General features: G+C 30.4%; 2 protein-coding genes across 2 annotated transcripts; one reads left to right on the top strand and one right to left on the bottom strand.

Moving 5' to 3' along the window:
* Positions 1-27682: 27682 nt before the first annotated feature.
* LOC112289879 (uncharacterized) lies at positions 27683-31731 on the top strand. The gene is made up of 10 exons (XM_090254504.1): positions 27683-27706; positions 27824-27876; positions 28004-28134; positions 28843-28970; positions 29056-29299; positions 29500-29596; positions 30136-30462; positions 30560-30740; positions 30975-31121; positions 31293-31731. Exons 1-9 carry the CDS (start codon positions 27683-27685, stop codon positions 31041-31043), a joined length of 1254 nt encoding a protein of 417 aa, XP_090110630.1. The 3' UTR covers positions 31044-31121; positions 31293-31731.
* A 35909-nt stretch (positions 31732-67640) lies between these two features.
* LOC112289847 (BTB/POZ and MATH domain-containing protein 1) lies at positions 67641-70307 on the bottom strand. Its single transcript, XM_024535502.3, has 2 exons — positions 69241-70307; positions 67641-68534 (listed from the first exon to the last, which is right to left on the bottom strand). Exons 1-2 carry the CDS (start codon positions 69973-69975, stop codon positions 68064-68066), a joined length of 1206 nt encoding a protein of 401 aa, XP_024391270.1. The 5' UTR covers positions 69976-70307; the 3' UTR covers positions 67641-68063.
* Between the last annotated feature and the right edge of the window lie 1782 nt (positions 70308-72089).

The following is a 72089-nucleotide window of genomic DNA, read 5'->3' as shown; positions in this document are numbered from 1 at the left end:
AAATTCCAATCAAATTCTAATAAAACTTTAATCAAATCCTAATCAAATCCTAGTGAATCTTAATCAGTTATTTTAGTTTTTTTAAAAATTAAATAAATATTAGTTGAATTTTTTATCTTAACTGAAATTTTATTTACATCTCTTTCTACAAGAAATTAATAAATACATAATATTTTAAGAAAATAAATTCACCATTTTAAAAAAAAAAGCTCTTAAACCACTTGGATGTTGGCTGTCCTTTATCTCCAACTTAGGTGTTGATGTTTTAATAGCTTGGTTGGTAGTATGTCTCATTAAATAAGTTTAGATTTTAGCAATTTATATTTTTAATGGTTTTGTGAGGCTTAGAGTTGTATAGATTAATATAGTGGTTGTTGTAGATGAGTTAGATTTGACAAATGGACATTACAACTTGGCTATACAAAGTAGTTGAGAAAGAGACTTTAGATGATATGATATAGGACACAATTATATTAGAAAAATGAAAGTCTAAAGGAATAATAGTCATGCTTAATGAAATATTATTATAATTGAATACAAGCTGTTGTCGCTTGAATCAAGAAAAAAAAAGTCTTTCAAGAGGTATTTTAAACTTAAAAAAAGAAATATGAGTTTAGATATGATTAAAGGATAATTTGAAGTTAATACAATAGAATTTTTGGAGCAATTTGGCAAGATGCAAGTAAGTGACTTCAATGTGAAAGAAATTAGAAATGAGGCAATATTAGAGTTTGTACTTTGGATGTAGTTTTTCTAATAATTTTTAAAAATACTATTAGATAATACCTTTTTTGCAAAGAAATTCTATATGAGAGTAATTTAAAAGCTAAGAAAGGAAAAAAAGATGGACTGGGCTAGCTATGACACTCAAACTAATATTGCTCAATAAATTGGTAATACCACCAATTAAAACTAATTCTTTATTGATATCATCTTATAATTCGGAGTGAGGAGTGAATATTACCTTCTTACAAATGGTGCATTTGCTGGAAGGTAGTTCTTTTAATTATGTGTGTGAATATTGTATTAATATATTTTGATTGACCTTTTGATTGATCTTTTAGAGTGAATATTATATTAAGTAGAAAGTTGAATTACTCTTAAATTTTTATCAATAAGTTTTTACATGGTTTTTAGTTGAATTTGAAACTTTTTTCGTTTTTATATCTTAATGTAATTTTTTTAAATGCTTTTTTATATTTGATTTGGACTTGAAGTAAATTTTGAGAAATTTTTTATTAGAAGGAGGTTTATTGTACTAGTACTTTCATATATTTCATGTTCAAAAAGGCATTATTTAGTGCTTGGTTATTATTTGAAAGTACATTTTTTCTGAGTACAAGCACTATAAAGGTTGTTTTGTAATAGTAAAACATTTAATTTAATTAAATCAAAAGTAAATTACTAGAAATTTTTAGAGTAGAAGGAGCTTGCTACCTTTAACAAAATACAATGAAGCTCAGTGATTTCTATCTCATCTATCATAAACCTTGTTGATTTTATGTTATATTTTTAAATTTTAAATTTTAAGTTTTTTCTTAATTATATAAAAATATAATAAAAAATAGATAAATATAAGATAAAATTAATTAATTAATTAAATTAAAATAAAATAAAATAAAAAATTTAATTAAAAATTAAAAGTAATAGTATTTAAATTTAAAATTAATATATATATATTTAATTTGATTCTTTTACTTCTGTATTATTTCATCTTATTTTTATTTTATATTAATTTTTACTTTTTAACTATTTTTGTTTTATTTTAATTTTTAATTTTTATTATTTTAATTTTTTGTTCTATTTTTAATATTATTTTTATTTATTAATATTTTTTTACATGCATAGTAATTTTTATGCATTAACTTAATTTTTATAATTATATTTTTATATGCAATATTATTGCTTCCTATGTCTATTAGTATTTAATTAATTTAGTATTAATATAAGCACTATTTGGTTGACTTTTACAATTTGGTTGCGTCTTCCAAAGCATAAGTAGTAGAAGTGAAGTATACTTTTAAATATAAAGATTAATCTTTATAATTTTTAAAGCTCAACTTCATCAGTTATTTGAAATTCAAAACAAAACAAAGAAGGATCAAGGCATGGAAAGATGACATGGATTCCAAAGCTTAGTTTTTTTTATATTAGAAATTTTTAGGTTTACTTGATAAGAAGTACAAAGATGTTTTTTGTCTTAAAAATAATATTTAAACTATACTATCATCTTGTAATATAATTGAATACTAAAATATTTTTCTAAGTTTTCTAAAATATTTTTCAATCTAATTCTTTTATTAAAAAAACCTGGATATGTTTGTAATAGGCACTTTAATTTTTAAATGTTTTTATATGAAGTAAAGTTGAATTGATGGCTGGCATGACTTTTTTTTGGCATTAAATTTCTACTTGTAGAGAGTAATAATTTCTATAAGGCATGATTAATTATTTTAGGTTACCATACATGTTGACTACACGTTCAGATTGATCCTATTATGAAACTTAAAAGATTATTAATTGTAGTATTTTTATCATTATAAAAGACATCAAATCCTAAGATTTAGTAGATCTATCAATGAAAATCCACCAATCTATATAAAATGGTTTTAAGAGGTATTTATCACAAGTTTCATAAAAAATTATTGATACTATTTAATATAGTTGCAAATAACCTTAAAATATTTTGTATATGCTTGGTATAGTTTATATATAGAAGGAACATTTATTAAATGACAAAAACTCCTAATAAGATTCTTTTATCAATATAGGTTTGTAAATGATCAATAATAAGCTATTTTAACCTTGACAAATTAAAAAGGTAAATTTCATCCCTTAATCAAAATTACAAGATGGCTTCAATTAAGAGTTAGTTGTAATTGGTGGTATAAAGTAGAAATAAAAAATACCAAAGAATAAGAGAAGAAAAGAATTCAAAACAAGTGAAATAAATATTATCAATAAAATATACAATCTAAAATTAAATCAAAATCTATTTACTGATTTTTATTTAATAAAAATTAAAAACTAAAAGTAAAAAAAATATTTTTAGAAATTTAATTTTCTTAGCTTTCTAATGATCTAAGAAATATGTAAATTTGAGTTATTATGAGTAAGTTATGAAGGTTTAAAAATAATAAGTAAATAAATAAAAATTTAAATAAAAATAATTTATCTCAAGAATAACTTGTTTATAGATCAAAGGTTTGAACCTCACCAAGGCTCACATATAGTATATATTAGTCTCTAAGAGTGGCCACAAGGCCTTAGTCTTATCCTCCTAACTACCTTCAAGGTGCTACAACCCATATGAGACTTGTGCACTTTTCTTCTTAAAAAGACTATACTAGGTGCTGGTCTTCCTATTTTCTATTAGTATAACCGATATTGTTTCATTTTTGACTTCACCATGGTATTTAAAAATACCCAATTAGTCTAAAAACCTAGTGTGGCTTTCAAATCTTCCTCTATTTCTTCATAATGGCTTCTAAAGTAGTAAACTCATTTTCATCAAAGTCTTAAAAATTGCTCTAAATATTTTAAATAAATTCTAAAAATTCCTAGAATAGTTTCATAATGATAATATAAATTTAGAACTATAATTTCTTATCTTGATGATTTTTTATAGAAATAAAATTAATATAAATCCACTATAAATCTTACTTTTTATATAAATAACAAAACAACATGATATTCTTTTTCATGCTTCTTTTAACTATTAACTAAAATTTATATTTTTTTTATAAATAATAAATATAAATAGAAGGCCAATTTTAGATATTGATCTTAATAATTAGCCTTTAATATTCAATAATAAATAAAAATACTAAACTAACTATCTTATTATTATTATTCAATAATAAGTAAAAATACTAAACGAACTAAGATTTACTAAGACTCAATTTTTACAACTAACATTCTAATTCTTTATATCTCTAAGAATTGCTATACTACTCATCAAATATTATAGTTATGGAAATTTAAATATATTTTTTTGTTCTAAAATAACTAGTGAGTTGATTTCATGACTCATATTTAGTGACCATCTAAGGAGAAAAATCTAGAAGTAATTGTTTAAAAGCTACTACTTAAAAAGTGACTTAAATATAGAAGTTGTGAAATTTTTTTAGAACTAGAATGAGTGAGTTCTTTCTCCTTAATATATCAACTAAGTTAGATTGTCTTAAAACACTACTCAAGGAAAACAAAGGCAATTTAAATCTATCATTTGACAAAATCTTTAAAGAAAGCAAAATTGAAATAAGACCAAATATCCTAAGATCTAAAACCTTATCAAATCCATAACAATAAAGACCTTGATATAAGATAAGACCAAGTACACTTAAATCAAATTGGAAGTAATTAAACAAAATAAAACATGAAAGATAAGATTGAATAAAAGAGAATAGAATCAAACAAAATCAAACAAATCCAAATAGATTGGAATAAGAAAACCAAACTTTACTAACAAAAAGAATTTGAAGCCATATCTGACGAAATGCACAAATTAACTTGAGTTAGTTATATTTATACTTTCTTCAATTATCCTAGAACTTTTTAAAATATCTTTAATGGTAGGCTTCAGTAAGATAACTATCCTATTAGAAGATTCTAGAAATGGTCCTACCATGATAATTGTTATTTTGAACTATTTTAAAAGTAGATCCTATTATAATAACTGCCTTAAGCTTTCATAGAAGATTCTATAGTGGATTCTACTTAAACCACCATCCTAACCTCAATTCTAGAAACTTCTCAAAAACAACTCCACTACACATTTCTATGCGCAAATATTACAAACATCCCATCCATATCTTATTCCAACTAATCTCCTTCCATTAATGTGGAATGTCCTCATTTTACTCTTGGTGGTATTTCCAAATGGTTTCTTGATAATGAATGAGGTTTTAAGTAGGTTCCTACATTGTATTATGGATGGAATAAACTTTCCAAAGAACTTTGTATTAAAGTTGCAGATGTCTATTGCCATGGTGAAGATAGCGATGCTCCAAAATACTATCCACTTCATACTTTTATTGATCATCAATTTCAATTGGTAGTAGTGGTAGTGATTGGTATTGGTTCAAAAAGTATTTTGATTTAATATGAAACTCTTTGAGCTGCAAAACATAGAAGACCATATTGAGCCAAATATGTGGTAGAAGCTCAAGACGATATGCAACATCAAAAATTATTGTGGAAATGTAGAAAGATCCAAGCCATTGAAGTGCTAACTTATGGACTTGGATTGATGTAGCAAATGAAAGATTAACATTGGAGAGTAATACTTAGTCACCTTTCCAAAAGGTCTTATATTGCTAGTAATTATCTGCATATTTCTTTTATCAATTTTGTGCACTAAAAAGAGAATGTTGTATCTCTTGTAAGGCCATTGTAAGTCATTGTATAAATTCCTCGATTGTCAAATTGTTAGTGTTAATAGGACAATAGAGAGTTGTTGGCACAATTGGATATTCATCGGTGTTAAGAAAGAATGGTAAATAATTATTACTTGCTTAAATACTATCATTGTAGGCAAACTTTAAGAATGTCAAATATTCATCTCAATCGTTATAGTGAACTACCACAAATGTCCGTATCATATCTTATGAGGTTTGATTTGCACACTCTGTTCGTCCATCTATTTGAAGATAGAAGACAGAAAATATGACAAGTCATGTGCTTAGTAGCTAGAATAAGGCTTGCCAAAAATTTCTTATAAAATATGGATCTCGATCTAAAATAATGATACAAAGTAATCTATGGTGATGAAAGATAATGTCAAAGAAGACTTGTGCAAGTACTAGGGCATCAATATCAAAGTCTATTATAGCCAAGTGAAGTTGCTTCAAGAGACAATCTACAAAGATACTAACTACAATGTAATTATGAAGCATTTGTAGCGAGCACATTGTCGTATTGTAATACGAGTATACCATGAAAATATAAAGAAAGGGGACTTTTATTAATGTTCAGTTACCTCGAATATTGGAAGCAACGACTGATTCCAATGCTAATATTCAGAGGCCAGTTCAGAGACCCCATCACAGTCGGTCAGGGCATACTTACCAGTAACGAAATGCTCCGTTCGAGTCCAATAGTGAGAGTCAACAGAATCGAAAGGACTAAATCGATGACTGAGCGAGCTTAATGCGAAAGACCAGTTTGACCCAATTACGGGAACATCTAGGTCTTACTACGGGCCTCTTAGCCAATATGAGACCTAAATTGGTCGGGTGACTCAATGTGGTCCCGATTATGGGAGTTTCGATTCCGTTTCAGGGTGTCCTGTTCTCTGTGCCATTTCGGAGAACGTTGTTTCCGAAAAAAGAACCTTTTAAAAGGCAAAAAATGGAGGAGAAAGCTCTGACGGCAAAGCCAATTCTGGATCCAAGATGAAGGATTGAAGAAATTCAGAGGCTAGGGTTTGAAAGAGGGGAGAATTAAGGTTAAAGGGGAAGATAGGTTAAGAAATGAAGGGGGGAGAATCAAGGGTTTTAAGGGTCGGAGAGCTAGCTTCATACTTTGGAGGAGAAAAAAGACAGAGAATTGGGATTTTTTTTCATAGAGTTTTGCGAAGGCTGAGGCAAACATTGCTGAATAGTTGATGTATTGTATTGGTGAATTGGGGTTTTAATGAAGTCGGTGTGATTACTCTTGACTATTTTGTGAAATCAAAGTTACATCTGAGATTGAAGAATTAAAAGGGTGTCTATAGGATTGAGTATGTAGAGTAAATGAAAATTTTTGGGTTAATCTAACAAGACAGTCAGTGGATACAAGGTCATGAGTATAAAGCGATATCGGAGATTAGTAGATTGGATTGTTCGGGGTTCGCTGTAATATCTAGAGACTTATCGGCTGGGGCGAAAAGAATTTTGGCGAGCAGTCAAAGGACATCCGTATAGATTTACGATATATTCTTGCAGTTGTTTATATTCCAACAATCAAAAATCGTTAGACTGCTTGAATATTAACGAATCTCCATACTACCTTCTACAGCCAAACGCCTAGCACATTTTTGAGTAGGAAAGGACGTAATACGACACAAGTGGTGAACCCGATGTGAAAGCTTGAGGTGGAAGGTATTGGATTTCGTTTGATTTTATTTTTATTTTTATGGAGAACGAAAATAAAAATTTTGAAGGATCTTTGGGAGGAGTTTTTGGTGGGGGTTCTTCTAGAGGATAAGGTATGCACATGGATCCATCTATTGCTAGTATGTTTCAAGCCCTCTCATTATCGATGCAGCAACAACAAAGCAATGATCAAAAGGAAGCTTTGGCAACCAAAGCATTGCAAGCAGTGGTCAATAAAATTGATCAATTTGATGGAAGGAATATTTCAAGGTATTTAAGATGTTATGTTCGTGAAATGGAATTAAATCGGGTTTCTGAGAAGAAAATGGTTGAATTATTTGGACTTGCCACGATACCGGAGATAAGAAACCATATTACATCAATTATGGATCGTTATGGGAATTCATGGGAAGATTTTTCACATGCATTGAAAGACGAATATTTCTTGAAAGATGCTGATCGTGTTACTAAGAAGTTGTTTCTGGAATGGATTGAACGGCCTAATAAGAATTTGTAAGCAACAGAGCTACTAAGAGAATTTGAGAGGCAGTACTCTCAATTATCGAAGGTAGAAAAATTGACATTGGAGCCGAACAAAGTTGATCTATTTCTTCAAGCTGCTGATAGAGAATTGCAAGAGAAATTAGAACTCCTTTTTGAAGACAAAGAAGAAGATGAAGGATTGACAACGAAGTGGAGGAACGTTGAAGATGCGGTGGAGTTGCTTACAAAAAAAGAAAGGAAGAAGGATAGGAGCAATATTTCGAAAATAGTACAAGCACCCAAAGCTCCAGTACGTACAACAACACTAACAATGCCTACAGTTCAACCTTTGACATCCTTATGAAAGAAGGCAGATATGAGGATGGAAGAAATTATACAAGGAATGCGAGATCTTCAAATCAAATTGACAAGACTTGAAGAAAATACTTCTACAAACAATTCGAAGAATGTTTCAAAACAAGGATATGTACAAAGATGCATTTGGTGTGATGATGCTTCACACACTAGGAAATATTGCAATGAATTTAATAATATGATACGGCAAGGAAATATTTGCTGGAAAGATGAGAAGATAGTATTAAAAGATAGGGAAGATCTTCTTCAAACCAATTTTGGCAAGGAAGGAATGAGAGCATTAGTTCAAGATTACTTAAAAGAGCATGAAATAGCATCACGAGAAAGTGCAAGTTATGGTGCTAGAGTAGATGATGAAATTGGTGGAAGTACGGAAAGTAGTGAGTTTTGGGCTTCTATCGTTCCTATAATGCAAGAAGGGAAATTACCTCAAGAAGCGTTATTGAGGACTGCAGCTACAATACGAGGTAGAACAGGTTGGGAGGATCCTGTTGAGTCTCTTTCAGTTCATGCATATATTGCTAAGAGCCAACATGAAGCTTTGATGGAAGAAAAGAGACGAGGAAATTTTGATGATATGAGAGAAGAAAATTCTTCTAAGAGGCAAACTCGAGGAGACAAGGCTCGGGAGACAACTTCACAAGAATTGCCCGTAAAGGATACCTCAGCATCATTGGAAGAAAAAACAAGGGAGACAAAAGATAAGAGCAAATCAATTGCTTATAAGCTACTTTTTGACATTGAAGCGGCAACAAATTTGAAAGGGGTGTTGGAAGAACGTATATTAAACGCTAAGGTGGAATTCACATTGAAAGAAGTTTTGGGAATTGCAAAGAAGGAGTTTCATGATGTTATCATTGACAACATTAAGCGAAAGAGGTAACTAATGGACGAAACTGGAATGAGTCATGCTATTGATGCAAGAATATATAAAGATGAAGAAGAGGTTGATATTGGTTACAAGCAACCAACAAATGAAAAGAATGGGTATAATCAACGAGTACATTTTGAAGATTATAGTGATAAGGAAATGGAAACTTTGAGTCATTATACTCGAAAGCATTGGGCAAGGGCAACTACTGAGGTATTGGTGAAAGTAGGAGATATAGAAGAATCAATTGTTGCTTTAGTTGACCATGGTTCTAAAATAAATCTTATGTCTAAAGATCTTTATAAGAAGCAAAAATGGCCAATTGATATGGAACATGGATGGGCAATATGAGCAGCTAATAACACACGGGGCGAATTATATGGAGCTTATCAAGATGTCAAAATTCAGATTGGGGATGTTACGACGGAGCAACATTTCTTTGTTGAAGATACAACGTCTTATCCATTGATTTTAGAACAACCTTATATTACAACAACACGGATGGAAACAAAAGTACTTAATGATGGTTTTGCTTATGCAAGGATATGTAGCGAAGATAGGAGGAAAGCTGTACAATTTCTAACAGTACCTTTTAACCATGAACGGAATCGAGATAGGTTGAGGGAGAAACCATTGCCAAAGATTGTTGAAGGATTTAAGGATTTTGGGGAGGTACCACTATAAAGCGAGATTATGGAGGTTTAAAAGAGGAGATACTCTCGTGAGATGAAGGCACCTTTGATGCGAGTTTTATTGATATTTTGGAGAATGGAAATATTATGTATAAGAAAGTTGATGATTTTAAAAGAAAAAAAAAAAAAAGATTATATAATATTGAAGGAGAATTATGCAAGTTAGGTACGCGATAAGAAGATGAAAGTGATTTGGATAATGAAGGTGACGAAGACAAACTGGACAAAGATGTAGAGAATATATTATAAATCAAACAGCAATTGGATGAATTGATGCATATCGGAGGATGCACAGGTTTAGAGAGGGTGGATGTCGTGTTGTAACATGAATATACCGTGAAAATATAAAGAAAGGGGACTTTTATTAATGTTCTGTTACCTCGAATATTGGAAGCAATGACTGATTTCAGTACCAATATTCAGAGGCCAGTTCAGAGATCCCATCGCAATCAGTCAGGGCATACTTACCAGTAATAAAATGCTCCGTTTGAGTCCAATAGTGGGAGTCAACAGAATCGAAAGGACTAAATCGATGACTGAGCGAGCCTAACGTGATGGACCAATTTGACCCAATTACGGGAACATCCAGGTCTTACTATGGGCCTCTTAGCCAATATGAGACCTAAATTGGTCGAGCGACTCAATGTCGTCCCAATTACGGGAGTTTTGATTCCGTTTCTGGCTTTCCTATTTTCTGTGCCGTTTTGGGGAACGTTGTTTCCGAAAAAAGAACCTTTTAAAAGGCAAAAAATGGATGAGAAAGCTCTGACGGAAAAGCCAATTCTGAATCCAAGACGAAAGATTGAAGAAATTCAGAGGCTAGGGTTTGAAAGATGGGAGAATTAAGGTTAAAGGAGAAGATAGGTTAAGAAATGAAGGGGAGAGAATTAGGGGTTTTAAGGGTCGGAGAGCTAGCTTCATGCTTCAGGGAAGAAAAACGACAGAGAATTGGGATTTTTTTTCATAAGATTTTGGGAAGAGTGAGGCAATCATTGCTGAATAGTCGATGTGTTATATTGGTGAATTGGGATTTTAATGAAGTGGGTGTGATTACTCTTGACTATTTTGTAAAATCAAAGTTACGTCTGAGATTGAAGAATTAAAAGGGTGTCTATAGGATTGAGTATGCGGAGTAAATGAAAATTTTTGGGTTAATCTAACAAGACAATCAGTGGATACAAGATCGTGAGTATAAAGCGATATCGGAGATTAGCAAATTGGGTTGTTTGGAGTTCTCTATAACATCTAGAGACTTACCGGCTAGAGCAAAAAGGATTTTGGCGAGCAGTCGAAGGACATTTGTATAGATTTATGGTATATTCTTGCAGTCATTTATATTCCAACAGTCAAAAACCGATAGACTGCTTGAATATTAGCGAATCTCCATACTATCTTCTATAGCCAGATGCCCGGCACATTCTCGAGCAGAAAAGCACGTAATATGACAACGTAATGATATCCATAGTCACCTACTCTCAACATGTTGTAGAAAATGGAGTTAGTTGTAATAGTCTAAGAAATGCTATATTACATGCTTTGCCACATTTGCATGATTTGCAATAGTGCACTAATGTTTAAACATTATAATCTAAACCTATTCAAAATCATGTTCTTGAGATCTATTCTAAAGTCTACTTTTGTCCTAGGTGTCTAGATATTGAGATGTTATATCCTTCTTAAAGTATATAATTTTAGAGTATAGCATTATGATTTCATATTTTTTAGATATAAATTTTGTAGCAAAGGTTGATTGTTAGTCCAAATAATTACTAACTTCCCTAATAGAATGTATCACTATCATACTTCAAATGCTTATAGTATGTAAAAATTAGTTAGAACATATAATATGTTTATAAGTCTTATTATATGTTAGAATGATTAATAGATTAATTTAAAGAAAGTAGATTTAAGAAACTTTATTTTATATTTTATCTTTTTAATGATAGAATTTCAAAAAATTATAGAATCTAAATGTTAGTATGAAGCCTTGAGAGGAGATTAGAGGCTAAAGAAGAAATATTTAACTAGTAGGAGGTATATTGGGAAGAATGAAAGCAAGGCATGGTTGGATGAAGACAAGGAATGGAGATCTTCATTCCTATTGGTCGAAGGCCATGTCCAATGGACTTCAAGGAGGCTGCCCAAGGCCTTATTAGGGATTAAGATTTCTCTTTTGAAATCATTCGAGCTTTGGAGGCTAAAGTCAGCAAGTTCAGGATTTTGGATATAATTTGGGTGAAGAATTTGTGAGATTTTGAGTTTTTGTGAAGGAGATATAGGTGTTCAAAGTTAAGGTATCAAATTTGTACCTATTGTCACTCTTTGAAGCATAATATATGCATACGGAAAGAAATAAAAGATCAGCAACTAGAATTGGAGAGAAAATTTTCTTGACTATGCTTTATATAAATTGTTTGATGAATTTCAAGTTTGAATGAAGGAGTTATAGGGAATTGAAGACAACACATATAATTCAAAGGCAGTAAGTGAGTCATTTTGTTGATAGTAATGGTTGGAGCCATATCTTGAGTTTTTAGACGAATTTTCAGTTTAAATTTTCTATAAATGTGAGTTATTAAGTTAAAAAGCTATAAATCAATTTTTCATGGTATTTTAGTATTTATTTTTTGAGATATGAAGAAAATAGCATGCAAGTATACGTAAACTAGGATTTAAAGCTATTGTTAGGATTTTGATGATATCTCAAGATCTGTAACAAATTTGTAGTTGGAGTTTTTTGTGGTAGTTTTTGAAAGTATATTAATACTTTATATAAAATTTTAGATTGTTTGGACAATCCGATTGTGAGATATGGCCTGTTGAAGTTTGGAAAATATTTCTTATAAGGATGTATAAGGTTTTAAGATACTTTATCATACATTTGGATGTTTTCTTGATACTTGGCTTATTTATTGATGTAATTGTTCTAAAAGAGAATATATTATATATATAAACTTGGTACTTTTATATCTTAGACTTGATTGAGCATTTAATGGCAACCTTAAGCTTAGCGCTTTCTTGAGGCAAATTCTCTCTATCCCGACATCGTCACACCTTTGTGATATATACAATTGCTAATTGCTCTTAATAACATGTAGAATAATTGTGCTCTATCCTTTCAAGCTTACAAGATTTATATGCTATAAGTTGAAAGTCTCTACGAAAGTCTTGTTAAAGACTGCTTCAATAGCAAAGTTGAAAACATCAATAGCAAAGTTGAAAATATCAATAACAAAGTTGAAAACTTCAATGTTAAGTATACAAGGAAGGTTGAAATCATATAATTGCAATATTGGAGCAGTAATAAGTGCCTCTTACAACCTATCTAAGATGCTTTGCTACTCCAATTTTCATTTAAATGGAGCACTATTTTCTAATACGCTTATCAATGAGGCATTAATGTACACAAATTGCTAAATAAAATGGCAATAATATTTAGCAAGGCCTAAAAATGAGTAAACTTTAGAAGCATCTTTGATAGTTGGCTAATCTTCTAGTGCTTTCATCTTATCCTACTCTATACGCATGCCTTCAAAGGTCACCATATGCCTCAAAAAGGTGACTTCTAACTTCCAAAATTTATACTTTGATTGCTTGTAATGGAAGTAATTATCACTTAGTCAATATAGTACTTCTCATAGATATTGTTCATTCTCCTCAAAGGTTTTATTATAGACCAAGATATCAACTACATACTTATCTAAAAGGTTTCAAAATAATTTTTTCATGTAATCCATAAAAGTGGCTGGAATATTCAAGAGGTTGAAAGATAATACAAGCGACTCAAAATATCTATAGCGCATTCAAAATATTATCTTTTCTATATCTTCTTTCATAATAGTAATCTACCAATAACCACTTTAAAGGTCCAATTTGCTAAAGATGGTTGTACCTTGGAGTTGGTCGTGAATATAATCCATATATAAAAATAGATATGTATTCTTGATAGTCTACTTATTGAGGTCCAAATAATTGATGCAAAGTCAAAGTCTACCATATTTTTTAAGTACAAAGAGTACATTTTCTTTCCATTGCAATGTGTTTTCTGAAATGAGGCCCTTTTCCAATAGCTCATATAATAACTTTTGTAACTTTTCAAGTTTATTTGGTGCTAGTCAATAAATTGACAAACTTTTTGATTTGGCTCCAAGAACTAGTTCTATTTGGAAGAAGGTACCTTGATTAAATAGTACGCCACTAGCTAAGTCGATTGGAAAGACATCCCGATATTCATATATAAGTTTTTCTATTTCTTTTGTTCATTTGGCTCTTTTTTCTTCTATTGAGATGAGATTTGAAACCACCACATATACCAATTTCTTATGCCATATTTTTTTCTTCATAAAGATCATTCTTATGAATAAGCTCTTAGCCATGAATCATTTTGCTATCTTACTCAATATAAGAGCATAAAGAGTCACTAAGCCTTTTCCATCTTTGAAAGAAATTATCTTTGCTAGCCAATTGACTTGTTTATTCTCCACCTCTAGCCATGGCATACCAAAAACAATATCATAATTAAGCTTTATTATTTTAAACTCCTCCCTCAAGGCATAGGTTTCATTTCGTCTAAGGATTTTTTCTTTATTTTTCTCACTCAATACATTCTCTCAATCATTTATTAGGTATATAATTTCTTCTTTAATTACCATTATTTTAATTCCAAGTCAATTGGTAATTATTATTAAAATATAATTTTTTATAGAATCATAATCCACAAGCACTCAACATGATTGTCCTCTTAGTTAATCCATTAGACATAGCAGTCAATTCATTGGATAGTTGTTCAAGGCCATGCCATTTGTCTCTAAGAAATAATAATTTTTTCCTAATATTGGCCCTTGGTTCCTTTAATTGGCAGCCATGTTTTCTTACTCTACTTCTTTATTAACCTTGGTGGCCCTCAAGCTTATAAATTTTTCATGATTTTTTGGTGCTTGAACTTTGATTTTTTGAACAATCTCTAATTTGATGGTTTGGTTCTTGATAATAAAAACACAATCTCTTTTGTACCAATATTAATCATCTTTGAGATGTTAATAATCCTTGTAAAGCATCAATCTCTATCGACATTGAATGTTATGTCATATTATTGGTTAGTAGCATAGGACTTTGTGCTATAGGTTGTATTCCATGATTTTTGAAATCTATAGTATTAACTCTCTCTGCAATCCTACTTGCCTCTTCAAATTTTTATAGATCTTTTAATTTTACTTTATACTAGATCACATATTCAATCTTTGTATAAATTGATCCATCATCTCTACCTCTAAAACATTACCAATTTGGAGACATAAGAATTTAAATTGAGAGACATAATCTTATATCAATCTAAATTGTATAAGATTAGCCAACTGAATGCATGCTAATTTTTTTGCATTTATAGGCCAAAATAGATTCCTAAGCTCAGTTTCAAATTCCTTCTAATCACCACATCCACCTTAAGCTCTATAGCTTTGAGCTTGATATTACCACCAAATGATTCTTACACCTTTTAAATACTTAGAGGCATATATAATTCATTCTTTGGTATTTGTCCCAAATAATTGGAGGTATTCATACATTTTGAAGAGCCATTGACATATATCTTCTTGTCATAAGGTCCATGAGTATGTATTGGGTTTCCTCAATTTCAGCCTTGCAGTTGTTAACTCTTTGTCTTAAAAGTTTCTATTTCTCCATATAGAATAGCTATCCAATCTAAGAGGTCTTGAATCTGAGTCTCTATTTGAAATTACTTTGCTATATCTTCCATGCTGTAATTTCCTTGTTGAGCTTTGCTATTGTAATGTCTTTTTTATTTCTAGTTGAATTCTTAAAGTAGCTAGTTGTATTCCAAAATAGTATCCAATATGATCGCAATAATTGACTTCTTATTAAATAGTAGCTATCAACACACTATCATAGAATAGACTAATACTTGCTTTGATACCAATGAAATAAGACCAGATACTCTAAGATCTAAAACCTTACCAAATCCATAATAACAAAGACTTCAATACAATGTAAGACTAAGCACATCAGAATAAAATTGAAAGTAATTAAACAAAATAGAACACAAAAGATAAAACTAAGTAAAAAATTAATAAAATCAAACAAAATTAAATAGAATCAAATAGAATAGAACAAGAAAACCAAACTTTACTAAAAAAAAAGAGTTTGAAGCCATATTTGACTGAATGGCCTTAGTCAATCCTATTTATATTTTGTTCAACTATCTTGGAACTTTCTAGATGTGGCCCAACGATAATAAGTGTCTTAAGCCTTTTTAGAGAATTCTATGGTTGGTTCCACATGAATTACTATTCTAACCTCAATTCTAAAAGCTTCCTAAAAACAACTTGACTACATATCTTTATGTGGAAATAATACAAATATTCTATCGGTGTCCTATTACAAAAATATTAAAATTTTAAATAAAAATAATACTCTAAAATCTTTTCCAACTTAAGAAGAACATAATATTAAGCTTTACTAAGTTTACATATTATTTAGATGTTTATTTTTGGTCTTTCTTGCACTAACACTAGCTCATTGAGATAGCCAATTTTTTTCCAATTAGATTTAAACTTAAAATATTCTATTAAAAAAATTTTACTTGACAAAAAATTCTACAATCTTTAGATAGTTAAACAAGACTTCACCTCTTCTTACCAAGTAGAGGTAGTTGAAACAACAAATAAGCTTTCATCTATCAAGGTGTTATCAATTGAAGCTTCACCAATTTATTGTAAAAATCTAGATAAATGATTTATTTATTTGTGTATCTTTTTAGGCTTGTATTCTATTATATAATCAAATTCTTCTAGTAGAAGCATCCATCTTATAAGTCTACTACTCAAATCTATCTTATTAATAATGCATTTGATTGTCATATGGTCTACAAAAAATACTACTAGATTTAAGAGAAAGTAATGCCTAAACTTCTTGATAGAAAAAACTATGGCAAGACATTTCTATTCTATGCTAGTATAATTTCTTTGTACAAGATTCAATTATCTACTAGCAAAGGCTATGAAATAGTCTTTATGCTTCTCTCCACTTGTTTGATATAAGGTGCTTTCTACTCGCACCAACAAAGCATCACATAATACATGAAAGGATAATAATCAATTAGGTGGTCTTAAGATAGGAAAGGTATTAAGTTTTCTTTTAAGGATATCAAATGTCTCTTGATATTTTTTCTTCTACTCAAACTTCACATCTTTTTGTATCAATCAAGTTATAGAGATGGAAAGTGTAGTATAGTCTTGTATGACTTCATGATACTATCTAATGTATCCTAAGGTTCTCTATATTTCTTTTATTGTTGAAAGAAGAAGTAATTCTACAATTACCTTGACTTTCTTTGAATTGGGTTCCCGACCCTTTCTTGACACTATATATCCTAGTAGTACTTTCCTTCTAATTACTAGGAATATTTTGTCAGGGTTCAAAGCTATCATAACTTTTTTACAACTTTGAAGACTAGCTTTTATACTTTTGTGATATATTATTCTAAAGGAGTGGATGCTAAAATGATCAATGAATATTATCATTGATTTGTGTAGTAGATTTCAGAAGGCATACAACATTGCTCTTTGAAATGCCGCATGAGCATTGCAAAGTCAAAAAAACATGATCATATAAATAAAGGTGCCCTAAGGTGTAGTGAAGGTCATTTTATGGTGATTCTTTGGGGCTAAAGAAATCTAATTATAATTTAAATATCCATCCATAAATATATATGATTCATGCATAGCTACCTCTTCTATGATGATATTTATAAAAAAGAGGGAGAAGTGATCTTTTTGAATGTACTTATTAAGCTTCTTATAGTCTATACACACTTGAAGTTTTTCATTCTTCTTTTTAACTAATACCATTAAAAAAAATTAATCCATAATTTCTACAAGTTGAATAAATCTAATTTGGATAAGTTTTTTTAATTTTGCTTTGACAATTAATTGAAGATTAGGATTTATTCTTTTATTTTTTTATTTTTTATCTCACAACAATTGAATTAAGAAAGAAAAGAATTCTTTGTTGGGCTAATTTTAAAAATATGTCCTTAAGGTCTTTGTAAGACTAAGCAAATACATCCCTATACTCCATAATTAATGATTTATAACTTGTCAACTCATCTTCTATCAATTGAATCTATACTTTGATGAATTTTGGATCCTCACATTTTAAAGATACATCCATCAATTTGTAATCAAGGTTGTGTCTATGAAATTGCTTTTTAGAGCCTCTTTATCAATCAATTGGGATTTGAAGATAGATTGCTATGCCATTTCTAATTGTAAGACATTGAAAGTTTGTTTAAATTATATAAAAAGATTAAGATCAATTTCTTCAATTATATTCTTTAATTATAGACTTTAAGTGCCATCAAAATTCATCCTAAAGATGTCTTTAATTTTTATGTCATCAACTAAGGTTGCTAAATTTACTTCTACTTTAGCATTTTGCCTAGTAACAAAGCCATCTGTGAAGTTGACATCCATCACTTCATTTGTACTTGAAGCAAGATGTTTTACTAACTATTGAGTGAATTCTTGACCATCTTTTTAATCGTATAATTTTGGGCCTATATGAGTGAGGTAGGTTTGATTATTTTAAATTAAGTCCATTCATCTTCTTCCAAACTAGTAGAATTTTTTTATTTTTTTATTATTTTTATTTTTTTATTACTAATCTTTGGAGTTGAATAAAAAATTTTGTTAGATTTTCTAAAGGGCCATAAATGATATGGAATTTTTTGCCACCTCAATCAATTTTTGCCTTAGTAACCTTTAAATAGAATCTACTTAAGAGCAAGAAATAAGAATTCTTACTTGAGTGCATGTGAATAACATGGAAAGTGAAGGAATATTTTTCATTATCTATTATCATCCTACACCTACTAATTTGGCCTAGGAAAGAGTCATGACTTTGATTAGTTATATTAATTACATACAGAGAAGAATTTATAATATTAAGGCCAAACTTTTTTAAAGTTTATATGGACTTTATATTTAATCTACTATCTATCTCTATCTATAATAGTATAAAAATGATCTTATCTACTATTGATACCTTCAATTCAATTGCCTTGACTTCATGTGCCCCTTAAATTATTCTTACATGGATTTGAATTTTAAAAATAGATCTTTTTATTATATCTTTGATTTCTTTTAATAAAAAGATCTATTTTTAAAATCTTTTCTATTATTAGAAAAATCTCCAATAATTTGGCAATGATTATATTAGCTTTAATTTTAATTAAGTTTTTTTCATAAATCATAAGATTTTTTTTGGCCCTCAGTTTTAAAAATTGAGTGCTAAAAAATAAATAAATAAGATACTACATTCTAATTTAGGAATTTTAGGACCTTTTCACTCTTCCATAGAATAAAATCCCTCTATATATTTTTTTCCTTTATTATTTGAAATTTTTGAAGGAAATTAGATTCAAAATTTGGAAAAAATATTTTTGACTTCTTCATGTTGTCCATTGCCTATTTTATCACTTCATTTACATCAAAGAAGTAAAAAAAATCCTCTGAGCTATTCTCACTCTCTACTAAGGTAGGAAGGAGAAGATTAGTGTATCTAAATCTTGTCAAAATCTTCAAGGCTGGCATATTAGGAAGCTCTTTATCCTTATTAAGAACTTCTTTATACAAGATGTAATTTGTTCAAGAATATGATAGTTGGTCTTTAGTGAGATGAGAACCTTATTTTTTAGATGATATTTATAAATATCTTAAATATTATAAATTTTGTCTTTTATTTTATTGCCTATATTGAGGTTGGCCACTATTTAATAAAATAAACCCTCTTTGTATATTAAACCTAAAAGAGGGTGTTGGATTTCATGATTATTATTATAATCATAAAATAGGTTATGAGGTCTTGAGTTATTATCCAAATTTGAGGTTCTTATTTCCTTCAAATGATCTTGGGCATGTTATTGGTAATTTTTTTGTGAAAATTTTAAAGGAACTATTTTGTCAAGTTGCTTATACATGTTTGAAGGATAGTTTCTCTCATAATTTCAATATATTATCATATTCTCAATTCAACAACTATCTGATACATGTCTATTTCTGCAAAGGTGGTGTACATCTTGTTGTTGTCATTGTTGGTTCCTAAAACATTAGGTGAAATTTTCTTGAAGTTGAAGTTGGAAATTTGAATCTACTATACCTTGGTTCTTATGAAGTGGGATATATAATTATTGCCTTTTATGGTTTTTTTGGTAATTTTGCTAGTTTGAAAAAAATTCATTTGTATGTGATGATTGACTACATTGAGTGCACCAAAGGCTTAAAGTATGTGTGTTAGATTCTATAAAAGGTAGAACTTAGTTTAGATTTTGATTCTTAATTAATAAAGTCATTTTTTCTTGCATAGCCTTCATTTGTTGAATAAGTTCATTTTAGAATCTTCATTGGCTTTGAAGGACTTCATGCTTAAAGTCTTCCTTCTATCTATTCCTATCTTCTACATATGTCAATTAAAGTGGCTAGGAGATAGTCTAACCTCTAAAGGTGTTGGATAATGGTTGAAAGTTTGACATAGATTTTTCATAGCTCCATAGATGTATTTTTGGAAATTTTATATATTTTGGATAAAAATAAAACTAGATATTTTATGGTCTTTCTTCCTCCATATTTGCTCTTGTTGCTTGTCAATATCTTCAATTAAATGAACTATCTTCTTGACCTCCTTTAAATTATTTAGCTTTCCTTTGAGGATCTCCCAGATTATTCCCTTGCTATTAAACCCGTGAATGAAGAAATGGATGAGGGTATCATATGTGAGAAGAGTTCCCATGAATTGGTTAAAATAAGCTCAAATTACTAAATATGTTCTAATACTCAATTATTTCCTCCTCCTCTCCTTGTTTCAAAGAATAAAAGGTTGTGAGGGCATTACTTTGCCTTACTTCTAATCTAAACTATTATAAAAATACTCTCATGAATATGTTCTAATTCTTAAAGATTTAAGGGAGGTGGTTTCTATACCATTCATAAGTTCCAACTTTCAACATGCTCAAAAACTGTCAAAGACAAGAACATGATAAAAATAAAAAAACAAGTGACACTTCTTTCAAAGGAAGATGACAAAATAGAAATAACTTGATATGTATATTAATAAAGAAACAAGAACGGCTATTGCCAAATGTCAAGAAAATTAGAGACCCTTGAAACTAGACTGGAAGCAAGAAAGGAGTTGATAAGAGTGAAGAAGGATTCACTCTTGTCTCTATATATACTATCTTACTAGGAGCTACATGGCAATGTTCTATAGGACCTCCAATATGTGTTGACTTTGTAAGACACATGCGTTAACTTATAAGGCAAGTTTTTCTATCCATAGGCTACATAGTTAGCTTGGTCTTCAAGCTAATAACATGTGTGGCACATGGCCAACTTGTTGACCACATTTCTAATCCCAAAAAGTCAATTAAAGACACCTATAAAGTCAAAGTGGTGTCTATAAAGCTTCTAAGAAGCTTCCATACCAAATACTATAGAATTAACTTATTTTTATCTACTTTTATTTACTTCCACCTATTTATACATGTAATTACTAGCTTACATGCATATGTCCGTTACATTATCCCCTCTTCTAAGAACGAGTTTCACTAGAAGCAGAATTATTATGTTGAAGAAATCTATAATGTGGCAAATTGTATTCGCCACATACTCTGATCTTTATTCTCTTTAAAGATGATTGATAGGACCTCTCAACCATCGATAGTATCTGATACTAGGGTTGGAAGACTACCCACTTATTTAATCTTTGTTGAGGCCTTTATAACTTCCTTCCAATAAAATATTTGGAACACCATCAGGAGTTGTTCATACCTCTAGTAAAATCACCAAACATCAAAAGTTCCTTCCAAAGTCGTGATACCAAACGTGTTGTATCTCGCCATCTATTCGAGAAAGAACATGCCATTCTTAAAGATCTTAATCTCGATTGTATCATCTTAAAGGTTGTGACAATTGTAATGTCTTATTTGAGAGGTCAGCAAACAAAGGCTCTTGAGTCAAATCCATTGGTTGTTGATTCTCCATCTCTTGAGTGTCACAACTACAAAGAAGCTACAAACAAGAATTGAAAGTAGAATGTTATCTTGCTTAGATCTTGTTTCTTTTATAAGGAAGGTTTTCATCTTGATTTTGATGGATGTCATTGATGAAAAGCCTCTACCACCTTTGTTGCATTTGCAAGATTCTTTACTAGCTCCCATGTGCGTTTACTAATATCATATCCGCACCAATGGACATGATATTCTAATATATTTTGGCGCTGCCTTAAATCTAAGACTTTTTCTATTTCAAACTCTTCATTATTGTCTACTTCTATAGGAGAAGGTGGAACTTGTCTTCTTCTTGATATGTCCAGTCTCTTGTATAGTTTAAGAAGAGACATGTGGAATATTGGATGAATTTTCATTGACTTTGGTAGGTGTAAATGATATGCAACTAGGTTGATTTGTGTAGAAATAGAAAATGGTCCAAGCCTACAATAGTCCAACTTGTCACAAGGACAAGTGGACTTGATATTATGACAAAGTAATCATACCTTATCATCCATGTAAAATGGTGGTTGTTCCTTTCGATAGACATCCGCATTAATCTTTTATTGTTCTTGAGCTTCTTGTAACTACACCTTCATTGTTGCATGTAGCTTTGACAAATGAATTGCCAAATCTTTCGCAGCAAGGTTATGAACTTTTGAAAAGTCAAAAGTATCAAGTTGTGGATAATAACCATAATTGACAAAGAAAGGTGTTTGTTTTGTAGAAGAATATATCATGTTATTGTAAGCAAACTCTGCCAATGGCAAAAGAATTGTCTGATCATCTTATTGGTAGTTAATGGTACATCTTAAATACTGCTCTAAAACTTAATTAATACGCTCTATTTATCTATCAGTTTGATGATGGAATACCGAAGATAGTTTTATATCCACTTTTAGAATCTTGAATAGAGTCCTCCAAAATCTTGATACAAATTGAATTCTCCTATCTGATATAATATCCTTGGATAATCCATGATAGCGATAGATATTGTCAAGAAAGAGCTTAGTTGTTTCTTCACCTATGATAGATTTTGTACATGGTTCAAAATGTGCCATCTTGGTAAAACGATCTACTATCACGAATATAGAATTATAAGAACTTGAGATTAGAAGATCCCTGATGAAATCCATAGAAAAAAAAGACCATGGTTGTTCTGGAATAGGTAACGACTCAAGAAGTCCATTAGGTCGATGACGAGGAGTTTTTGATCTTGAGCAAACATCACAAGATTGTACAAAATCTTTGACTGCTTTCCACATTTGTTGCCACCAATAGTCCCTCGATATTAGTTCCAAAGTTTTATTGTACCTATAATGTCTTATTACTGATAAGTTATGATGAGCTTGAAGAACACGTAATGGAGCTTCACCTTCTGGAACGTATAGGCGTCCCTCAAAATATAGTAGAGTCTTCTTAAATTTAAACTAGGAAGTATCAAGAGACTTTGAAGGATTTTCCTTAATATCATGAATAAGAGGATCAGAAGCCATACTTGACTGAACTTGCTTAATGAAAGTTGAATCAAAAGTTAGTGTTGATTTCATTGCTTGAAGATGAAGATGCTCTAGCTTCAAGAGAATTATTCGTTTTTAATCGAAAGTAACTTCTCATTATTTTAGTGCAAGATAAGATTGTCTAGAGAGTGCATCAGATAAACCATGTTGTTTTCTTAGTCGATAAGTAATCTTAAATTCGAATCTTCACAAAAACATACTCCAACAAACTTGGCGATGATTCAAAATACGTCCCAATATAAAATATTCAAGGTTCTTGTGATCTGTATATAGTATGACTAGGCTACAAGTACCTTCTAGATAATGGCACCATTCTTGAAACGAATCCACAATTGCAAGAATTTCTTTGTCGTGGACATCGTAGTTGTTCTGGGTTCCTTAAAATATTTTGGAATGAAAAGCTATTGGATGAAGTTTATTATATATTCCCATTTGTGACAATACGGCATTCAAAGCAAAGTCTAATGTGTTAGTTTCCATAAAAAATGGCTTAGAAAAATCGAGGCGATATAAGATTGGTGCAGAAACAAAGGCTATCTTCAAAGATTCAAATGCTACTTTTGCTTCTTGATTCTATTGAAGTTTATCTTTACAGGTCAAATATGTAAGTGGAGCTGCAATTTGAGAAAAGTCTTTCATGAAGATCTGATAGTCGTTCGCAAATTCCAAAAAGTATTGGACATCTCTTATCGTTTTTGGAATCTTCCAATCTATAATAGTTTGAACTTTTTTAAGATCTATCATAAGTCTATCATTTGAAATGATGTATTTTAAAAAGTCGACTTGAGTAGTATAAAACACACTTTTTTTATCTTGGCATAGAGTCTAATATTTCTTAATTTTTGGAATACATGACGAATATGAAGTTCATGTTTTTCTATATTCTTAGAATAGATTAAGATGTGGTCTAGGTAACAGACAACAAAATCATGTAAAAACTCCCAAAAGACAACATTCATTAGATGTTGAAATGGTGTAGGTGCATTTATAAGTCCAAAAGGCATGACATTGTATTTGAAATGTCCTTACCTTATTCGAAACGCAGTCTTCCATTCATCTCCTTCTTTGATGCATACCAAATTGTATGCTCTTCGTAGATCTATTTTTATATAGATCTTAACTTGATTGAATTATTCAAGAAGTCCACATATCAAAGGTAGCGGATACTTATTTTTGATAGTGATTTTGTTGAATCCTCGATAATCAACACATATTTGCAATGATCCATGTTTTTTCTTCACAAATAAAATAAGAGCTCTTACTGGAGATTTGGAATGGCATATGAAGTTCTTCGCCAAATTTTCTTCAATATACTCCTTGAGTTCAGCCAACTCATTTTGAGATAAATAATAGATTGGTCCAAATGGCAGTTGTGCTCCTTCTTGAAGGTCAATTGAGTAGTCATAGGAACGATGTTCTAGAAGAGTATCTACATTCTTTTTCTCAAATACATCTTGAAAATCTTGATATTGGCTTGGAATGCCACTTGAAGTCTTTCCACCAGTAGAAATAAGTGTGGCATAAATGACACAAGGTGATCTTTCTTTTGTAGCACACAAGAAAGCACTTACACCTACAAATATAGGTTTAATTATACTAGATTTATGACTTTCTACTTGATTAACTACACTCTTAGTTAAACTTTCAAAAAATTCAAGACTATGAGAAGTCCAATCTATTTTAGGGTTATCTTTTTCTAGCCATGATAAATCTAAAATGATTGGATTAGAAGGAGATCTAATGATATTAAATATTACAAAGCTACTATGATCATTAGTTTCTATTTCTATAGGAAGGATTTTATGAGTAACATCTCTTGAAGACAAAAGACGACCATCTATGACTTCTACATGAACATGTTTAGTTTTCTTTACTAAAAATATGCTATATCTTTTAGCAAATTCTTCATTTAAGAAACATGCTGAGGCTCCTGAATCTAGCAAGGCAATGGCTTTGAGATGTTTAGGTCCTAGAATAATATATATCATAAAACATAGAGAGGGTTCTGAGGAGAAGATAGGACCTTCACTAGGCGTTGTACAAGGTTCCAACCGTTTGGTTCCTATTGTAGGTAGATAAATTTGTTTTTCGACATACTATCTTCTTTGATTGTCATACTCCTCATTTTATGGTTGCGTCACTTTTTTGAGCAATGTTGAGCAATGCGCTTAGGTTCTCTAGAATATAAGCACAATCCTTCTTAATGATGACAAGTCTTTTCTTGCTCAGTAAGAGATTTGAAACGTATTGCATTAATTTACATATCCTCTACTTTCGAATGTATGTGTTGAAGAGATGTTGGTGTTGCCATTGAATTATAGTAATGTTGAGGTCCACTTGTACAGTTCTCAGATCAAATTCAAAATGGCAATTGTCGCACTTCACAGCAAAGTCAATTGCTTGACTCAATGTTTGAAGATCAAGTAAGTTGAGCATTAATTTTTTTACCTCATATTGTAATCCGTAGAGAAATTGGCTAATAAGTGCAGCATCGTCATACTTGATATCAGTTGCAAGTTGTTGAAATTGTGAAGCATACAATATTATTGATCGATTGTTTTGTCGTAAAATATGGATCTTATTGGTTGCAACATGAATTGCATCATGTTCTCCATACATAGATCGAAATTCCACGAAAAAAGCCTCTAGATTATCCAATATTGGATCTCATCATTCAAGAAAAGATGAAAACCATGATAATGCTGAACCTGAAAGAAGCGTACCAATGAATCTAACTTGTGATTTTGGAATTGGATAGCTTTGGGGATGAAGTTCAATCACAAGTTGTACTTGATTGATAAATCCTCTAAACTTTGATCTGGTGCCATCAAACTTCTCGGATAGGATAATTCTTGGTTCTCTAACATTGCAAGGGCGTTCCACTATAGAAGAAAGGGACATGATTTGATATAGATGTTGAAGCTGTTTCAATTATTTTTATATCTTCACTTCCTGCCAATCTTGTTGCTCTTTGTGGTGGTAAATTGAGTTGATGCATTGCAAGCATTAACTCCCTCAATTGCTCTTGCATTTGTGCCATTGCACTCTACATTTCAGTAAGTTCTGCCATGATAACACTTAGAAAAGAGAAGATGTCTAATATCGCTCAAGACAAATAGAAGAGAGGACTTGAGAACAAAGAAAATAGTAAAGACAATATCACTTTAGAAGAGGGTAATCCGCAACTTCTAATAAGCTTATGTCTTATCAAGACAAAGGGGTAATCCACTCTTAATCAAGATTAGGCAAAGCTCTGATATTATAATTGTACTCTTGTCAATCTGTCAAAGAGAAGAACATGATAAAAACAAATAAACAAGTGAGACCTCTCTCAAAGAAAGATGACAAAATAGAAATAATTTGATATGTATATTAAGAATGAAACTGGAATGGCTATTACCAAAAGCCAAGAAAACTAGAAACCCTTGAAACTAGACTAGAAGCAAGAAAGGAGTTGACAAGAGTGAAGAAGACTTCACTCTTGTCTCTATATATACTATCTAACTAGGGGCTATGTGGCAATGTTCTATAAGACCTCCAATATGTGTTAACTTTGTAGGACACATGCCTTGACTTATAAGGCAAGTTTTTCTACGTGTGGGCCACATAGTTAGCTTGGTCTTCAAGTTAATAACATGTGTGGCACATAGCCAACTTATTGACCACATTTTTAATCCAAAAAGTCAATTAAAGACACCTATAAAGTCAAAGCAGCGTCTCTATAGCTTTTAGGAAGCTTCCACATCAAATATTATAGAATTAACTTACTTTTAACTACTTTTACTTACTTCTACCTATTTATACATGTAATTACTGGCTTACATGCTTATATCTGTGACAAATACCACATGAGATAATATTTGAAATTAGTTATTAAATATGCAATAAGAAGTTCAAAGAACCTTTCTACATATACTGTTGGATCATCATTCCTAGTTCTTTTAAAAACCACATGAGATAATATTTGAGATTAGTTATTAAACATGCAATAAGAAGTTCAAAGAACCTTTCTACATATACTGTTGGATCATCATTCCTAATTCTTTTAAATATATGAAAGTTGTATTGCATGGGAGTTACTTGTAAATCCTTCGAAATTACAATTGGCAAATTCCTTGGTTGAACGAATAAATTTATGGATATAGGATTGAAAGTAGTTTCTCTTTCACATTGGCCCTTCTCTCTTGATTTATTTCTACAAATGAGTTGGATGAATCAGGTTCGAACCTATCTCTTCTTATTCCATCATCAAAATGTGTTTCAGACAAAAACGTCTTTTAACGTTCGAGGATGGGATTGCTTATCCAATCCTTCATTCTCTACTCATTTGACTAACTGCCACAAATGCGGCTGAGTTAGTGTTCAGAGCCTGGGGTTGTGTACAAAACCAGGGTTCCGTGATTTGCCTGCCTCTGCTGTGCGAGGCCATCTCTCTGCGTTCTCCATCCTCTTCATTGCGGCCTTCTCTCTGTCCTCTTCCTCTCGTCTGCCTGCTTCCACCCCTCTTCCTGCACTCCTTTTTCTCATTTCTCCGTTTCGGTCCTGGCATTTTTCTGCAGGAGTTAGCACGCCCTCATGTTCCACCTTTTCATCGATTTCAAGTTATGGAGGCTATGGTTTCTGATGAGGTGAGTTCTTGAAATGTTTGGACTTCATTAGGTATGCACAGTTTAGATTCTTATGTTGGTTTCGGATCGAGTTTCAGCTTGGATTTTCAGCAGTATTTTTGCTGTGGTATTGAGCAGCATATACTGTTGGGTTCCCCTGCTTCAGACGGACCAAGGTCATCGCCGAAAGGGTAAGGGGAAGGATCTAGAGGATGCGATGCAAGACCAGATAAAAGCGATGGAACAAAAGATAAGAGTGAAGGAAGAGGAGATCAGAGCGATTTAAGAGGAGGTCAGAGCGATCAAAGAGGAAATCAGAGCGAACGAAGAGGTGATAATAGAGCTGAGAGCGAAGGAAGAGGAGATCATAACAGAGATAAGAGCGGTGGAAACGGAGATTGCTACTGCTTCGGGAAAAAAGCAAGAAAGCCTTTTGAAGCGAAGCTGCAGTTCCTATAGCAACAGATAGTTAGCCTAGGGCAACAGATAGTCAGCCTGGTGCAACAGATAGTCAATCTAGAGGAACAGATTAGCACCCGCGGTCAACAGATAGTCAGTCTATGGCAACAGATTAGCAGCTTCTGGCAAGAAGTAAGCAGTCTTTGGTCTTTGCAAGCAGCGCCGACATCGTCAGGTATGTAATCTTAGAAAGAATCTGGATCCTGGATATGTCAGATGATTCTTGTGTGCTCTTGAATGCCTACTTGTTTCTTAGGGTAGTATGCTTACTTAAACTTGTGAGATCATGCTTTTGTGGTGGACTGATTAGGGTTGAAGGTAGAATAAGCAGGTCTGGTATAAGTTTCTTCCCTGCGTTCACCCATCAGGGTGTCAGATAGTACTCTATTCTTGGCACTTAGTTTGCTTCACTTTGCCCTGCCTTGTGTACTCATTATCATCACTTGGGGTGTCGAGTTTTGAATAGCAGGTAGTGTTTCCTGACATCTTTGTTCCATTCTTTGGCAACTTTGGTGCTGACTAATTTTAGGTGTCCGATTTTTCCAAACTTAGAAACCTCTATTATCTCTCATCGTTCGTTTTGAAGGGTGCAATTTATCTTGAGAAGCGGCAGAAGCGCTACTCTTGCAAGTGCCAGGCCACTGGATGTTTAGTTTAACCATTGGTTTTTTATTTGAATTACTGGATTGCATGTGCAGATAAATGCACAGAGTTTGATTGGCTACGTCAGGACTTGCCGTCGTGGGACTCAGGGAACTCCAAGCCTCCAAGCGCCACGCAGAGGGAGCGGATGTACACCCCTGTGAGAGTGGAGTATTGGGATGTGGTGAAAGACATCGAAGACTACCTGAACAGGGCGGACAAGTTGAAGCGTATATATCGGAAAGTGGATGACTCTGTTTTCACTGTAGGAAAGCAAAGTGGTAGCCATCGCTTGTTTTGTCGTGAACAGCACCTGCGAATTCGTTAGTAAGAAGCGACCAGATTCCTCGTTAACATACGCCGGGGAAGTGAACCTTGAAGTGCCACCAGAACCCTTAGCAGAGGAAGGAGAGTCGACGAACACAGACGGATCAAAGGCCGCGGGCAGAGACGTTCAAAAGTGTTTCTTTTATGCCAGACCTCCTCATGTGGATGTGTTAATTCGATCCAACGGTGAGGCCGTTACTGTTCTTGAGCTCTAGAATGGAGGTCTGGGATGTCCCGTGCCTATCTACAAACTGTGGACAAGATGCTCATGTCGGACAGGTTCAGTGCGGCAGATCTTATTTGATTTTTGGTTGATTCCCGTCTTCACGATTTGTGAAGGATGCTCAGTTGTCAAGCCTGCTGATATGGAGGCTGCATTTCCTCAGGAATCGACCCCAACTGCTGGTGCCATACTAACATCTCGAAAGGACATGCTAGGAGTATTCTCAATTGCAGTCTTCAGGTGTATGAATACCTGGTTTTGTAAGCAGTTCATTTACCTACCTCGGGATTATTCGGGTGGGGCTAGCTCAGCTTAGAGCTCAGTGCCGCCAGGTCTGCTTCTGCCTTTTGTCATGATATTCCAGCAAAAGGGGCAGTCCTGTTTTGCAAAACTTCGTTTTGCCTGGGCAGCTTTTTGGTGCTCTAACCTGGTTTTATTCTTCAGGCAGGTTCAGCTAGTCTTTGCTTTTGTCTACACTCCTTTGTTGTTCCATCATGCTTTTTGTGTAGTTTTTCGCGCATCCCATGGTTTACGTTCAGGAAACCAAAGGCCCCGACAGGCACCCCGTTTTCCCCCTCACCGTTGGCTTCCGGCGGATTTTCTGCTTTTTATCACTGAAGTTGTGAGGTTTACTCCCAAGATATTTAGGAAGCAGATGTTCCTGGAGTTTGAAGTGCTCAGCAATTTCAAACCCTGGTACCCACAGGGATGTGTCTTAAATTGAAATGGTCTTCAGATGAGAAGCTGATGAGTAGTGTGAGGTGATCCTCATTCTACGTTCTTTTCTCTCGAGTTGCAGGGCGAAGGTTGGGTATGGCGTTCTCACCGATATCCAGAACTGGTATCTCTGCAAAAGGGATCATGGTGGCTGCCTCTATATTTCAACAGGTTTCAAGTTAGATGACCGGAAACCGCCTGTATCTGCTGCAATTGCTTATTTGGTCAATTCTGCTGTCGATGCCCGCGGTGAGTTTGATGTTTTACCCAGGAAGGGTGAGCGTCCCTGGAGCTGGGAGGTTTCTCCTTGCGCCAGTCCCAGTAGCGGCTCTAAAGATGGTGAAGACGAGGATAGGACCTACAAACTAAACGAGCGCGAAATTGGTGGTTACAGAACGTCTCCATCAAGGTAACCTGTCTAGCCAGCTACCCAAACATTGACATGTTCTTTGTCATGGATACATAGAAGAGAACAAACGATGGAATGATGGCAAGTGCATGTACAGGACTCGAAGGGGATCCTCAAACGCGACACAGAACCAATTGCAGGAGGTTCCTGCGCCGGACCTGCATCTGGACGACCGCCCCATCAGCACTGGGGGATGGAGCGGCTGCGTGGTTGGCGGCACTTTGATTGGTTGCCGTGTTGCAGTGAAGTTGGCTCTCCGCAATTCGGAACGTGCGGAGGTGAGCTGGAGTTGTGTTGTGGAATTGTTGCGCGCCCGTCTAAACGTTCACTATGGCCCGGTCTAAATCGGGGCTGACCTGGAGTGGTCCAGCCAGCGATTGCTTTTGTAGCAGACAGTCTTTGCTAGACGCAACATGAGGGCATTTTTGTGTTGAAATGCATGCAGTTTGCGACACCTTACCGGCTTCTGATCTTGTTCTGTATATACCGTCTTCTGGCCGTGCTTTGTACAGGCTCTGCTGAACGAGGTGGACGCCTACCTAAAGCTACAGAAGTATTGGGGGGAATTCGTCCCCCATTAGTAGGATTTGGAACCACAGCCAATGGCCAAATTGTTTTCATAGCGACAGGGTTGATCGATGGCAGTCCACTCGGACCTGGTAAGTAATAAGCTCTTGAAACCAGCAAATGGGGAGTGTGGTCGTCTTCCTCCTTTCCCGAGGGGTTCTTGCAGCTTAATCATGGTGCTGGAACAGTATCTGTGGCGCTCTACAATCAACAGGCAGAGTAGGCACTTATCTACGTTTCAATGTATTGCCTTTGGTTCTCAGGAACAGTGACCGAGGAGGTGGCCAATGCGGCACTTGGGCTTGATGCTGTCTACAAGTGTAAGTTACTTCATGGGGGTGTTGAGGCGCGGAACATTATGGTTGTGCTGGGTACACAGCCTTCTGTCCGCCTTGTTGATTTCGGCTTTGCGAAGCGCAGCTTTGTTTAGTACAGTGTAACCATCTTTTCAAGCGACTCTGACGAGGGAGACTTATCGTTGCCTGCCCTTCAAAAACTTTCGCTCCCTTTGCTCTCTCCTTCTCATTTTTTCAACTGCTCCCAGGGCCGCCTCTCCTTGTCTTCTTTGTGTCCGCTTCTCCTCTCTCCAAGCTGTCAAATTGGCTGCCGCCTTAATGGCGGCCGCTAAATTTCACAAGATTCTTTTACGGAAAACTTTCAAAACAATTTAAATCCTAACTTAACAGTTCAATTACACCTTTATTACCCCCTCCCCTCCTTTTTTTAATTACAAGTTTAGAAAAATTATGAGAAAAATACAAAAAATACTAAGAAATCTTTCTAAACATAATGGTAAGGAATTAAAACCTACGATAATAATAAAAAATTATTTGAAAAGAAAATTTAATCCTTTTTTAAAGTCAATATGCCAGAAAATTTATAAAATCCTTTTTGATTTCTATTGTTTAAAAAAAGCTAATAATATATAACTTGGTCCTTTTTTACCATTCTATAAATAGTTCTATCCTGACATCCATTCTCTACAAATCTGCACATCCTTTGATATATGCCGAAGGTCATTCATTCTCCATTTCTAATTCTAAATCATCATTTCTATGCTCTAAGTTCCATTTTGGATCAAAAGAGTGTTCTTCCATATTCTTTGTTATAAATTCTTTTTTAAATATCTTAATCCTTTTTTCTGCAATTGTTGTGTTTATTAAGTTTCCATCTAATTCTTGTAATGAATAGGTTGTATTATCATGCACCTTAACTACTACACAAGGATCTAATTATTTTTGTGTAAAGTTCTTTTGAGCATTATGTTGGTGTTTTAATGAGCTATCAAATATCAAATAATATATTTCCTATTATTACTATCTTTTTGCCTAATAGTCCAATTAATGGGAATTAAACTTGTATCAATCATAATTATCATAGGTTGATTCTTCTCATAATTAATTTGCTATACAATGGATGACAAATCTAATATTTTTTTTAAATCATTCATAGCTTCTTCTTGTTTGTTTGTTTGTTTGTTTGTTTGTTTTTTTTTTTTTGTTTTTTTAATTTTATAGATATATTTTAGAAATATGACTATTATGAAGAATCTAGATTTGATAGAAAACACAAGCTTCCAAAAACCTCCAAACCTTAGTCATGCTCTTATAAGGCTTCATTCTTATAATAGCATCTACTTTCTTTTATAATTTCTATACAAATGTTCCATTACAAATTTTTTTTTAATTCCAAATTTTGATTTGTTAATAAAAAAAGCTTATATTTACCTCTTCCAACCTTTGTAGGATCATTTTTATATCTCCAATATGATGCCTAATAAAAATCTTACATTCAATGTTGTTCTTAGCTTCATCCTTAATTTCTTATTTGCTTTTCTTAATTAGAATATCATCCACAAATGGGATGGTTTTTTCAAATACAAATTCCTTCAAAATCTAATTCATAGCACTTTGTATGAGCCATAGAATTTGTGGCTCCTTAAGATAGCATATATATTTGAACCAATCTTGAAGGTGTCTTTGTAATAGTGAAATTTTTATTTTCTTTTGCAAATTTAAATTCATCATATCCAAAGTATAGGTCTTTAATATAATAAATTGAATGGTCCGCTATCAAGATAGAGAGAATTTGCCTCGAGAAATAGTTGGGCTCTTAATTGCTACTAATTGCTCAATCAAGTAATATATCTTTATGGAATTTTTTTTTCAAACTTCAACGGCTCATATCTCTCAATTAGACCATCCAAATAGAATCACAATTTATATAAAGTACTAATATACTTTAAACAACTATTACAACAAATTTCAACCATAAATTTGTTACAAATCTTGAAATATCACCAAAATCGTAATAATAGCTTCAAACCCTTGTTTATATACACTTGCATGAAAATTTCTTCATATCTCACAAATCAAAAGTCCAAAGACTACAAAAATTGGTATATAGCTTTTTAATACAATAATTCACACTCTCAAAAAAATTGAGCCAAAAATTCGTCCAAAAACTCAAGATATGGCTCTAACTATTAATATCAATAAAATAGTTTATTTATTGCCTTTGAATTACATGTGTTGTCTTCAACTCCCTATAATTCCTTCATACAAACTCTAAATGTAATAATTCTTTTGTGAAAGATGTAGATTTAAAATCAATCTTGTAGGCGCTTCTCTTAATCTCCAAAAGCAACTATATAATTCCTTGTATCCTCAAAAGAATAATAATATGTCTTTAAAAGATACTTCAACTTCAAACGGATATAATTTCTTCATCCTAATTCCAAACCTTCTAATTTTTATACCCAAATTGTAGTCCAAATCCTAAATCTTATAATTCTTGCCTCTGATTCTCAAATGATCTTTTCAAATTTGCCTAAAACTCTTATTATGGTCGTAGGTAGCATACTAAAAGCCTATTGGACATGACATTCGACCAATAGGGATGAAGACCTTCATCCCTTGCTTTCATCCCTCCCAATAAGCCTCTTAATAGTTTAAACTTTTATTTTTAAATTCCAACCTCTCTTAAGCTTTATTCTAAATATCTAAATTTTATATAATTTAAACACTATAATTAAAATAGATAAACCTCTAAATAATTTTTTTTATATCAACTCTCTTTAAATTAACCTACTAACCATTCTAATTCATATAAAGATTTACAAACATATTATATGTTTTAATTAATTTTTCAAACTATAAGCAATTATAGTATGACATGATGCTTGTCTTTCTCTGTCATTGCCTTAATATGGTCATATTGTTTTCCATCCTTTGCTACCATCCTATCTTTTTCCCTTCCTTTGTTTGTCATATCTTTGCTGCCATTAAGTTTAAATGCCACAAGAGCTATTTCTTTCAAATTTTGATACTTGTTTTAGATGTAGTTTAATTAAATAATAATTTTGATATGATTTGAATTAATTGGCTTAAATATTGAATAGTTTTGACATAAATATAATTATTAAAAATATTTTTATATTTTTATGATTATTTTTTCAATTTCAAAATATATAAATTTTATCACAAATATTAAGAAGAATTGGATAATATTGCTAATATTAAAAAAATTATGTTTAAATACAAACCAATGTAAATGCAAATGCTTTAAATTGTATGTGATAAAGATGTCTTTTTTATGAATATTAAAAAAAATATTTATATACTTAAAATGAAAGAAATGAAGATTAAATTAAATACTCTCTCTCTCTCTCTCTCTCTCTCTCTCTCTATATATATATATATATATATATATATTACTTTAAAAATTATATAGATTTGAAAGATTTTATTATTTTCAATTTTTTTGAAAGCCTCTATAGCATCTATCCAAGCAAATGTATAATGTACAAAAATGGATCATAAAAAGCCTTCCAAAAAATATGATATACTAGAGTTAGATCAAGGATATTACAAAGCTGCCATGTAATTATCCAATTCATATATTAGTCTCCATTTTAAAATAAAAAAGGTGATTTTTTTTAAAAATTAAAAAAATAATATGTGATGTATGTTTTATAAAAACTTTAGTACATGAAGATAACTAATTTATATTTTATCACAACTATAATTATAATCAATACCTGCAATAAAAAAAAATTGATAATCAATTTTTTTTTACAGAAATACCTTTGTATCTTTATATATATAATTAAGTATTTTTAAAAATATTTTAATTATATTTTATATGTGATAAAAATAATAGTATATAATTTTGAATAGAAAAATATATTGCAATATTCATTCATATTTTGGATATAAAATATATATATTATAGACCAATATTAGATATGTTATTGTGTTCAGAATCAAGATTCTATGATTTGTCAGCCTCTAATGTACGAGTTCATCTTTTTTTGCATTCTCTATCCTCCTCATTGTCACCACCTCTCTGCCCTCTTTCTGTTGTCTGCCTGCTTCTACTCCTCTTCCTGCCTTTCTTTCGGTGTCACATCCTTTTTCTCATTTCTCCATTTTAGTTGCTTCTCTCTTCTTTCCCCTCTTAGGATTTTTAGTAGATTTAAATTGATTTTATTATTATAAAAAATCATCAAGATAAAAAAATTTGATTATTTTATTATTATTATTAGCATTACTTGGTGGTTTTTTTTTAAGTATGTTGTTAGTTCCAAAAGCATAAGAGGTAGAGCTTGCCTTCAAGATATCATTACTCCTCCTTATAATTTTTCTTGTTGAAGGTATTTCTCTAGTAATAGGAAGATTTAATCACCTCTTCTACTTCTCATACCATCTCTTTTCATCTTATAAAAATCTAGTAGAAGGTCTTTTTTTAATGGTAGGGAGATTTAATCACTTCTTCTACTCCTCGTATTTCTTATATTTATGAGAATAGCGTAGGAGGAGCCAACAAGATCTTAGGAGGATTTTTTCATCAAGAAGATAAAAAGAAGAATTTTAAGAAGAAAAATTAGATAAAGAAGGTAGATAGAAGAAATTTGGAAAAGAAGAAGAAAAGAAGAAGAATGAAGATCTACAAGTTCAAATTATAATCCAAAGTGAGTATCTTTTCAATAAAATTTATTTTGCTAATACAGATTGTGGTTTGAGAAGAAAGAGCATGAGAAGAAAAGAGAAAAGCATTAATAGCTAGCAAAAAACTAAGTCTTTAAATCTTATTAATTTTTTTTACTTTAAAATTTTAAAGAATTTCTTGAATACAAAGAACTAGAGATAAGATTTGGAGGATAGAATCTAAGAAGAAGATGCAAAAAGAGATAACCTTCTTAACCTTCTTATAGATTTTATTTTCTTTAGAATTAATAGAGCTATAGAAATCTTTCTTATCTTAATTAAAAAATAGTTTTTAAAAAAATTAGTTAATTCAAATTGGATAAGAAGAAGTCCACATTAGAATTCTTTAATTTGTATTAGATTGATTAGAGATGCAAGTAGGTGAGTCTTTCTTCAACATGGTGTGATTGTCTTATAAAAAAAAAAAATTTTCTAATAGAAAAGTATTCTTAATTTTTATAGTAGGTAATTCTCTAACTATCTTGTTATAAAAAGGCAAGAAAAAGAGAAAGCTTGGACTTCTTGCCATTCCAATATAAAATTCTTTTTTACAATTAAGATTGCTTAGGATCACTTTTATAGTAGTTCTCTATAACAATTAAAATTGGAAATAATCTTACTTAGAATGATACTTAAGCAAGAATTTTTCTTTTAAATGTTTCTATTTTTTTTCCTTCTATGTTGGAAGGTACTTAAGTAAGTTGCAAGTAGAAGAGTTCAAAATTTAAATTATTAAAAAATTGGATAGATTAAAAATTATACTAAATTGAATGGTATGTTTATAGTCTTGTAGGTACATTATTCTACTAGATCTAAGCAACTCAACCTATCTTCATCCATAAAAAAATTGAAAATTGTTGGCAAGGAAAAACAAATCAAGGCTCAAATGAATAGAGACTGATGGATTGAACAAGCAATCTCTTCTTCCAACATCAAAAGATATTTTTGTTTTAAATCCATTTGAATTAAATCTAGATCAAGTAGTAGGAGAAAAAAAATTAGATCCTAATTCTCTTAACTTCATTATAGAGATAAATTGAGAGAAAGAAGGGTCAAAAAATCCTTCTCTTCTAATGGAACATGAGTGAAAATCTATACCAACTCCTACATCCCTTAATTCAAACAAGAGATTTACCAATTGTAATTCCTAAAGATTTACAAGTAGTCGCTATGTCCCATAACTTCTCTATATTTAAAAGAACTAGAGACAATGATCCATTGGTGCACATAGAGAGGTTTATAGAACTTCTTACAATGTGTATAATAATCAAGCCAAGTTATTATCATGTATGGTTTTCAAGTACTTTGAAAGATGGAACTTATAAATGATATAGAAACCACCTTCTTTAAACCTTTAAGAACTGAGATATGTTCATGAGAGCATTTTTAGAAAAATTTAGACATAAAGTGGTACTAAGTAATACCTTCATAGCCATTTCTTTCTTGAGACAAGAAAAAAGAAAAAAAATCATAAATATATTTGACAATTTGAATTGATAGTATTCCAATTTGTGGAAACTCTTCTCACAGATGATATTTTCACTCACTTCTTTATTCAAGGATTCAATAGTAAGGGAACAATCCGGAAGATCTTTAAGAAAAGACTAGATAATTTAGAAGAGGCCAAAAAAATAACTTGAATAGTTGAAGACATTGACAAGCAGTAAGAGCAAATGTGGAAGAAAGAAGACCATATAATTTCCAATTTTATTCCTATACATATCCAAAACATAAGAAATTCTCAAAGACATTCATATAAGATTGTAGAAATTCAATTTTAATCCATAAATTACTATCCAATATCCTTACATATTAGACTATCTTCTATCTTTTTTGAATTAATATATCCAAAATATAGGATTAGATAAAAGAAAGACTTTAAGAATGAAGTCCTCTAAAGGCAATAATGATTCACAAATAAACTTTTCTAATAATTGAAGACTATGCAAGAATAGATGATTCTTTTAATTAAGAGTCAAAATTCAAATCAAGTTCTATCTCTCATAGAATCCAATAGGTACACTTTAGGACTTTAGTGCACTAAGTGTATTCAATTAGGGCATATTAGTCAATTTTACTCAAACCAGCAAAATTACCATCAAAATCAAATAAGGCATTAATCATATGTTCTACTTTATAGGAACCAAGATATGATAGATTCTAATTCTAAATTCCAACCTCAAAATAATACCATCTAAGGCTTTAGAAACCAGCAACAATAACGATAAGAAGTATACCACCTTTGTAGAAAAAGCCATCTATTGAGAAATTGCTGGACATAGAATGGAGTAGTATATAGAAACTGTAAGAGAAACCATTCTATAGATGTGTTTAGACAATCTAATAAGGTAATTTTTTAAAAATTTTCACAAGAAAATTATCAATAATAAGTCCAAGTTCACTTGAAAGGAGCAAGAATCTCAAATTTGGATAATACCTTAAGACTTCTTAATTTGTTTTATGATTATAATAATAATCATCAAATCCAATATTTTTTTTAGGTTTAAATACATAAAGAAGATTTATTCCATTAAACATTGACTAATCTCAATATGGCTAATAAAAAAAAGAATAAAATTTACAAGATGTAAGATATTTGGAAATATCAACCAAGAAACAAGGTTCTCAATCCATTCAAAATCAACTATTGTCTTCTCACACACATTACATCTTTTAGGAGGAAGTTCATAGTAAGGTTTAAGGGCTTCTTAATATGCCAACATTGATAGTTATGACTATGTCTAGATATACTAGCTCTCTTCTTTGGACTTTAATAAAAAATAAAAATAGTTCAAAAATTTTTTTTCACTTCTTTGATTTAAACAAAGTCACATAAGAAGCAATGGATAATGTAAGAAATTCAAGACAAATGTTCCATAATTTAGAACCTACTACCACTTCAAAAACCAAAGTAATAAATGAAAAAATCCTTATAGAAGAATTCCCTTCTATAGAAGAGTAGGAAGGATCTAAGGTCCCAAAACCAGAATATGATATTTCAATATCTTTAAAAAATGATAATAAAAGGGAGTCTTATGATTTGTAGAAAAACTTGAAAAAAATTAAGGCAGATATAATCATTGCTCAATTATTGGAGGTTTCTCCAAAAATGAAAAGAGTTTTGAAAACAAGTATGCGAATTAATAATTCTTAAAGATCTAAAAAAACAAATCCAATCCCATATAAGAATAATTCAAAGAGAACAAGAAGTCAAAGCAATTGAACTAAAAATCTTAATAGTTAACAAGATCATTTCCTACACAATTATAGATGGAGATAGTAGATTAAATATAATACTTGTACAAATAATGGAGAAGTTGGATTTTAGTATAATTCGTTCTTCTCTCTATGTAATTAACATGGATAATCAAAGTCAAGATACTCCTCTGAGTCAGATTAGTGGCTGTAAGGTGATAACATGTAGTGAGGAGTATTCTTTCAATTTTCATATGATTCATATAAATCCTAACAAAAATTCATATCCATTGCTTTGAAATAGACCATGGTTAAATGCCAAAATTCTTTAAAAAAAAAAAGATCAAATTCCTCAACTTAAAGAGTTAAAAAAAAAAGTGAAGTTTGTCAATTTAAGGAGAAAGGAATTAGCTCATTTTAGTATGGTCCAAACTATTCCATTAAGTTGCATAGGCTTAAGACTATATAATTAGGAGGATGATAGAAAATTTACCTAATGGTTGATAAGTCACTCTATATTCAGCGCAGATGAAGTGATGCATGTTAACTTTATCAATGGTTTTGATACTTGGCAAAATAATGAAGTAGATATGAACTTAACTACATTCATAGACAACATCAAATTGGAAGATGTTGTTGGGATGAACTTTGATGACATCAAAGTTCATGAGTTAAATGACTTAATAGAGGAAGACAATCTTATTCCATTCTTACAATTTAAACAAACTTCTAGTAGTCCTATGATTAAAAATGACGTAGCTATCTATCCACCAATATCAAATGATTAGTATAGAGAATCTATAGAAAAATCTCATGTATATGACCTTAATTTCAAATTGATGGATGTGACTTTGAAAAATAAGAATTCAAAACTTATTAAGGTATAATTTTAATTAATCAAGGCTATTAAAAAAAAAAATTATATTTGATAAATAATACAAGGTTAGAATCTTTAGACCTGGCATATTAATCTTTTTATAAGATGCTAAGAGATTAGATTTTTTTAGTAAATTTGATGCCATACAGTTGAGCCTATATTTGTTCAAAGAAATCTTTTCAAATAATTCAGTTTAATTCCAAATTCTCAATAAAGAAGATTTTTCTACAGGAACTTTGAAAAATAGATGCAAAGAATATTGAGTGTGATTTTTATCATATACATGGTCAAACAACTCATCTTTAAAGTGACTCTCATTCCACTCTTTAAGTAGCAAGTCATCAAAATTGAGTGGAATTTAGAGAACTAAAATTCTAAAATTTAAAATAATTTATTTATATATTTATTCATCTTATCTTTTATTCAATTTAGTTCTTCACAAAAAAAATCCCATATATTCTAAGCAAATGAGAGGAGTACTTAATTAAAATTTTTAAGAATAGAAAAATAAAAAATAAAAAATTGGTGGATGTTAGGAAGTAGTAGTTAAGTCTTGTTTAAACATCCAAAGGTTGTATAATTTTTGATCAAGTGAGGAATTGTTAATGAAGTGTCTCAGATTTGAATCCAATTGAAAAAAAAACAAGCTATTGCAATGAGCAAGTATTAATGTTGAAAAGACCAGCAATAAACAACCAAAAGATAGGTAACCTTGTAAGGTAGATGTCATACTCTTCTCACATTGGAGAAGATTTTAGACTATTAATTTTAAAATTCTTCTAGTATTTCCTTATTTTTAAAAATCTTAGATATTATAAATTTCAAATCTTCTGTTTTTCTTAGGTAGTAAGCTAGATTAATCCAACTTAGTTGAAATATTAAATAGCAATAGGTCATTGATTCTGAACTTGGAAAAATTGATAGCTTCTATAGCTATGTCGCTCTTCAAGTAATAGATTTTATATAATAAATTTTAGGTTCTTCTCCTTTGCAAGTTGTCTCAGATGGTTACCATGTATAAGTCATCAAATCAATTCACTAGTTATTTTAGGATAAAAAGATATATTTATAGTATTTAGAAGCACAATATATGGTGAATAGTATAGAAATATTTAGACAAATAGAAAATTAGAATGTTAGTTTTAAAATTGGAATCTTAATAAGTCTTGGAGGTAATTATCTTAGTTGGTTTAGTATTTTTTTTATTTATTATTGAATATTGAGGGATACTTATTAAGTTTAATAATTATTTTGGCCTTCTATCTATACATATTATTTATAAAAAAACTATAAATGTTAGTAGTAGTTAGAAGAAGCATGAGAAAGAACCTCATATCTTTTAATTATTTATATAAAAAGTAGGATTTATAATAGATTTAAATTGATTTTATTATTATAAAAAATTATTAAGATAAGAAATTATAGTCTTAAACTGATATCAGTATTATAAAACTATTATATGAATTTTTAGAATTTATTTATAACTTACTTAGAATTTTTTATGAATTTTTAAAGTAATTTCATAGATTTTGGTAAAAATAAGTTTTATCATTTTGGGAGCCATTTTGAAGAAATGGAGCAAGATTTGAAGGCCACTCAAGGCTCCTGGGCCAATTGGGTGTTTTTAAATACCATGTTGAAGTCAAAAATGTAAAATTATTGATTTAATTAGTATAAAGTAGGAGGATCAGCAGCTAGTGTAGTCCTTGTAAAAAGAGAGGTGCACAAGTCCCATATGGATTATAGCACCTTCAAAGTAGTTAAGAAGATAAGATTGTAGCACCTTGAAGGTAATTAGGAAGATAAGACTTAGGCCTCGTGGCTTCTCTTAGAGACTAATATATATTATTTATGAGCCTTGATGAGGCTCAAATTCTTAATTTCTTAAGCAAGTTGTATAATTCCTAGTTTAGTGTATAATTATTTGATTGTACTTATTTCACTTTTTTTTTGATTTTCTTTTTTTAATCTTATTCTTATTACTTCCACTTTATACCATCAATTATAAGCAATTCTTAATTGAGGCCATCTTGTAATTGGATTGAAGATTAAATTTTACTTTCATACAAGTGATGTGAATGAAGAAGAGGTCTAATCATGGTAGTATAAAGTTGCTAAAAATATGTATAAAGGAAAGATATCGGATGGTGATAATTGAGCATTACTAATCCTATCTAGTCTTAAAAGGATGTTCATTTGAATGTACACTAGTAACATGAAGGTAATTAAGAGAATAGAGTTGATTGATGCTTCACTTAAGAAATAATTTTTAGATAATATATTGATCTAAATTTAGAATCAAATAGCCTTTAAGATAGAATATATAATAAAATTAATAATAGTGAAGGATTTCTAGATATCACACCAATGAGAAAAGCAAAGGACTTAGCTCCACATGTGGTTGGTAGTAAAAGATGCACAATAGAGTTTTAGCACCAAAAAACTATGGAGAGACGAATTCTTTCAAGCAATTATAAAAACTTATTTTCTTCTTTTGACAAAAAGTAGTAGTGATATCATGAAAAGGGAAGCAAAACTTTGATGACTTGAGGATCATTCCAAAATCAAAGTATAAGACTATAAAAAAGATACAATAGCTAAATATTAAGTCTTTTTATAAGGATCGTAGTATAAGTTCCTTAAACTTTCAAGAACAATAAGATTCTAATGAAGAGTTGGAAATTCTGATTTTTAGGTAAAAAACAACAATATTAGCTTATCACAAAAGAAATATAAAAGCAAAAAGGACCAAGGGCTTGTCAAGTAAGGTCCTTGAAATCTATACTATGAGTCCAAATAGAAGTACTAAACAAATGCAAAAAAAATAGATACTTAGTCAAAAGAGGTAGTGTCTAATTAAAATAGATAAATAATATGCTAAAAAAAATAAATAGTTGATATTGGTAAGCCTATGATGAGTCGAGAGAGACTAATAGATAATAAGAAAAAAATACTATATAGTTAAAATAGAAGATTGCTACTAGAATACTTGAAGTGAATTGGATAGAAATACAATTTTATAATAGGTTAAGATAAGAAAAAGTAGAATGACTTGAAAGAGTTGGCTTCTAAAATAAATCTCAAACCTTTGTTGTATGCAGTAGAATAAATATTACTATATATTTTAACTAATTTAGAAATTTTAAATCTTTGGAGTCTATGAAGAAAATCTAAATATCAAAAAAATAATTGTGGAAGTCACCATGGGATTAGATTAGTTGATTTAGTATATTTAAGCATTGCCAAAGAAAAGAGTTCAAATAAAGTATTTGCATCAAAAAGACAAAGATAGCCAACAGAGCTAAGAAGATGTAAATTAAAAATTCTAAAGATTAAAATGTTATATCAAAATGCTTAAGGCTTAGCTATAAATCTAATTATTAGATCATGAAAAAAAAAAAAGATAATTTGGATAAAGATTCTAAATAAGCTTAAGTTCTAAGAATAACTATAATGAATAAAGTAGAGTTGAAAATGGATTGATATAAAAGAAATAAGAATCAAAAGCCCTAAATTAGAGATGATGATAAGTATGTGGCTAAATGCCTTTGATCAATTAGTTGTAGAGAACAAGCAGTTGAGGCATTAAGTAGAGCTTAAAAAAGTAAGTTTGTCAATGGACAATTGGAGACTAGTCAAGCATTTACTAGCCATATCCAAAAAAAATTATTGGATAAGATTATTGCCTATAAAAAACATTAAGAATCACAATTGTTATACTTATTTTTTTTATTTATTGGTCTAATGATTAATATGAAGATAATGATCTAATAATACAATTGGAAGATAAAGACTCTTTGTCACAACTACTTTAATAACTAGTAGCTAAAAGTTATACTTAAGAAAAATCCAACTAGATCAATATCTATATGTTTTTTTTTTGTTTATTTTAGACTTTTAAATATTTTTTAATTTTTAAAATTTTATTATTAAAACTGATTAAAAATTTTGGAACATCTAAAAAGAGATGTAAGCTAACTAAGAAATAATATTAACTAAGTATTTAATAGACGAAGAATTTAAGTTAATAAATTCTATTATTTTTGGATAAATCTTGAACAATTATTGCTTTTAAAAGTAACAATTATATTTGGTAGATGGAAGAAGACGAAAATAAATGAAAATCAAGGTGGATGAAGAATATAATTAGGACACAGACTAGGATAAGGATATTCTCTAGAATTTAAGATGTAATAAGGATTTTTAGATCTTTCTTTGAAAAAAGGACAATTCTATGTGAAAGTAAGAAAATATGAGAGATTAGAAGTTATATATTTGAAGAGAGATTAGAAGAATCAAGAAGATGCTTATTTAAGACCATTTTTTACCTTTGATTCAAAAATATGCAATTGATATAAGTAACCTTGATGTTAAAAGAAGCAACCTAATTTCTTATTCATTAAATAATATATTATATAGATAATAAAATAATCAATCCAATAAATAGATATTATAAATTAAGTGATGATATATATATAGATTTATATTAGATTTAAGTGAATGATATAAATTTTGTTGTAGATGAGAGTTTTAGAGGTACAAGTCAAGAAATAGTCATAGTACCAAAGATAGTGGTTTATTTTTTTTGAATTTTTGATAGACAATTAGTTGTTACTATTTTTTAAAAAAATTTAAGAATAATAATTTTATACTAATTTTTATAATATGAGCGCAAAAATATATATATTGTCTTCTTTGAGATTCTATTAGGCACCTAGTTGTAAAAAAAACACTTCTACTTTGTTACTAATAAAAAATCTAATAATCTAAAAAAATCCTAAAAAATTCCTACTTAAGTTTTAAAAATTATAATAAAATCTTGATAAAATCATCAAGAAATTTTAAAGAAATCCAAAAAGAATCAAAAAATAAATTCTAAAAATATTATAAAAAATAATAAATATATTTTTTAAAAATAACTTATAAAATATATATATTAAATAATTATTAAATAATCCTAATTAAATCCAAAAATTATAACTAAATCTTTAATGTTTCTTAAAATTCCTAATAAAATAATAATAATATCTTAATTAATTTCAAAGTTAATTCTCATAAAAATTTATTATAATTATAATAATATCTTTATTAAGTTTTAAATAACTCTCAATAAATTTTTAAAAATTCTAATCAAATCTTTATCAATCTTAACCAAAATCTATAGAAATTATAAAACCTCAATAATTATTTATTAAAATATTAATCTTAATTTAAAATATTTATTAAAATTATATAGAAATTTTTAAAAAATTAAACTAACAGATATTAATAAAAAGTCATAATTTTTTTGAATGTCAATTGTTGTCTTTTTTTAACCTTGATGTCAATCTATTAGTAAAAATAGCTCTTTATTGTACCATTTACTTCTCTTTCAAATTTATAAAAATATTAAAAATTAAATATATTATTAACTTTTTAAAAATTTAATTTAAATGTGAAGTTTTTTATCATATTGAAATAGAGTAGTTAAAATATATATATATATATATATATATATATATATATTATGAATTATTATTTTTAGGTACAATTTTAGTTGCTTCCAAAAGTTGGTACTACATAGTATTGTACTAGACTACTAGGTAGCAATGGCATTGTTACAAGATATTTACAAAATAATTTATAGCAATATTATATTTGTTGTGCTACAAGACATTATACTACAATATCCATACTTAAAACAAAGTTTGTTATATCATAAAGTTGATATTAAAATATAATAATACTACAATGCCATTATAATATTATAGGATCTTATGCCAAAATACAATAGTTAGTTTGTATCTAAAAATTGTGATGAGATTTTGCTATAGTGTGGTACTAGCAGTGTAACGTAAGGTGTAATACAATTATGGTGTAAGAGTTGTCAAAGTTAAAGTATAATAGAATTACAATTGAAATGAGACTGAATTCTTTTTAAGATGTAAAACCTTTCCAAATCTATAGCAACATAAATCAAATTTTAAGGTTCAAGGTTTAGGATTTATGATTTATTTTCTTACTTTAATACTTCCACTTTGCTATTAATTAAAGGCTTTCAATACTAATATCTTTATTAATATGTAATATCTATCTATTATTAATATCTTTGTCAATAAATTAATAAACATGTCTTCTAATGCATAATACTTTATATCAATCTTCTTCTTTATAAAGTGATATTTAATATTAATATACTTGGTTCCTAAATGATGCTTTGAATTATTTGTAAAAGTAAGACATCTTTGATAGTTATACTCCATTAGAATTGCTTCTATTTGCACTACTCCAATGTCTTCCAAAAGTTGGCTTAGCCATATTCTCTCTATTACATCATGGCTTATTGTCATATAGTCCACCTCCATAGTTGATCCTGCAATTATTGGTTATTTCTTATAATCCATGAAATAGCTTCCATTCCAATAAAAAATACATATCCTATTATTGATCTTCTATTATTTATACGTTCATCCCAATCTCCATCATAATAACTACGCAAAGTAATGTTATCATTTCAAAGGCACAATTTGAAATGCAAAGTGCATTTTAAGTACTTCATAGTTTTTTTGATGATTGCTCAATAGATTGATCTAGCCTTTGACATGTGTTGGCTCACAACATTCATTGCATATGCAAGATATACCATTGTACCAACTATTGTATACATAAGTGAGTCCACTATTATCTTAAATAAAACACCTTTTATTTAACCTTCAACTTTAGTAAATTCTTCATTTGTAAATTTCATCAACTTTAAATTGGCTTCGATATGTGTTTTGATAGCTTACATTCTTCTAATTTAAATCAATTCAAATATATATGCAATATACTTATTCTGGCTCATTGTAATGGTCTTCTTAACACAATCTCTCACAAACTTGAATCCAAAAAAATATTAAAACTTTTCTAGATCACTTATATCATATTCATTTTTTAATTTTACCTTCAACCAATCCATCAACTTTAAGGTATAGATTAAGATGATCAAATCATCAACATAAAGGACAAAAGTTAATATGAACTTATTTGATTGTATCACATGCATGGAATAATTAACCTTACTTCTTTCAAATCCTTCATTCACAAAGAACATATCAATACGTTGGTACCATGCCCTTGATAATTTTTTGAGCTTACACAAGTATTTTTAAAACTTACAAACAAGATGTTGTTTGTCTTCTTCAACAAATCTTTGAAATTGATCCATGAAGATGTCTTCTTTCAAATTTCAATTCAATAAAGCCATCTTCACATCCATTTAATGCATCTCTAAGTCCATTTTTGTCCCAATTGCTTCAATTGTCATGGATACATTACATAGAAGACTAAAAAAAAAGTTGAATAAAAGAGTTTCAACAAAAAAGTTAATAAAAACTTAATTAAACTTAATAAATATAAGATCAATATCAAGCAAGGTTAACTAAAGATCTAAGAGATGTGTTGTTAAGACTAAAGATCCCTTCAACCTCAACTTCAATATATACTAGATATTAAGAAGCTTTTTAAGAAGTTTTCATATTGCTTGAAGATGAAGCAAATCTTAGGAAGCTTCTCAAGAAGTTATCATGTTGCTTAAAGATAAAACAATCCTAAAAACTTTGTAGACATCTCCTTTGATCTTTTTAGAACTTTTTAGAATATTTTAAGAATCTTTTATAAAATCTTTATAGAATCTTTTAGAATCTTTTAAAATCTTTTAAAATTCTTTTGTTGGATGTTTCTAACATCATTTTTTCTTTTAATTTCAAGTTCTACAAGGAGAATTAGTTTCATATTTGCTCTCTTTGTTATATACAACATTCTAGTAGTAGCTTCATAAAAAAATCATCTTGAAATAGGTTTAGGTTTTTGATGATAGTATCAATGAAACTTTTGTATCTTTTGTGATGCATTAATTAGTTTTATGCTAATTTCTACGTATGATCATTGATATTGTAGTCGTTGTTGTATTATATGAAGTCTATTAAAAAATATGTTAGATACCTAATTATGAAAGGAAAAATAGAACTTTTAATAAGATGATTCTAATAATTCTAATAGAATTCTAAATAAAATTTAATTAAATTATAAAATTATTAATCAATCTTTAATAAAATCCAAAAGAAGTCTTAAGAAGTTATAAAAAAAATATAAAAAATCAGAAATCAGTCTTAATAAAATAGATATAATAAAAAAAATATTTTAAAAATATCAAAAATAGAAATTTCAATTGAATCCTTATCAAATCTGAATATAATCCTCAAAAAATCTTAATGAAATCTTAAACCAATTCCAACCAAACCTTAATAAAATCCTAATCAAATCTTAAATCAATTATAATAAAATCCAAGATAAATCCTAATTAAATCTTAATCAAATCCTAAATCCTAGTCTTAGATCAAATTCCAATAGAATTCTAAATTCTAATCAAATTTTATTAAATTCTAAACAAACATTAATCAAACCTTAGACAAACTTTAATCAAATCCTAAATAAATTCTAAATCCTAATCTTAGATAAAATCCTAATCCTAGACTAAAGTCCAATCAAACTATAAATAAATCTTAAATCATAATTCTAAGCCAAATTTTAATCAAATTCTAAATCCTAATTTTAGATAAAATCTTACTAAAATTTTAAATCTTAATCAAATCCTATCAATTCCTAAATAAAATCTAATAAAATCCTAAAAAAATCTTAATCAAATATTAAGAAAATTCTAAATCTTAATTCTAGAGAAAATTCTAAACTTTAAATAATTACAAGAAAATCTCAAGTAAATTTTAATCAATTACTATAGTTATTTGAAACCTTAATTAATATTAATTTAACCTTAGATATTTACTTAAATTTCATCTAAACTTCAATTAATAAGTAATAAACAAGCATAAAAAATTTGAAAAGAATCAAACTTACAAATTGCAAAAAAAGCTTCCAAAACCTCTTGGTCATTGGATGTTGTACTTCTCTGACTTGAATGTTGATCTAACAATATCAATTTTTCCTTATTAAATTGTTCAATTTTTCTAAAAATTGTATTGTATGTAGATATTTAAATCTTAATTTCTCTCACCAAATTTTGCTTCAATCCAATTAGTAGATATTGTTCAACCTTAGAATTACTTATTAATCCTAAATCTCAAATTTTCAAGACTATAATCTAAAAAAATCCTAATATGCTTCAATCTAACTATTCAATTGACTTCAAATTAATTACATACATTTATAACAAGCATAGCAACAAAGTACCTAATTTTTACTTATACAAATGCTATAAAATTTAAGAAATCTTTAAATTTATAAATATATTTTTATTTTTTAAAATCTAAACCAACCAAGTATATTATTAATTTTAAAAATCTTTCAAAATCTCAAAATTAATCCAAATAGCATGAAACCAATCTTTAAAAATCTTTCTTTAATCTGATCTTAAATTTTATTTTTTAATATACAAAAGAATCTCAAAGTTACTACAAGTACTTAGTTTTGTATCTTAGAATTTGATTTTGATCTTGATTGACAATTGGTCCTCTTTGAGTATCAATTCTTTTCTTCTTGAAATTTTTTTGCTAAAATCAATTTCTAACTTCTTCTTACATATACTTATATTCTTTATTTTTCTAATCTACCTTATTTTTCTTTATTTATGGCTCTAAAAAATAAATAGAATCGATATTTATAAAAAGTTTTTTTAATTATAATAAATTTTTCTATCTTCATATCATTTATCTATATTTTTTTACTATATATTTTTAATTAGGCTCTTCTATAATATAGTGATTCAAAAAATTATTTCAATATTGGTATATTTTGGAAAGAATAGTGTATTACATATGAATTATAATAAATAATGATACGTGGTTTGTATAATAAATAAAGTAATCTTTTAAAACTATCAAATGAGCCTAGGTTGAAAAGAATCCATCAAATAATTATAAAGCTATAATTAATCCGATTTAGAATTATATTAAAATAATTTTTTGAGTATGATATCCAATTACATATCAATACTTTGGAAGACCTTTTTTGGCCTTGATAATTGCTTTTAACCTCTTATGCATATTTTTTATTAATTTTTGGTACAAAATTACTTTAATATTATTGTATTCTATAGCTATTCTTTTCTATAATTTCCAAACTTCCTTTGCTTTTAACTTCTAGGTATTGAATTGGCGTTTGAGGTGCTTCCAAAGATATTCAATAGAATTAAGATCATGAGATTAAGTAAGCCAATCCAATACTTTAATTCCATGATGTTCAAATCACTTCTATGTTAGTTTTGAGTTATGCTCGGGGTCATTATTTTGTTGAAAAATCACCTCTTTCTCAAAAATATCAAATTCTTTAATGGTAGTTTTTTTAACAAATTTCCACAAATTTCTTGGCATCCATCCTCTCCTCAACCTCTACCATCCTCTCAATTCCATTCCATCCCATACAATACCATATTATTGTATTTTCATCTCCATGACTTAACTATTTTTTGGATCTTCTTGTCAAGTGACTATTGATCTTTTTGTTTTTACATCCTTTTTTTGCCATCTAATCCAAGTTTGTTGATTTTTTTCTCATCTTACAAAATAATCCTTGTCAAATGCTCCATAGTCTATTCTTTATACTTCAGAAAAAAAAATCCAAGTGTTGTTTCCAATGGCGAGTAGATTGTAGTGGTTTTTTTCTTCTTTACCATGGATTTTATATTCTATTTCTTGAAAACATTTCAAATGGTTTGACATAAGATTATTAATAATATTGTTAAGATTTTTAGCAACTTTAACAACATTTTCAGCCTTCCAAGTGTTGATTTGGCAAATGATTGTCCTTTCATCTACTATAGTGAGTTTCTTTGGTCTTCTTAATTTAAGATTTTTTCTATTAAAAGTAATATTTTCAGATAGCCTAAAGATAGTAGCTTTATTATAGCCAAGTTCAAAAGTAATTTAAGATTTTTGAGAATGAAGAAAAGCAAAGGTGATGCTATCTTAGAGAGAGTTGAGAATGGATCTCATAGTTATTCAAGAAATTATCAAAGACATAGAATTTGACAAAGTGCTTTGTTAAGATTAAAGTCAAAGAATGAAATTGATAGCAAAAGTGGTTCCAAAGACTCCTATTTATATTATAATGAACATTATAGAAGTCTATGGTACTTTCTATGGAAGTTTTTGGAAGTCTAAAGAGTCTTTTACAAGCCAATAGAACTTTTTAAAAGTTTGTAGAAGATTCTATAAGTATCTAAAAGGTTCAAAAAATTTACAATAGATTCTAGAAGGTCCTAAAATGTGGTAATTTGAAATATGTCCGTACCAAAGATTGTGATTAAGAATGATGCTTTTATAACTGTTAATAAGTATTAGTGATATCATTAGATTAATAATAATATTGTCATAGTAAATCTGATAATGATAGAATGCTATAATGTTGAGTAATTAATAGATTCCAAAAATTAGACACCACATTCAAAAAATTATTTCAATACTATTCCAAATTAGATTAATTATAGCTCTGCAATTACTTAATAGATTTTTTTCAACCTACGTTCATTTGATAGCTATATAGAAGTACTTTATTTTTTATATAAATTACATGCCATTATTTACTAAAATTTATTTATAATATATAATTTTTTAAAAAATATATCAATATTGAAATAATTTTTTGAATTACTGTAAAATATTTTCATTTTTTTTTACCTAATAGCCGTATTACTATAAAATACCATGCTAAAGACTAAAATATTTCAACTTGCCTCTTTTTTATTAAAAATCAAGAATCTTTTTAACCTCAAGTTCTACATTATTATTTATTTCATTGTAAGGCAGTGATGGTTGTATTCATCTTGAAATAGTTGATTTTGAAGAAGCCTTTAAGAAAGAAACATAAAATAATAGATGTAATTTAATAGATCTGGGTAGTTCGAAATAATATGCAATTAGATTGATTTGCTTTTGCATACAAAATGGCCCCAATCTTCAATAGTCCAATTTATTGCAAAGTCAATTGATTTTGATATTTTGTTAAAAAAGCCATATTTTATCTCCAACTTATAAAACAAAGAATTTCTTTTAAATTTTTCTAAAAATGCTTTGTAAGAATCTTGATTTGCTTAAAAATAGAGATTCAAAATTATTTGGAACTATAAAAATTATTTTACAAGATCTTCAACTCTTAAGTTTCATCCTTTGATGTACTTAATAAATGAGACTTTAGATGGTAATTATAATTGACATAAAATAGTATTTATTGAATTGAAGCAAGAAGAATAGTATTATAAGTAAATTCTATTAAAAGTAAATATGAAATCTAATCATCCTATTAATAATTGATGGTATATTATAAATACTACTTTAAAACTTGATTGATTCTTTTTATTTGACCAATTGTTTGAGGGTGGAAGGAAGTGAAAAGTTTGATGTCATCCTTCAATATTTTGAAAAAGAATTTTCAAAACTTTGATATAAATTGAAAATGTCAATAAAAAATGATGTCGTTAGATAGGCCATGATATCAATAAATATTATTAAGAAATTTCCTCATCATTTCTTCTTACAAAATTATCTTTTTATATGGAACAAAATATGCTATCTTTGTAAGTTGAACCATAGCAACAAAGATAGCATCAAATATAGCTGATGGCAACAGATTAATGATGAAATTTGTTGATAATTAAGACCATAATTGCTTTGAGATTAGTAGTGGCTATAGAAGTTTCTAAGTACAATGTTAAGAATTTTGAATTTGAACAAATGTTACATGAGCACACAAAGTCCTTCATGGTCTTTTATGTTTGAGGCCATCAAAAATCATGAAAGATAAATTCCAATGTTTTATTAAACTCAAAATGTCCTATAATTGAAAATCATAAAAAAATTGAAAAATATAAAGTTATATTGGCTGTTTCAAAATATAAAAATCATCTTCAAAATACAAAAGATCTTTTACAAACTTCAACTTATTGTTTTCATGGCAATGCTTGATATTATAAACTAATAAATCCTTAATTGATGCTACACAAATTTAATTAAAAAAAATTGAATCAACAAGTATAAATATAGAAGTAGTACAAACATAAAATAGTTGTGGCTTCAAGATAGTAATATATTATTGATCAAATACTGTTTCTTCAATCTTTGGAGCAAGATATGATCTCTTTGATAAAGCATTTGATAGTCTTTATTGCTTTCTTGTTTAATATGTAAATACAAAAATAAAACAAGATAATGGTATATTTTAAAAAATTTAGCAACAATTTAATATCCAAGTTGACAAAAAAAACTCCAATTTTTTGTAATTTGTATATACAATTTTAGGATATGTAGTATTGTCATGATGTAATACAATTGTATGGTAAAAATATAATCAAAAATAAATTTTTAATTAATATTTGATTATCTTGGTTCAATAATATTTCAAGATTTTTAAACATGGCTTTCATAAAAGCCTCTTAGTTTATTTTCTTGTCTCAATGGTTAGTAGGTTAAAAGTTGGTTAGTGATTTTATCTTTTAGATTATAGAGACTCTTTTATTTCCTTAAAATACCATAAATTGATAAAATCAAATTAAAAGAGGTAAATAATTAGCATGGCTGATATTAAGATTAAGTTTAAGATAGAATTGGACTAAAAATCCCTTAAGATAGGTTAGATTGATATGTGGAGGTTGACCGTTTGTGAGATAGGATTAAAATCAACTTTTAGCCACGAAAATAACAACCTAAGGTAAAATAGGGTTTGATTAGAAGATTGAAGATTAGAATTTGAGAGCTAGCTTAAAGCTTGACTTAAGGACATAAGGTTTATTTGGACTTAGCAATTATTGTTCAAAGTTAGGATTTATATTAACAACTAGAAATTTATGCAATATAATTAGGGCTAGCACTTTTGGTTAGTTTGTGAAATTGGTGTCACATCTATACTTCAAAATTTGATAGTGCTTAGTTAATTAGCTGTATAATATATGTGTAAAAATTTGTAAAAATTTAATGGTCCAATTTGGAGATATCTAGGTTTTGATACAAGAGGGTATCAAAAGTTGGCAGTTTAGAGTTAGATAGAATTTCTATGATATCCAAAGATCTACTAGTCAAATCAAGGTGAAATTTAGCATAGTATTAGAAGACTTAAAGATCAAGCTACATACCAATTTTGAGTTGAATTTAATAATTGGAGAAGGAGAAATCACTACTAGAACATTTGTATCAACTTTCAAGTTGGTGGCCAAATAATATTATTGTGATTTTTGGGCATTTTCTCACAATTTATAGATTGGATTGGAGTGAATTCTTTTCAACACATAGAAGACTTATAGTGGAATTTGTATGCAAAATTTTGCTCTAAGTGGATGGTTAAATTAGAAGCTACACCTTGATAAAGCTTATTAATTAAGATTAAAGATTATAAAGAAAATTTAAAATTATCTAATTATAAAAATAACAAGATAATTGGAATTTATACATAGTTGAGATTATTAAAAAGAGTTTTTTTGAGCACTTTGTATTGAATTTAAGTACTTTTGAATTAAAATTCAAATTATATTCTTCTTATAAAGGTGAAATATATTAAGATTTTTGAATACTTATATAACATAATTTCATCTTTCACAACTATATGCCCACTATATTTTCAAATAAGACAACATTTAATATGACAATGCCTTCTATTAAGTGATGCCATCCTTGGAAAGAATCTATAATTACAAGCAATTTTTTATCATGAATCTCATAATTAATATCTACAATGGAAAATCCTCTAGAATAGAATGCAACTGAATAGAGTTTTCTATCATTTTCTATCTATGATAATATAACTTTTAATGCAAACTTAAAAGTATCAATAAAAAGCCTTTATGAAATTTGGATGTATTGAAATTGAAGCTGTAATAAAATTTGCCTTCAAATCTTAAAAAGTTTTTTGTCCTTAAGGTCTCCATTCCAATTTGTCTTTAGATGTCAACCAAGTCAAAGAAGCAACAACTTGGAAATAATTCTCAATAAATATCTAATAGAAATTAAGAAATTCAAGAAAATATTATATATTTTATACTAGCTTTGAAATTATCCACTTTGATATAACTTAAATTTTTTTAGGTCTATCAATAGGCCTTCATTGGATATAATATATCTAAAAAATTCTACTTTAGATTGATGGAATATCCATTTCTCCAATTTGACATATAATCTTATATCTTGTAATTTTTGGAAGAATAATCTTATATGTTCTTTATGTTCTTTAAGAAACTTGAAGTACATTAAAATATCATTAAGATATCATTAAGATAAGAGATAATAAACTTGTCTAGGAATTCTTGAAAAATATCATTTATGAAATGTTAGAATATAGCTAGAGCATTAGTCAATCCAAAATGCATGACATTATATTGAAAATGTTTATATCTTGTCTAAAATGTTGTCTTTCATTCATCTCCTTCTTTAATTTGCACCAAATTTTACATTCCATGGAGATTTATTTTAGTATAGATCTTCACTTGATCGAGTTGCTTCAAAAGCCTTAATATCAATAGTAATGGATAATAATTTTTTACCATTATTTTGTTGAAGTTGCCATAATCAACACACATTTGGAAAGATCCATCTTTTTTTTCACAAAAAGTATTGATATATATATATTGGAGATTTGGATAGTCAAATAAAAATCTTTGCAAGATTTTTATTGATATAATCTCTCAATTCCAAAAGCTTGTTCTATAATAAGTTGTAAATTGGGCCAAATGATAATTGAGTCCTTTCTTAAAGATTAATAATACAATCAGATGATTGATACTCTGGTAATATATCAACATTTATTTTTTTGAAGACATCTTAAAATTTCTTATACTATTTTAGAATAGCTACTATTAAGTTTGCTTCTTTACAAGCTAGAGTTGCATAAATAATAAATGGCATTCCTTTCTTAGCTTTCTTCATAAATACCTTTGCTCCAAGAAATAAAAGCTTTGTTGTTGATAACTTTTTAATAGGTTTTGCTTGAAGGAATTCGATAGAAAATTTAATCTTATAAAACTTCTAAACTATAAATATATTATATATTTTTAACTACAAATTTTTTAAAATAATAGGATTGGATGAGATTTTAATAATATTAAATATTATATTACTACCATGATTCTCAAATGATATTTCTAGCAGTATGGTCTTGTTCTTCTCATTGCGTTCAAGCTTCATTATACCAAAGCAATTGAACTAATAGAGGTGGGTTCGAACACGAGAAAAGATTGGTTATATGAATTGGATTTGTTAGTACCACAATTGACTGTACTCGAGCTATCTGAAATCAATTATCAAACTAAAAAACACCAGGGCTTACTACTTCCATCTTAATTCAACTCATAATCCATTCTACGACTATCAATTCAACAATACTTTCATATTCGTATGAGTTCATCTCCCGCTTACTCTCTTTGCAATTTATATATATTCAATTACTGATCTCCAGCTTACCTATTGTTTTCAGTTTCTCAATTCATCACATAGAATTCAATATCTTGGCTTACAACTCTCATAGTCTTGTACTCCAGACTAACTTTTCAATATTCAAAAACTATCTATTACTCGTGAAGAACAAAGAAACAACAAGAGGTAGCACCAAGCTTCCTCCGACTTACGACTCTCATAGTCTGACTCTCGACTTATGACTCTCAGAGTCTGACTCTCAGCTTACGACTCTCACAGTCTGGCTCTTGACTTACGACTCTCACAGTCTGGTCCTCGGCTTATGACTCTCACAGTCTAGCTCCGGTCTCTCTTTCTTCAACCTCTTCATCCTACCAAAAAGATGATCCGTCGGCCAGCGGATTCCAAAAGTTATGACTCTTTGAATTCTTAATCATTTATTCTACTAACAACCTACTCTTATCAACTAAACTATCTAACCATCAGTCTAATTTTCAAGGTTATCAATAACCAACCAATAACTTACTACAAAATTTATTTACTTATTCTACATAGCCCCACTCTTAATTGTGCAACGCCCTCGTAAACATACAATTGTTACCTATCTAAAAACTACTTAACAAAACTCTAAAAAGGTACTATTTCCTCTGGCCCACCCAATTGATCATTTGCTGTATTATCGAATGTCCGTTCCATCAAATCTCGTTCCAATTGCAAATCTTCTTTGTCCTCCTCCAGTTTGTTCATCGACTCCTTCAACAAGTTCGAGAGATCTTCATTATACTCTCCCAATTCACGGACTTGAACTTCCAATTTCAAGATCTAGACATCCCAAAGTTTCAATTATTGCTGCTGTTGACTCATCCATTCTGGAACATCTTCAATCCATACTTGTGATTGGCTCCTCACTGTTAACTCTTAACTGGAACTACTACTCTCGAAAATACAAGAAATACAAGAAAATGGCACTCCAGCCAATCCAAAACAACACCACAGAATGACTTTAATTGATGCTCCACTCCTATTCTTTTACTACCTAGTGATAATGACAACATATTACCCATATTATCAGTGAAAGATAATGGGAAGTAATCTTTCTTGGTGGCCGTATTAAGTTTCCATGAATCTTCACAAATTCGGATTTTTCCATTTTTTTTTGGCACCATCACGATTAAAGAAATCCACTCACTATTCAGTACTAAGTAAATAAAACCAACTGCAAGAAGCTTGTCCAATTCCTCCTTCACTATGAGGGAATATTTAAGATTAAGGCAATGTTGCCTCTACCATATCAGTTTAGTGTTCTCCTCTAAAATGATATGATGCTCATAGACTTCAGCGGGGATACCTTTTAGATCAACATAAGTTCAAGCAAAAGTTGATTTATGATTCAAGAAAAATTCTATCCAACATGTTAACTCTTATTCTTTAATACCTTCGTATACTTTAATTGTCTGAGGCTCTACTTTGGTTGCCAAGTTGACAGTTTGATATAAAGGTGCAGCGTCAACGTTCAGTTTCAATCTCTGCGTTGGTTTAAAATCAATCGGTAAGTCCGACATGTGCGAAGTACTAAATCCTATGTCCAGAGTACTGACATGATGAACATCATACTTGGTCATCCAATCAATACTAACTTTAGCAGAGATTTTTGAATCCATTATCGTACTGTAAATGCTTATAGTATGTATAAATTAGTTAGAACATATTATATGTTAATAAATCTAGATGTGTGTTAGAGTGGCTAGTAGATAAAATTAAAAGAAGTTGGTATAAGAAACTTTACTTTATTTCTTTACTTGTTTTGATTTTGATATTAAAAAAAATATATATATAAGACCTAAATGTTTAGTATGAAGCCTTGGGAGAAAGTGGAAGCCTAAAGATGAAAATCTAAACTAATAGGAGGCTAATTGGGAGAGATAAAAGCAAAGCATGGTTGGATGAAGGCAAGGAATGGGTAACTTCATCCCTATTGGTCGAATACCATGCCCAATAGGCTTCAAGGAGGCTGCCCGAGGCCTTATTAGGGATTAGGGTTCTTCTTTCGAGGTAATTTGGAGATTATAAGCTAGGGTTGTAAAGTTTAGGGTTTGGATTACAATTTGTGTGCAAAAATTAGAGGATTTGGAGTTAAGGTGAAAAAGTTATAGCCGTTTGAAGTTAAGGTGTATAATTAAAGACATACTGTTACTCTTTTGAGAGTACGAGGAGTTTTATAGCAGCTTTTGAAGATTGGAAGGTGTGACTGCAACGGCGATTTTAAGGCCTACATTTTTTAGGAAAGAATTATTACTTTTGAAGTTCATATGAAGGAGTTGTAAGGAGTTGAAGGCGGCGCTTCCAAATCAAAGGGAGTAAGTAAGCGGTTTTGTTTGTAGTAATGGTTGGAGCCATAACTTGAGTATTCGGATGAATTTTTGGCTCAAACTTTTGGAGAATGTAAATTTTTGTGTTAAAAAGCTATACATACAAATTTCGTAGTATTTGAGCTTATATTTTGTGGGATATGAAGAAAATTGCACACGGATGTATAAAGACAAGGGTTTGAAGTGACTGTTAGGCTTTTCAAGATATCTCAAGATCTGCAACAAATTTGCAGTTGAAATTCATTGTAAAAGTTAATAAGAATACATCAGTACCTCATGTAAAATTTGAGTTTGTTTGGACAGTTGGATTAGGAGATATGAGGTGTTGAAGTTTGGAAAAATCTCCATATAAGAATAAACAAGGTTTTAGAAGATTTTATCATATTTTGGAAGTTGTGGGTTATTTGAGGATTGTGTATTTGGTGTAATTACTCAAAAGGAAAAAATTATATATAAACTTAGGGCTTTCCTTATTTTCAAGCTTAATTGAATAATTAGTGACAGCCAGAAGTCCAGCGTTTTCTTGAGGCAAACTCTCTCCACCTCGACACCGTCGGGTATATCAAGTACTCCCCCGGATTGCCACATTGGTACACCACTCCAGGGTATTGGTCTGCTTCCATGGAAGCCTCCGTAATCGGTGCTACTACATCATCATTGGCACTAATCTCATCGTCTGACATCAATTTAGATGCTTGCAATTGAGATTCTCTGTGATAGTGTATTGGATACATTTGTAAAACCATTTTATCTCCATCCTTGCCAATTGTCAAAGTACTCCAACCCCAATCGTTCTTGGCCTTCATTTGATAAAGTCAGGGTCATTCCAATAAAATTAGATATGATAAAGTCAAACGTTGTAATCAAAAGATGATATAGTCAATTTCATATGCAATATCGGTAATTATAGTTTGAACACTCCGTAAAATATCTATTGGTTTAACTCGGCTATTATCTACCATCCGTAACATGAATGTTGTGGGTATTAAGTGTTCCAAATCTAAAGCATCCATTGTATCAGCATTCATTAAATTGACGCTGGAACCACCATCCACCTGAATACTCAAGATTATAACACCGTCAATCGAAACATCAATGGTTGGTGCATCTAGATCAGGGTTCAAACTGACTTCACAAACTTCTTTATTACGTTGTCTTTGTCATGTTAACGATGAATTCAATATAGAACGATACTCTGGTGTGACTGCTAGATATTGCTTCATAGAAATAGAAGGCCGAATAGCATCTATATCCTTCAAAATGTCATAGGATTCCATATGTAAGGTAATATCCAATGCCTTCTTTTTCATTGGTTTGAATTTAACTCCATGAGGTAAAATATTCTTCCACCCTGGACTCGAAATTGGAACAATAGACGAAGCTTCTTTGAAATTTGCATCCTCGAGAGGATCTTTCAATGGAAAGGATGTTTTCGAAAACTGTGTAGAGAACGGAACAGCTTGACACGGAACCAAAGCCTCTGTAATTGGTACTTCATTAGGATGCACAATCGATTCAAGTCTTATACTGAGTAAGGGACCTATGTCAGGACTTTGATTGGATAGCCCCATAATTGGGTCCAATTAACCCTTCACTTCAGGATCACCCAAATGTTGAATTGGTCCTTTTTTCTTTTTCTGACTTCTTGTAAGGATAGCTTGGACTACTTCTACCCAATGAATTGGTGAATCTTGAGGACCTTAATTTATCTCCTCCATTGTTTCTTAGCTTTAGATCTGCTGATCTCAATTATTGAAATTGAACGGAGCATTACATTGCTGATAAGTATGTTTCAACTGCTTGTAATTCGCATATACTGATGCATAATCGTCATTGGCTTTGGGATTGAGACATTCACTCGTATAATGACCAATCTGTCTACAATGAAAACAATGAAGTGGTCTTCTTATACCCCCATCTAGCATATTGGGTATCTCCACCACTATATACCTACTAGGCTTGTTCCATGTAGGGTTAGAAAATGATCCTAATTGTCCCGTTGGTATGGAGAATACTTGGTTCAATGATGTCGGTGGAGCATACTGTTGATACCTCTACTGCTTCTTCCCGTAGTTCTAGGAGTTTCATGCAGATTCCTGATTAAAATTGGAACTTTGAAAGTTATTGAATGTTCGATTTTATTGATTAGATCGATTTCCATTCCATCTATATGTATTTCTCATTTGAACTTGATTGATTTTCCATTGAGTCAGTGGGATCATGGTCAAATTACTGAATTGTTGTTGCCTTTGTAAATGCCAATAGTTTTGGGTAGGGTGCTTTCCTCTGCAAAATGTACATTGAACACCCGTTTCTTTGGGTGATGGACATTCCGTATCAAAATGATCTTGTCCCTTACAATTACTACACCATACATTAGGTCTTGTATTAGAAGGCTTATATCATTTCTCCTTATCTTTAGCCAAATTCATGACCAATTCTTCCATTTTCTTTGTTAGATTTAATAACAAGGCTTCATTTGGATCTTTAACAGTCGTATTTGTGAACAATTCCAATCGTTGATAGATTGGCGATGTAAAATAAGGTGTCATTGTTATTGACGCTATTGCTTGGAATGGTGTAGCATTAATTGGTTATTACAACATAACATTCTTCACATTGGAGGTAGTCATTTGTGGATAATTATCCATCGAGACATTTTTCAGTTGTATTTGTTGGCTTCCTAAACTTGGAATCATCGTGGCCCCCACTGTTAACAATTGGTCATAATGACATTCTTCCCATATCTTTGTTCGTGCCAACGATGCCTCTATCATAGCTGATCGAGTCTCTTTTATAAACATTTTTAATTGTGGTGGATGCAAACCATTGATTAATATCAACAATATAAATGCATCTGGTATTTGATTATTTGCCCATTTACGAAGTATATCCACGATCCGGCCATAATAGGATTCCACTGATTCCCCCGTAAACATCTTGCTATTCATAAAACTTTCTCTAAGCCAATCTTCAAATCCAATTGGTCTAAAATGGGTTAGGAAGGCATTCCTCAAGGCCTTCCAATTGGAAAATCTATCCACTGGTTGCCGAATATACCATTCAAAAGCTGTATCTTTTAAAGTTGCTGGCAACCATTCCAACCAAATGTCTTCAGTTCTACCATTATTAATCACGCAGGCTGTCAAAAATTGAGATATATAGAGATCGAAATCAGAGCCCGGCCAACCATTAAAAGTAGGTAATAGTGCCACACTTGTAGTTTGGTCTCCTACTGCTCCTATTTGTACTGCAATTGGTATTTCTGGCACTCTCGCGGCCATTGGTGTTATCACTATTCTCTTTACTATTTGAATTTGAATTTTTCTTCCTTTGATTTTACTTAGACCTACAATTCCTTTTTGTCGTTTCTTAAAAGATTTCTTATGCATAATCACTCCTGTCTTTCTTTCGCTTGTCGATTAATTCTTTGATAATCTTTCACTTCATGATTATCACTCATAATCTTTCATTCTTCTTTACAAAATCAATACTGCCTTGAATCATAACTCACATATTCATAATCCTAAAACTTATACTTCTCACGTTCTCATTCAACATATAATTCCATCTCTCATACAATCAATTTCTAACATTTCATATTGTTAATATTTTTTTAGTAATGGCACCAAAATGTTGTTTTCATTACGTTCAAGCTTCATTATACCAAAGTAATTGAACTAATAGAGGTGGATTCGAATACGAAGAAAGACTGATTATATGAATTGGATCTATTAGTGTCACAATTGACTGTATTCGAGCTATCTGAAATCAATTATCAAACTACAAAACACCAAGGCTTACTACTTCCATCTTAATTCAATTCATAATCCATTCTAGGACTATCAATTCAACAATACTTCCATATTCTTATCAATTCATCTCCCGCTTACTCTCTTTGTAATTTATATATATTCAATTAGTAATCTTGAGCTTACCTATTGTATTCAGTTTTTCAATTCATCACACACAATTCAATATCTCAACTTACGACTCTCGCAGTCTGGCCCTTAGCTTACGACTCTCACAATCTGGCTCTCGGCTTACAACTTTCACGGTCTGGCTCTGATCTCTCTTTCTTCAACATCTTTATCCTACCAAAAAGATGATCCGTCAGCGAGTGAATTCCAAAGGTTATGACCCTTTGAATTCTTAACCATTTATTCCACTAACAACCTACTGTTACCAACTAAACTACCTAATCATTAGTCTAATTCTCAAGGTTATCAATAACCAACCAGTAACTTACCACAAAGTTTATTTACCTATTGTATAGGTCTCATGAATAATATTACCTAAAGATAAATATTGACCATCTATTACATCTACATATATAGATTTTGATTTCTGTACTAGAAGAATTTTATGAAGTTTGAAAAACTCCTTATTTCAAAAGTAAGCAAATTCTCTTGAATCTAATAAGCCATTTGTTTGAATTTTTTGTAGATCAAAAAATAAACATATAGTAAATAACAAGTAGGTTGGACATAGAAAATAAACCTTAATAAATTTGAGGAGTTGAAATGTCTAACCACACAATCCCTATTATAATTGGTCATCTTTGTGTTTGTGAACAATTGCACCCTTAATCTTGGTTGTAAGTTGTTTCTTAAAACAATTTTTAGATTTGTGGCCTTCTTCACCAAAATATAAGCATAAACCTTCTTTAAATTGATGCTTCTTTTTCTTTGTTGTAAAAAAATTGAATTGTATTGCATCAATTTGTATATTGTCAACTCCAAAGTATGGAATTAATATATTTGTTGAAGTAGCAAAGTATGAATTTTCAATAGATTGCTTTATCAAAGTTCACAAGCATTGATTTTGATAGCATTGAAATTATCAATTATCACACTTTACAACTTGGTTGATAGCTTTATTGAATGTTTGAGGATTAGTTAATGATAGTAATTGGTCTTTTACATCATCTCTTAGTCCTCAATAGAATTGGCTTATAAAAGCTTATTCATCTCAATTGATGTTATAAAAAAATTATCAAAAATAGATGCATAAATTGACATAGAATGTGATCCTTGACATAATGAGCAAATCTTTATTGTTATCCATTGATCTTTGTCATGTTTTTCAAATGCCTCTACAAATGCTCCTATAAAAGCTTCAAAGTTACTCAAGATTGGACATCTCTTCTCAAATATAAGAGCAAATTAAAATAAAGCTTGTCTTATGAGCAAGGTTCCAACTCAATCAACTTGTGGTTCTTCTGTTGGATAGCACTTAGATTGTAGAAAAGTTACCAATTGTCTTTAGTTAACAAATCCTTGAAACTTTGAGCATGTACTATCAATTTTTTTAGAAGACTAATTTGAGGTTTTTTACATTGTTGAATAGGAGAATTTTCATCTTGAGGTAAAAATGCCACCACCTCTTTGGATATAGAAGCTTGAGAAAGTAATTGAATCACAAGGTGACCTACTTGAAGTCTTACATCACCATGAAATCTTACAAAAAATTCCTCAATTTCAACAATTCTACAAGCTAAAGCATTCAGTGTGTTCATAATAATATCGAAGTTGGACTCAAGAGACTCAACCATAATAACATCTTCACCTCTAGCCATCTTCAAAATAAATAAATAAATAAATAAAATAAATAAATTCTAAAACAATACCAATTTAGAAGAAAATACTCTACAATCTCTAAAGCATTTAGATGCCTTTAAGAAGAAGGATAATCTATTTTTTATCAAAAAAGATCAAGTTCTAGTATTGATAAGAGTGCAGTCTAGACAAACTATCATGGATATATTATACTAGAGACCAAAGAAGAAATTGAACAGAAGAGTTTCAATGAGAAAGCTAACAAGAACTTGATTTAACAAATTGAATACAAGATCAACACCAAAAGAGGTGAACTAGAATTTCAAGAGATATGTTGTCCAAACTAAAAATCTTTTGAACCTTGATTCCAATATATATTAGGTATTAGAAAGCTTCTCAAGAAGTTTTTATGTTGCTTGAAGATGAAGCACCTTTAGAAAGTTCTTTGAAAAATTCTCATGTTGCTTGAAGATGAAGCAACCTTAGGAAGTTCCTTGAGAAGTTCTCATATTGCTTGAAGATGAAGCAATTCTAGAAAGCTTCTTAGAAAATTTCTTTAATCCTCTTAGAACTTTTTGGAACCTCTTAGAATATTTTTAAAACATCTTAGAATCTTTTAGAAAATTTAGAACCTTTTAGAAACTAATAAAATATTCTTATAATATTTCTAGAATCTTTTTGTTGGATGTCCATAACACTTTGTGTATTTTCTTCTTCTTTCATTATACTTTGATAATTTGACCATGAAGCAATCTTCAAATTACAATAATTCTTCCTTATTGCAAGTCAAGAAGAGAGAGAAAATCCAAAGCAAATCCTTCTTCATTGTTATAGGCCAAGAAAAAAACCCTTCCCATAGTTGACATATAATTAAGAAAGACGACCAATTAAGTTTAAGTATTTTATAATAAGATATTAGTGATTGAAAAAAATATTGTATAAAACATAATGCAAGTGATCAAGTAGAAGAATAAATTAATTTTACAAAAAGAATATTATAATTATGTAGTTGTCATAAGCATTAAGATCAATTGCCTAATTTTGTAGATTCATGAGGGCACTTATGAATTTTTGAGCTTTAGCATCTTTCAAGCAAGGATATCTATCATCTCTCATCTTTTGTTGTCTTTAATTGAAGGCACTTGTTATTGTTGTATCATATGAAACTAATCCAAAAATGCACTAGGCATCTAATAGAAGAAGGTAAATTGTATTTGCAACAAATAAAGAATCTAACAATTATAATAAACTCTAAACAAAACTTAATTGAACAATCTCAATAAATTCTAAATAAAACTTAATTCTAAACAATACAAACTTCTAAAAAAACTTATTTAAATCTTAAAAATTATAATCAATCTTTAATCAAATCCTAGAGAATCTTTAAAAAATCTTAAAAGAATCATTAGAAATTTTATAAAAAATATCAAAGAAATTATAAAAAATATTAAAAGAAATCTTAAATAAATTCTAAAAAAATCATAAAGAATGTTTTTAAAATTTTATGAACAAATCCTACAAAAATTGTAAAAAAAAAAAAAAAAAAAAAAAAAAAAAAAAAAAAAAAACTTAAAAATGTATAATGAAATCTTGAAGAAATTTTGAAGTAAAAATCCGAAAGAATTTATAAATAAATCCAAAAAATACCTTGATCAATCTTAAGAAAATCCTAATCAAATTTTAAATAAATCCTAATAATCCTAATAAAATTCCAATAAAATTTATGCAAAGATTCCAAATTAAATTTTCTTTATTGTAATTGTAGGACTAACTACAAGAATTGTGAAAGCTTCTCCAAATATGAAAATGTTATGTATTTTTTTTTTAGTATAAAACTATAGTTTGTATCTATGAATTTCATATAATGCACTTAAAAAGTAGCAATAATAATCAACAAGTTAAAACAAGGAAACATATTATAATAAGCATGTTTAGGTAAAAAAAACATTAAGCTTCTAATAACTTATTATACAAGTTATTTTAATATTTTCTTAAGAATAATAACTAAGTCTATGAAAAATACTTAAATACTAATATTTTTTTTTTAAAAATTAGAATAATTTTTTAAATGTTTACATATTTATATCTTTAATCAATATCTATAAATATAATTAAAACTTGATATATTAATGTAGTTTTTCTAATAGAATAATTTCAAACTACAAGTTTTTAGTCCATGATTATAATCTATAATTTATTTTGATCTAACATTTTAAGTTTTAATTATATATTTTAAAAAGTATCACTTCAATATTATTAAATAGAATATGTAGATTTGAATAATTGAAGCCATTTCGTTTTACCTCAATAAAATGGTATTTTAAAATGTTTATAACTAACATATATATATATATATATATATATATATATAAAATTATAACACACCTAAGATTTCAATAATACAACCTTAATATAATAGTTTATAGATTATTTTATTTTAAATTTTAGTGTTGTCAATTGTTACTTATTAATTTATGCTTTAATAAACATAGCATAGATCTCATATTATACATATGTATAACTTTGATTTACATATTTTTTTAAAATAAAAATAGAAAAAGATATCATAAAAAATAATTGCATTCTTTGTATAATGTTAAAATGTTAATAACAAATAGTAATTAGCTCTATATTTTAATTTTACAAAATTACATTAATTTTTAAATTTTAAACCGAATTATTTATAATTGATTATAAATATTAATTAAATTATTTAAATATAAATGTTATTCCAATTTTAGTTATTTATATATTCAATCATCCTCAGTCAACATAACCATCAATGTTAAGGTGACAATGAAGGAGCTCAAAAAGGGCCTCCCTTCACTAGAGCCACTGAATGGCTCAACGACCAGGTACTGTGCAACATCCTACAGAGTGTGGGGCGATGAAACATGGCACCTTCGATGTTGTCCACTAAATTTAGACTCCAGTGTGGCTGCAGCCTGCTATGTTGCATGCGATATTCCTGTAAGCTTAACCTTGTACTGTCATAACCGAGTGACGTTACCTCATTGACTATGAGTATCGGGTGGTTAAAAATTGGCCTGATACTTTCTTCATGATGAGTTAATTTATGTGTCTTGGTGCTACATTCCCCATCCCTAATGCAATTCGCCAGGCACAGTTGCATAAAGTGAAACCAAATAGCGTCATACAGCCATTTCTAGATCTACTTCATGAAGTCTCATACTTTGTAGCCAACATAGAGTTATCACGCCAGTAACAAGAAGTGCACACGATAGTGCGTGCTTAAATGAGCAAACGCATGAGTGATGAAAATTACTGGGAATCAACACAAAGCACTTGGCATCTCAATGATAGCCTATTTACCAGCTTCCAAATCTGAGACACCCATGCCGAAGGACTTTCATTTGTTCAAGAGGATAACGAGATGCACTCGGATGGATTTTAGATACAGGCCACTCGCTCTCTAGCATAAAATATCATCTGAACTTGAACACAAGACACTATCTCCCTATGTACCAAGCGGTAAACCTTCACAACTCACTGCGAGGACAAAATAAAGGCCACACCAACAGACAACCTCATGATCCTCGTCAGGTAGTGAAGTTCACTCCAGATAGAACTCCCTCGCACCGTAGGACTTCAGATGAAGTAAATCATGGTCTCAAAGAAACAACAGGCTAATCCTGCATAATTAGTGGTCGGAGTGCGGACTAAGTCCTGGGTCTAACCCTCCTACCCCCGGCATCGGCTCCGTCAGATAACTGGCCCCAAACACTACGATTTCGATTAGAGGTTACACCTGTACCGACGCCTTCTTCGTAAACACCAGCGACTGTTTTTAACAGCTCAGACTGCAACGTGGGACAACTATCGCGAAGGTATTCAAACCCCTCAGAGTGCATCACAGCAGCAAGGTTTGAGGCTGCAAACTTCAAACAAACCGCCTTAAGCTCTGCGGCGTGATGATGCTCTGCAAGGGCAAGAGTCGTCGCCACGGTATCTACACTGACATTCTCGCACAACTTGGATTCGCATAGTAATCGAAGTCGATCTAGGCCATACCTATCTGCTGCAGCCAAAAGGTGCTGGGCTAACAGAGTGGATGTTGACGGTGCTCCAATAAGCTCTTTCGTATCAGGTAAAGAATCTCGATAGATAAAATGTAGCAGCGCTTTAAACACCTGCCAGAGAACGACCAGTTAGCATATACTCCAAGTCCTCGTCAGTGTTTAACAACAAAATCCTAGCCATTGCAATAATATAAAACAACCCAAGGACTCAAGAGAAAGAAATAAAACAAACCCAGCATTTTCAGCAAGAAGAAATATAAATGACCTGTAAACGTCGTGTTCAAATCCCCCAGATGAGTATTAGGTGACTATGCTTAAAATTAACCTAAATAACTTCGCATGCGTGGACTATGAACTATCAATGGTTGTCCACACGACTGGTAATTACGGACACATCTCCAGATACCTAAATCCAGTAAGCTATACCGATAAGGGGATAGTGCCAGAAATACTCTACTCAACACACTAAGCTTCAAACAGGTTTCAGGACACAGCTTACATCTGGACCTAGAAGTCAAAAACGGACCAAGCCATAAACCTACTGCATAAATTACAAAATCAACTGTTTCCTAGAGTAGCTTAAAAAAAAAAAAAAAAAAAACGTTGGAGCAATGTGCCAATTACTCCACCACAATCATCGAAGAAAAAAACTATGTGTCTCAAGAGTGTGACCTTCACATGCTCTACCTGTTTGTAATAGATCCTGACAAAACAACAAAAAAAAGGACCTGCTCCCAGAAACGGGACATTGTAATCCTGCAAAGTCTTCTATCTTGACATGCTAAACAAAGCCAAAATTGTTTGTGTGGACTCTTACTGGGGGTTCGATATCTTTGATTTCGATATGGTCACTATTGCGATCCCGCATAGGCCCAAAAAGCTGTGCTTTAAATACGGGCGACCGGGCAGCCAAAACCAGCTTGTGGGCATGATACAACTCTCCGTCCACTTCGAACTTCACATCAGCGCCTTCACCACTGTCCAGCAGGGCGCCGAAATGATGTCCCAAGTCTGGCTCAGGAACAGGGATAGAGTACAGTCTAGGACCTTGCGTGGAAGACACTACCACACCGACAGTGCAGGTAATTGCCAAGCTATCGTTCTTCAGGAAATCTGATGTCTCCAGGACGGCACGCCTGAAAAAGCGCTTGTAACCCCACATGCTGCCCCGATACTTAAGAGTGTATGGGCCGCTCTCCAGGGAGCGATCAAAATGACTGTGCACCTTGTGCTTGCCCTTGCCGCTCTGATCCAAGAGGGTCAATTCAAAAAGCGCTCGCACATCTGTGCCCTCGCTAGCTAATGCAATAAAAACCGACACATAAAGAGAATTGTCCTCGGCGTTCTTCCCATCCGGATAAAAGTAGATGGCCCACTGGTAACCCCCAACAGAAAAGCTTTCGCTGGCAATATACTTCCCTACTCCCATGCCTTTGGCTAAAGAATAGCCATTGATTGTAAAATGATGCGAACCATTCACCGTTTCAGTGACACACCTCGAGCGCGTGTTCGAATTACCGGCAACTGTGCACGCCATCGGAGTCCTCGCCATGTTTTCTCTCCTTCATTACCTGTCTTCTCTGTCAAGCGCACAAACTGCTGTCTGTGTCGCGGCGTCTACGTCTGCTTTTATCTCGAAATCCGCCGAACTTTGCCGAATTCATAGAAGACCTACCCTACAACTCAAGCAACGCGCACGTAGAAAATAAAATCCATACGCGAGCCGATCGATATAAGGTACATAAGAGAAAAGCGAAGACAGTCCAAACCAACAAGGTGATAGAGTAAGTTAGCAAGGAGGCGAAAAGGGTGGGCAGGAAGGGAGGCAAGGGGAGCACAGGGAAACCCTGAGAGGAAGGGAGCAGCAAACCTAACGAGGAGGTGAAAGGAAGAACAAGTCCAGGCAGCGGAGAAAGCAACCTAAAGGGGAGGGGGAGGGGGGGGGAGGTGGGGGAGGAGGAAGGGAAGAGGGAAACGATGGAGCGGGGGAGCGGGAGAGGGAGGATGAAGGAACGTTCCGCACTAGTACCGGATATCACACCTGCAACCCACACTCACCCCCATCCCTCCCTCCCTCCCTTCCTCAGCATCGGTTCTCAACAGGAAAAACGGAGAAGGAGGAGGAGAGGAAGGGTGATGGAGGCGGACCAGCTGGAAGGAAGGGGAGGAAGGAAGGACAGAAAGAAAGAAAGAAAAGCAAAGCAAAGCCAGAAAAGTTGACGAGGATGATAATGAGTCTCCCCCCCGACATGCTGCCTGTCAGCAGCCCAGTTGCATCATCGTCCCCCTCCTGCTCATCCTTGGCTGTTGCTGTTTACATCCTTCCTGTCCTCCTCATGTTGCTGCCCGCAGAATTGCAAGAGCACTGCAACCCCTTCTTATTCCCTTCCCTTCCTCTCCCTTCAAATTCATTCGTCCCCCCAGTTGGAGCTCATCTACAGTAAGACATGTAGGTATTCTTATTAATTTATCTTTAACATATGCTCTAACATATTTACAATTTTTTTATTATATATTTTACAATGTCAAAGTCGACAAACAATATTGATAAGAATTAATAAGAAAACCTAAAGTTGGAGGTCATCTACAGTAATTTATAGCTATTAAATTGTTTCTTTGATGAACTAATAAGAATACCCAAGAAACCTTAATAACCAAGTATATTTAGAAAATAAATAGAATGATAATTTTTTGAATAATCAAGATTTTCTAAAAATATTCAATTATAAAAAATTAAAATCAATGATTAAAATATCTAATCTTTAAATTTTGAATCATTTTTTATATTTATTTTCTAAAAAAACCTAAAATATCAAAAATATCAAAATTTTATTTTAATATTCTAATTAGACAAAGGTTTAATTCCTTAAAAAAACTAAAAATTATAGTAAAATAAATATAAAAAGCTAAAAATTTATTAAGCTATAATTTAAGTTACCAAAATAATGATATATATATATACGCACACAAGAAGTTATATGTATTTTCCAGATATATATCTATAAAGTCAAAGTCTATCTTTAAAAGCAACAATATATGTTTTCAATTACTAAAATAAATATATTTAAAAAATAAATCAAATTAAATTATTTAATTGCAATAGAAATTTTATGTTTATATTTTTATTTAAATAAAAATTTATTCCATGGAAATTAGTAGAAACAGTTTAAACTATTGATATTTTTTTGTAAACATTGTAAAGGCTTTTTAGATAAAATATGGATTTAAAATTTATTTTAATGCAATGCATATCTATAGATTGCTCTTTTGGAAGATATTTTTAATTAAAGAAGCTACTAAAAGACTGTTTTACCATGTCAGTACTTATTGCAGATTTATTATAGTACTCAACTATTACTTTTTAATGCAATTATTGATATTTAGTATTTGTAGAGACAATACTAAAAATTTTCTTGTTCTTACCAATAATTATTTTGTAATTATGTTTAATTTAAAAGCCTATATACAATATATTTTTTGATGTTTTTGATGTTTTTATATATTATTATTATTATTATTATTTGAAATCTTTATCTTTTTAATAAATTCTAATATAATTTTAAAAAGATATTAAATTATCTTTCAAATATAGATTTATTTAATTTAAAAAATTATAATATTTAAAGTCCAACTAAAAACAAAAAATTATCTTTAAATTTATACATA

Source organism: Physcomitrium patens, chromosome 12 (assembly GCF_059467195.1).
Source record: "Physcomitrium patens ecotype Gransden chromosome 12, ASM5946719v1, whole genome shotgun sequence".
Lineage (NCBI taxonomy): Eukaryota > Viridiplantae > Streptophyta > Bryopsida > Funariales > Funariaceae > Physcomitrium > Physcomitrium patens.
The sequence above is the reverse complement of the archived record's forward strand: the minus strand, read 5'-3'. Positions and strand labels throughout refer to the sequence as shown.

Coding starts and splice junctions, on each gene's coding strand:
- LOC112289847 (XM_024535502.3), bottom strand. CDS start 69,975: ATGGCGAGGACTCCGATGGCGTGCACAGTTGCCGGTAATTCGAACACG. Junction 68,535..69,240: donor TCAAAGATATCGAACCCCCA/GTAAGAGTCCAC, acceptor GTTCTCTGGCAG/GTGTTTAAAGCGCTGCTACA.
- LOC112289879 (XM_090254504.1), top strand. CDS start 27,683: ATGGAGGCTATGGTTTCTGATGAG. Junction 28,135..28,842: donor CCTTTTGAAGCGAAGCTGCA/GTTCCTATAGCA, acceptor TTGCATGTGCAG/ATAAATGCACAGAGTTTGAT. Junction 28,971..29,055: donor GAGTGGAGTATTGGGATGTG/GTGAAAGACATC, acceptor TTTTCACTGTAG/GAAAGCAAAGTGGTAGCCAT.